General features: G+C 36.6%; 11 protein-coding genes and 1 long non-coding RNA gene across 16 annotated transcripts; 3 read left to right on the forward strand and 9 right to left on the reverse strand.

Moving 5' to 3' along the window:
* The first annotated feature begins 787 nt into the window (after positions 1–787).
* On the forward strand, positions 788–1568 carry LOC9299628 (monoacylglycerol lipase). The gene is made up of 3 exons (XM_002863506.2): positions 788–1017; positions 1105–1143; positions 1234–1568. The coding sequence occupies exons 1-3, from the start codon at positions 920–922 to the stop codon at positions 1355–1357; spliced, it is 261 nt and encodes an 86-aa protein (XP_002863552.1). The 5' UTR covers positions 788–919; the 3' UTR covers positions 1358–1568.
* A 315-nt stretch (positions 1569–1883) lies between these two features.
* Positions 1884–4367, forward strand: LOC9299629 (galactan beta-1,4-galactosyltransferase GALS2). Its single transcript, XM_021035895.1, has 2 exons — positions 1884–3335; positions 3813–4367. Exons 1-2 carry the CDS (start codon positions 2122–2124, stop codon positions 4156–4158), a joined length of 1560 nt encoding a protein of 519 aa, XP_020891554.1. The 5' UTR covers positions 1884–2121; the 3' UTR covers positions 4159–4367.
* A 3092-nt stretch (positions 4368–7459) lies between these two features.
* Positions 7460–9633, reverse strand: LOC9299630 (serine-rich adhesin for platelets). 4 transcript variants are annotated; one of them, XM_021035402.1, is made up of 3 exons: positions 9553–9633; positions 9300–9362; positions 7460–9192 (listed from the first exon to the last, which is right to left on the reverse strand). In XM_021035402.1, the coding sequence occupies exon 3, from the start codon at positions 9177–9179 to the stop codon at positions 7629–7631; it is 1551 nt and encodes a 516-aa protein (XP_020891061.1). In that variant the 5' UTR covers positions 9180–9192; positions 9300–9362; positions 9553–9633; the 3' UTR covers positions 7460–7628. The 4 variants fall into 4 exon arrangements, with proteins under 4 accessions (XP_020891061.1, XP_020891059.1, XP_020891054.1 ...); XM_021035400.1 differs by lacking the exon at positions 9553–9633 and having other exon boundaries at positions 9300–9496; XM_021035395.1 differs by lacking the exon at positions 9553–9633 and having other exon boundaries at positions 9264–9496.
* LOC9301406 (ycf3-interacting protein 1, chloroplastic) lies at positions 9596–11949 on the reverse strand. The gene is made up of 6 exons (XM_021035418.1): positions 11356–11949; positions 11225–11269; positions 11028–11141; positions 10377–10457; positions 9929–10096; positions 9596–9785 (listed from the first exon to the last, which is right to left on the reverse strand). Exons 1-6 carry the CDS (start codon positions 11692–11694, stop codon positions 9696–9698), a joined length of 837 nt encoding a protein of 278 aa, XP_020891077.1. The 5' UTR covers positions 11695–11949; the 3' UTR covers positions 9596–9695.
* An 18861-nt stretch (positions 11950–30810) lies between these two features.
* LOC9299631 lies at positions 30811–31434 on the reverse strand. Its single transcript, XM_002865287.2, has one exon. It carries the CDS (start codon positions 31242–31244, stop codon positions 30852–30854), a length of 393 nt encoding a protein of 130 aa, XP_002865333.1. The 5' UTR covers positions 31245–31434; the 3' UTR covers positions 30811–30851.
* A 61-nt stretch (positions 31435–31495) lies between these two features.
* LOC9301408 lies at positions 31496–32087 on the reverse strand. Its single transcript, XM_002865288.2, has one exon. It carries the CDS (start codon positions 31879–31881, stop codon positions 31618–31620), a length of 264 nt encoding a protein of 87 aa, XP_002865334.1. The 5' UTR covers positions 31882–32087; the 3' UTR covers positions 31496–31617.
* Positions 32088–32219: 132 nt separating this feature from the next.
* LOC9301410 (ATP-dependent RNA helicase DEAH13) lies at positions 32220–40211 on the reverse strand. Of its 2 annotated transcripts, none has more exons than XM_002865290.2 (9): positions 40099–40211; positions 37472–37606; positions 37216–37382; positions 37079–37139; positions 36633–36974; positions 36299–36511; positions 35965–36195; positions 34593–35870; positions 32220–34495 (listed from the first exon to the last, which is right to left on the reverse strand). In XM_002865290.2, exons 2-9 carry the CDS (start codon positions 37544–37546, stop codon positions 33107–33109), a joined length of 3756 nt encoding a protein of 1251 aa, XP_002865336.1. In that variant the 5' UTR covers positions 37547–37606; positions 40099–40211; the 3' UTR covers positions 32220–33106. The 2 variants fall into 2 exon arrangements, with proteins under 2 accessions (XP_002865336.1, XP_020885320.1); XM_021029661.1 differs by lacking the exon at positions 40099–40211 and adding an exon at positions 39992–40014.
* Positions 40212–40879: 668 nt separating this feature from the next.
* Positions 40880–41564, reverse strand: LOC9301412. Its single transcript, XR_002332851.1, has 2 exons — positions 41480–41564; positions 40880–41265 (listed from the first exon to the last, which is right to left on the reverse strand). It is a non-coding gene; the product is annotated as an uncharacterized LOC9301412 (long non-coding RNA).
* Positions 41565–42543: 979 nt separating this feature from the next.
* LOC9301413 (beta-glucosidase 13) lies at positions 42544–44273 on the reverse strand. Its single transcript, XM_021025226.1, has one exon. The coding sequence runs from the start codon at positions 44262–44264 to the stop codon at positions 42741–42743; it is 1524 nt and encodes a 507-aa protein (XP_020880885.1). The 5' UTR covers positions 44265–44273; the 3' UTR covers positions 42544–42740.
* Positions 44274–44676: 403 nt separating this feature from the next.
* On the forward strand, positions 44677–49096 carry LOC9301414 (DNA replication licensing factor MCM6). Its single transcript, XM_002863509.2, has 18 exons — positions 44677–44871; positions 44951–45103; positions 45198–45323; positions 45413–45575; positions 45671–45864; positions 45965–46160; positions 46244–46321; positions 46424–46653; positions 46749–46863; positions 46990–47064; positions 47155–47295; positions 47425–47628; positions 47724–47885; positions 47988–48043; positions 48135–48277; positions 48359–48469; positions 48552–48682; positions 48763–49096. The coding sequence occupies exons 1-18, from the start codon at positions 44795–44797 to the stop codon at positions 48898–48900; spliced, it is 2493 nt and encodes an 830-aa protein (XP_002863555.1). The 5' UTR covers positions 44677–44794; the 3' UTR covers positions 48901–49096.
* Positions 49097–49582: 486 nt separating this feature from the next.
* On the reverse strand, positions 49583–51953 carry LOC9299632 (alpha-barbatene synthase). Its single transcript, XM_021015251.1, has 5 exons — positions 51577–51953; positions 51261–51482; positions 51042–51180; positions 50686–50934; positions 49583–49968 (listed from the first exon to the last, which is right to left on the reverse strand). The coding sequence occupies exons 1-5, from the start codon at positions 51888–51890 to the stop codon at positions 49675–49677; spliced, it is 1218 nt and encodes a 405-aa protein (XP_020870910.1). The 5' UTR covers positions 51891–51953; the 3' UTR covers positions 49583–49674.
* A 5064-nt stretch (positions 51954–57017) lies between these two features.
* LOC9301415 (alpha-barbatene synthase) lies at positions 57018–59718 on the reverse strand. The gene is made up of 7 exons (XM_002865295.2): positions 59499–59718; positions 59096–59378; positions 58571–58952; positions 58265–58486; positions 58019–58157; positions 57696–57944; positions 57018–57465 (listed from the first exon to the last, which is right to left on the reverse strand). The coding sequence occupies exons 1-7, from the start codon at positions 59667–59669 to the stop codon at positions 57172–57174; spliced, it is 1740 nt and encodes a 579-aa protein (XP_002865341.2). The 5' UTR covers positions 59670–59718; the 3' UTR covers positions 57018–57171.
* Between the last annotated feature and the right edge of the window lie 1230 nt (positions 59719–60948).

A 60948-nucleotide genomic window follows, 5' to 3' on the forward strand; every position in this document is an offset into this window, starting at 1 on the left:
GCAAAATAAACGGTAAAGTTAGAATTCTTCTGATAACCAAAACCGAAATAAACCGGACGGTTAAATAAAAACTCCGCGTAACAAAAAAGATAATGATGAGTCCTCGATATTCTGAAAACAGAAGCCTGCTTTTTTCGACCGTTTGCTATGCTTCTACGCGAAAAGTAAAAAACAAGAAGAAGCAATAATTCATAACGTTGAAGAGAATGATAATTTACATGGCAGGCCACAAAACTGACACGTGTCGTACACACGTTAGTAGTTGATGACGTGTTATATTATTTTGGCAGAGAGCGAAGTCCCATGCGTCGGTAAAGGAAACCAAAAAGCATTAGTCGTTTTAAAAGTCTTCTAATCGTCAGACTTTTTTCTATTTTAATTTTTGCTGTGTATTTTTTCTTGTGACTTCGAAACAGTAATCTGCAAAAAAACATGATTCAGTGTTACACGAAAAAAAAAATAGTCAAGAGTTATAAATTCTTACTAATTAAATTTGTTTATAAGAAAATTGCACAAAGGTTCGATGATAAATCATAAGGCTGAGTTGTAAATTGGAGAAATTAGAGGACTGATTTTGTAAATAACTTAAAATAAAAGGAAAGCAGTGGGAAGAGGAAATAAAACGACAAAATCTGCTATGAAAAAAGCTAAAACCTTTTTTATTCTCTCTCAATCCAACTCATTTTGGCTGCTAAATAAATTATACTTTAAATTCTCTTTATAAATACATAACACGCTGTTTAGCACATGTATAGTTTTCTTCAAAACATTTAAAAATTGAGTAATTACACTGCATACCCTAAGACTGGAAAATAATTAAGTCAAAGGAGAAGGGGTGGTTTCGTAAATAAATGGTGTTTTGGTTTAATGACGAAATGACCAAATTACCCCTACAATCTTCATCCTTCCTGTTCTTGAGATGGCCGGAGATGGAGAGATCTCTTGTTCGTTGTTTTATGGCCGTCGTGGTAACGCTTTATTCTCTCGGTCGTGGTTGCCTATTTCCGACGAACTTAGGTAAGCCTTTCGATTTTTGCATGCAAGAATTAGAATTCTCCGATTAATTTGTTTATTTATCAAATTTGAATTTGTCTGTCTTTTCAGGGGGATTTTGATTATTATCCATGGATTGAATGAACACAGGTGAAAAAAATCAATCCTTTTTTTTATTTTTCTTGTCTCTGTTTTTCGATGAATCCCTAAATGAATTTGTGAATTGTTATTAAATTGCAGTGGAAGATATTCTCAATTCGTTAAGCAGTTAAACTCGAGTAATTTGGGTGTATACGCAATGGACTGGATTGGTATGAAGACGAAATATTGTTCTTTTCATTATTCATATTGGATCGATTGCTGAAGCTTCGGGATGATGGCGAGACGAAGATCGGAGAAAGAGGAGTGGATGGTGGTCATGTGCCATTTTCTCTATTTTGGAGGGTATTTTCGTCCGAAAGTTTATGGTGTGCCAGTTTCTCTCTCTTGTTTTACAAAGAAAAAAACTTGTGTATGCCACACCTAATTATTTCTCAAATAATTAGCATGCAGCTAATTGACTCTTAAAAATTTGATTAAAGAGAATTATTTTTGAAGCTTTTCAATATTAATTGAAAAATGACAAGAAAAATGAATAAATAAAATCGGTTTCTAATAATGGCATATACAAAAAATGGAGAATTCTAACAGCAACAAAGAGTCTCTATTTATATTTTTCATATAATGAAAATAGTTTTCACATGAATCAAGTATTTTTTTTATATACAGTATATGTTATTAACCAATGTAATATAATTTTAAAATAGGAATTCATATGTATTTATAAATATATAAATGTTAATTTATGTAAAAAATAGAAATTTTGAACAACTGTACAATGATATTACAACCAAAACTATTTACCAAAACTGCTTTATGATTTGTGATTATACTAATTATAGGAACAAAAAGATTATTTTCTATTTAACGTATTCATAAAATTAAAAGATGATAAATTGAGCTCTTATTTCTTCTTCTTCTCTCTATCTCTCTCTATATCTCTTTCCTCTGTCGCTTCACTTTCTCTCTGCTTCGTAACGATTTGATTCATCTTCTTCAATCAGTGAAGAAGAAGAAGAACCTCGAAAAATGGCTAAAGAGAGAGACCAAAACACTAAAGACAACAAAAACCTCCTTATCTGTTTCTTATGGAACTTCTCCGCTGAGCTTAAACTCGCTTTAATGGCGTTACTCGTTCTCTGCACTTTAGCTTCTCTCCTCCCATTTTTACCTTCTTCTTCCTCCATCTCCGCCTCCGACCTCCGTTTCTGCATCTCACGTATCGCCGTTAACTCCACCTCCGTCAACTCCACCGCCGTCGAAAAGCCAGTCTTAGATAACGTCGTTATGACGGAGAAGCTGGTGCTGGATAACGCCGTTATGACTGAGAAACCTCCGTTAAGTGAAGAGACGGTGTTAAGTAACGGCGTTATTAAACGGACGTTTACTGGTTACGGCTGGGCAGCTTATAACTTCGTGTTAATGAACGCATACAGAGGCGGCGTTAACACATTCGCCGTTATCGGTTTATCATCTAAACCACTTCATGTCTACGCTCATCCAACTTACCGTTGTGAATGGATTCCACTAAACCAATCCGATAACCGGATTTTAACCGACGGAACCAAAATCTTAACCGATTGGGGATACGGTAGAGTTTACACAACCGTCGTCGTAAACTGTACTTTTCCGTCAACCACCGTAATAAACCCTAAAAACACCGGAGGTACTCTTCTCCTCCACGCAACCACCGGAGATTTAGATCGGAACATCACCGATTCAGTCCCAGTCCTCACCGAAACTCCAAACACCGTCGATTTCACCCTCTACGAATCCCATCGTCGCCGCGAAAAGTACGATTACCTCTATTGCGGATCGTCTCTCTACGGAAACTTATCTCCACAGAGAATCAGAGAATGGATCGCTTACCATGTTAGATTCTTCGGAGAAAGATCTCATTTTGTTCTTCACGACTCCGGAGGGATTTCAGAGGAAGTGTTCGAGGTTTTAAAGCCATGGATTGAGCTTGGAAGAGTGACGATACATGATATTAAAGATCAAGAACGATTCGATGGTTATTATCATAATCAGTTCATGATTGTGAATGATTGTTTGCATAGGTATAGATTCATGACGAAGTGGATGTTCTTCTTTGATGTTGATGAGTTTTTACATGTTCCGGTGAAGGAGACGATTTCGTCGGTGATGGAATCTTTGGAGGAATATTCTCAGTTTACTATTGAACAGATGCCTATGAGTAGTCAGCTTTGTTACGACGGTGATGGTCCGGCCAGAACTTACAGGTAAAGTTTTGAGTTTTAAAGTTTTGGTTTTTATTTGGTTTAAGTATTTAGAATCATAGCTCTGGTTTGTGAATTATGTGTTTAAGCATTTTAGAATCTGATTCATTTACATGTAAAAACACTTTTTCCATAATTAGTGTTTCAATGGTGGTCCATGTGGGTGAGAGTTGTTTTCAAAGATTCCAACTTTTTTAGATTTCTATATTTAGGTAAACCAATTGGAGATTGGGTTGGATTTGATTTTGATGGGTTTGTGTTATTGTCAATGTTATATTGAATCAAGATCTGTAGGATTGTGTTTACAGGTTAGTGAGAATTGTGTCAAAGATTCTAGCTTTTAAATTCCAATAAAACTAGCTTGAGTTTGTTGGGTATGTGCTCGTCTCCAAAAAAGTTGCGATAATGTAGGTTTTTACTGCGGTTTTACTATTTAGTTGGATGATAGGTTCTTGATTTGTGATTGTGTGTTTTATTCAGGAAATGGGGATTTGAGAAATTGGCGTATAGAGACGTGAAGAAAGTACCACGACGGGATAGGAAATACGCGGTTCAACCGCGGAATGTATTTGCGACAGGAGTTCACATGTCTCAGAATCTACAAGGGAAGACATACCACAGAGCGGAAGGGAAGATTCGGTATTTTCATTACCACGGTTCAATCTCGCAGCGTCGTGAGCCTTGTCGTCATCTTTATAATGGTACCCGTATCGTTCATGATAACAATCCTTACGTTCTTGATACCACAATGCGCGATATTGGTCTTGCGGTGAAGACGTTTGAGATTAGGACGATTGGAGATCGCTTGCTTAGGACAAGGCAATGAAGATAGGAGAAGAATGGTTAAAGAGATGTTATCATTATGCATTGTAACGTAAATCTTTTAGAGTATTATTTAGGTGAATGTCACAATTTTTATGGTTTTTCTAAGTATATTCTTTTATTGTATTATAAAATGTGTTCATAGAATCGTAGATATCATCATACAGCTCAGATTCTTGGTATATAAGCATCTTTTATATGGGCTTTATAATATTTTATTTATTTATTATATTTGGAAAAAGTGTTTTATATGAATTAGTGAAAGTTGTTGTGGTCTTCGATGGATCTTTGTCGTGTTAATTAACCAAAAGTTTCCACATTTTCTTCCTTATAATCAAGTCATTAAATACACGAATATTTGCAATGACAAATGATCGTATTTGTTTAACTATGGCCATTGTGAAAATTTTGTACTCCTTCAATTTCATAAAGAGTGTCGTTCTAAAGTTTTATTTTTGTTTCACAAAAAGTGTCGTTTTAGGTTTTCAATGCAAAATTTAATGATTTTTTATGTTTTATGACTATTAGTATTCTGCATATTGTTTTACTATTGGGCAGATTATGTTTAGGTATATAGTTAATGATGTTTTTGTTTAGAAAAAAACAAAAAATTTAATGTTTTCTTAATCTGTGTGCAAAACTCTAAAATGACACTCTTTGTGAAACAGAGGGAGTAGTAAACATTGTGGGAAGCATAATTTATTCCTTGGGAGATTTTGATTCTTTGAAAACTACCATAGTGAGTTTTCGTTTGAAAAATACACATTTTTCTATTTTAAGTGAAAACTACAATTTTTAATATAAAGAGATAATTTTGTCTAAATTTAAATGAAAGTTGGATTTTTTGTAAATCAAAACAAAGTTCAATATTTACAAGAAAAACAAAGAATAAACTAATTTCGAAATAATCTTAATTATCCTTTTAACTATTTTTTGAGATATAGATATTTTGTTTATTTTCTATATTAAATTTAACAAGATAATATCTAAAAATATTATAAAGTCTATCACATTGGCTAAAAATATTATAGGTTACAAGACTTAGTTCCAACAATTGTAGAAAAAGTTATCATTTTACATATTAAAAATTGTAGTTTTCATTAAAGTTAGAGAAATGTATATTTTTCAAACAAAAACTCATAAATATGGTAGTTTTCAAAATCTCAATTATTTTTAAGTATGTAAGAAATAGTATTAATGTAGAAAAATAAAAATAAATAATTCTTTAATTTATGAACAAAATCTTAGGGGGTGTTATTCAATGATAGAGTTAAAGTCAATTCTTTAAAGTTTAGATTTACTTTCTGATATTGGTTTTAAGAATCTGTTTGTGTGGATTTCAAAATCTCTGCAGTATATCTTGGATTTTGATTCTAATAATTTACTCGTAAAACTCCAAAGAGGTTTCATTTCAAATGACTTAATATACAAAGATTTTACAAGTCTTTTAGTTTTGAATAACACTGGATCTTACAAACCTTAAAGAATTGACTTTAACTCCACCATTGAATAACACCAAACTTTTAAAATCTAATGAAGTATAAGATCTAATAACACCAGATTTTAACGTTAGATTTATAATCATTAGTTGAATAACACTGGATTAGTGTTGGATTTCAATTCTATTAAAATTCATCATTGAATAACACCACCTTAAACATTATTTAAAATGAAACGTAAAGAGTATTAAATAATATTATCTTTATCTACAAGAATGTTTTATCTAATTTTTTAATTGTACCGTAACTAAACCAGCAGATTAGGATTTCATCTCCAAATACATTTAAGATTTCTGTCATTTGGTAATAGTAATTTCATAAATTATCATCAATAAGTTTATATTTTCCATTTATCAAATTATCTATAAAGTATTTTTTTTTGTTACCTGTTCTTTTTTTTTTTTTTTGATTAAAGGTTTAAAACATAAGTGTAGTAGATAGACCCCACAAAAAGAGTCCTTCCAAGTTTCGTGGTTGTTAATTGTCGCAAACGCTGGAAAGTCCTCATGGGTGCCAAATCCTCAATAATCATACAAATTATTCCCAATCAACAAATCTCCTAATAACGACAACAATTATTCATTTAATCATTTAACAAAAAATAATCCCTAAAGTAATGATGAAAAATAAAAATAGAAACAAGAGATTGATAAAGAAAGAAAAACATAAATAGCGAATGTACACCGACGGTTCAGCATTTAATTCTAATGCAAACAAGTTACGTAAAAACAAATTCTAGCACATTCACGAACCCTACATTAAATATCGATATCGATTCACAAATTTTCTAATTTTGATTTTTGACAAGTGATTGAAATTTGCCCATAATGATTTTTGTAATGGACGGACTTAAATCATTTAATATGTTTATGAATTTTGTCGGAGACAACATTTAATAGAACTAGTCGAAACTACATGATCTCTGCAGCTGTGATATTCTCTGCAAATCTACAGTTTCCATTTAAAACCACGAATAATTTGTATTAAATGGTTTCCTATAATATTCGTCGTCCACCAAATAAAGAAAGCAACCACCCTAACTCAATGAGTTTCTATAAATTGGAATAATATTTTAGACAAAATCTATTTCTTGTAATATAATTAAGGCAAATATATACCTCTCCTAGGAAGATTTGTACATACTCCTTCCGTTTCATATTAAGTGTCGTTTTAGCCTTTGAATTTTGTTTTAAAAATAAGTGTCGTTTTGTGTTTTCAATGCATATGTTTGGTCTGATTTCCAGTTTTGTCCCTACTAATTTAATGTATTGATCAGTAAAAAAATAATAAAATATATAGATAGTGGGTAAAACAGAAAATTTAATTATTTTCTTAATATGTGTGCAAAAACTTTAAACGACACTTGAAACAAATGGAGTATTAAAATATACTTGTCTTTGATTCTGTGTGTATTTAAATCGTCCAACTCTAATTTATAGAGTTCTGAATTTTGGGACCAATTTAAAACGTTGCAAGGTAGGACCAAACTAGGTTGGCCAAACATGTGTCGTTGTAAATTTCGATTGATAATTCATAGGGCCAAATTCTAGCCAGACCCGATTCTAATGAAATTGAAACTTATTTTGAAACTGATCTTTATAAGTCCGGTCCTGGCTAAGATCTAGATTACTTTGCATTTGCGTTTAGGCTACCTAATTGAAAAAGAAAAAAATAGAAAAGAAATTTCATAATTTTGAAATATTGAATCAATATTTATGTTTAGGAACAGCTCCGATTTGTTTTTGACGTCTACTTTTACAAATAACAAAGAAATTTTACTAAAACCAATCGAGAACTAAATCAAACTAGGAAAGTATACCACATCCATTATTGAAAAGTATTAACAATATGGAGTAAAAATGTTAGTTTTCTTAGAGGTGAAAAACGATATTTAATTTCCCAAAGAAAAATATTTAACAAGACTTTGGGATATTATAGCTTATATTTTATATTGTAGTTAAGGCTCCATCATCATTTAAACGGCTTGAGCTTCCAAGAAAGCATTGAAATTCTTGGTGGCTTCTAACAACCGTGGAGAGATTGCCGGAGACGTTGGGTATGAAACCGGCGATGACGTGGAGAATCTAACCTGACGCAGTGAAGAAGACTCCATCGATTTTCTGTTGCTCGAACCAGAAACCTTTAAAACCCCTTTGATCTCTTTCTCAACAGGTTCCTTGTCGAACACGAAAGCCGCTGAAACCGGTTCATCATGGTCGTTATCACCTGAACCGGTTTTGATTAGCTCGGACGGTAAGTCAAAGAAGTGATTTCCTCCTTCTTCTCCGACGGCTTCCGAAGTGTATGAGCCGCAATCGAATTTCTCCATTGAAGCCCGAGCTGAGATCACTGTGGTAGTGGTGGTGGATTCTCTGACGGAGACTGTTCTTGAAACGGTAATGGTCGATGATGATGATCTCGTCATCGTGGTGGTTCGGGTGAAGGAAGAAGAATCATCTTTCCGTGATGATTTGATCGGTTTTTCTTTACTGAAACCGGGGAGGTATAAACACAGAGCGTTGCATCTGAATCCGTCTTCTAATGTATTATTATTGCTGATGCTCTTGTTAGATTCGGTTTTAATGAAGACAGAATTTCTGATTCCGCTGCTCTTAAGAGAGAGTCTCTTACTAGTAGACCCACAAGATTTGCTTCTCTTGTATGACGCCGAAGACGAGTCTTGTTCCTTGTTTCTGAGCGCCCGCATGAGACCTGAACGTTGTTTAGGAGAAGCAGAGGTTGAGTTTGGGAGGCTGTCTTGTTCCTTGTTTCTGAGCGCCCGCATGAGACCTGAACGTTGTTTAGGAGAAGCAGAGGTTGAGTTTGAGAGGCTGTCTTGTTCCTTGTTTCTGAGCGCCCGCATGAGACCTGAACGTTGTTTAGGAGAAGCAGAGGTTGAGTTTGAGAGGCTGTCTTGTTCCTTGTTTCTGAGCGCCCGCATGAGACCTGAACGTTGTTTAGGAGAAGCAGAGGTTGAGTTTGAGAGGCTGTCTTGTTCCTTGTTTCTGAGCGCCCGCATGAGACCTGAACGTTGTTTAGGAGAAGCAGAGGTTGAGTTTGAGAGGCTGTCTTGTTCCTTGTTTCTGAGCGCCCGCATGAGACCTGAACGTTTTCTAGGAGATGCAGAGGTTGAGTTTGGGAGGCTGTCTTGTTCCTTGTTTCTGAGCGCCCGCATGAGACCTGAACGTTTTCTAGGAGATGCAAAGGTTGAGTTTGGGTGGCTACGGCTCACAAACTTAGTCTGCACTGGCTGCAAAGGAATAGCCATAGGCGCATCTAAGTCTCTAGGAGGTGACATCGCCGGTAAACGAATCATATCGAAGCTATCATTCCTTCTCAACGAACCTGAAAAAGACAATGACCTGATTGATTTTGGATCCATCGATATCTCTCTTTCGGATTGCAACATACTCGTTTGCTTGACCAGAATCTTCTTCTTCGAATCGTTTCTGCTTATAACTTGCCAATTTTCACGAGAACTTTCGTCTCTGAAACTGACCATTGGCATAAGAACTGCAGCCACCATTGTATTTTTCGACCTGAAATGTCGATAAGTAAGAAGAAAAATTGACAAATGGCTAAGTCTTAATGCTAAAGAGATGATGAATACTTATACAGAGTCACAGAGAGTAAGCATGGACCGCACGTTTGGTAGCTTATGGTAGCTACACTGAGTCATGATTTGCACGTCCAGCTTTTTTTTCGTTTCCTGCGTATTAGTCTCAGCCAAAGGTTATTGACTTTGTTACTATAAACATAAACAATAATATAAGCTTTAGAATATTTAACATCGTTGACATGAGACTATGCCCAAGATTGAGACAAGATCTGATCATGATAGATATGCTCGCACGAACCACACTTATTATAATATTACCAAACGTTTTGGAATAATTTACCTGGAATTTGTGCAGACCACAAGCCGTTGTATAAGGAAGAAGATGATTCAATAATTGAAATTTTCATTTCATGTTCTTAAGTTACAAAACATCAATGATGGGTCATTGGTGGTGCTGTGTATAACAACTAAATGGATTTGACTCTACTGTAGGGAATTGTAAAACAAAATCAATACAACAGAGATACCGATGATAACTGGTAAAGCCGAGACAAAGTACAACGCTCCATAACCCTGCAAACAGATTAAGAAACAGAGGCGTGAGTAATATCAATCAGAAAAGTCAAATAGGAACGCTGAAAATGTTATGAAAGAGTAATGATTTCCAGGTAAAAGCAGGAGTTTGTGAAAGCGCTGAGAGAGGTTGGGGAACAAACCGCGACTTTGGTTACTACTCCTTGTTCATCATCGACATCGGCTTCTTCAATTGCAGCAGCTGAATCCCATTCTATGTTGAGTCTCTTGGCTGCTTCTTTTGGATCTATTCCAGTGTCTGTGGATTTAGCGTACATTGATTTTCCTCGTTGCTTATTTGAAACCTCAACCTTATGAGATAAATAAGATAAGGGGTTAAGATAAGGCTTTAAAACAGAGTTCTGCTTAGCTAACTAACTAAATGTATATAGCCGTCACCAGAGTTACACAAAAGAAAAGAGATCTCTTCCATTATATTTTCTAGCATCAATAGGAACCATTATGGATTTAAATTGCCTAAGGAGAGATTTCATTATGGATTTATATTGCCTAACGCAAAATGGTAGCATTTTCTCTCTATCAGTCCCACCAATAGACAGCAAAAAACAATTGTGATCAAAGAGAAGGTACCTCTAAATTTGGCCAACGGATCATTTCCTCATGCAGCATCCGAAGAGTTGCACGATCTTTAGGGATTTTCCCATCATTTACCTGCGTAAAGAAATCAATTCATTTTTAAGGATCTTCATTGTAATGCGACTTAATCACCCCAGCAAACTGCTCAACTTGGTTTTGTGAAGTGACATCTTGACATCACCATGGGTAATAGGATTTCTATCACAAGCACATATATGCCTTGAAAGTTGAAACAGTTTTGTATACTAAGATCAGGTGTTAGACAGGCCAGCACAATGTTATGTTAAAACCAGAAATGTAACACATCAAGCATGAATGAAATTCAAGAAAGGTAGATTTTAGCTGAGTGAAATTAGTTATTCATCAACATTTGTGTACAACAACAACAACAACAAAAACTACGCTCCACACAGTCACTGACCAAACCGACTGACTCACAATAGCATTCTATGAGGCTATGAACACTAGAACTGAGCCATAAATGTGTTCTTTTTTGCTCTCTACCGAAAACTGATGTCTTACAATTTACTTAAGTTTACTACTCAATGCATTATATTAAGGTACAAGTTTGAGGAAGGATTCTATTTCACTTGTGATAATATCAGTATTGCATCTTGAGAAAAATTCTAAGACAGAAAATGTCACCTGCTCCAAGGCTTCAGCCAAATCTTCTCTACTTGGAGTATCTGCATCTTCTATCCCAAGCAGCCTCCTTCTTTCCACTTCCCTTGGATCCTCAATCATTATTGTCAACTTAACCTATGATTATCAACACACACAAAACTCTGACTTAATCAAATCAATACTAAAAACCAACACAGAACCATGAAAATGCAGCTTACCTCACTGAAGATCATATCTCTATTCCTCCTAAGAAGCTCCAATACCTAATTACACACAAAATTCTTCAGGATAATCTGATTCAACTATCTTCAATTTCACTCAGCTAAAATCTGGAAACGGAATCACAAACCCGTTTGATTTCATTGACGTATTTGAGATCTTCAGGATCTACTTCTCCTTCTTCGTCTTCTTCATCATCTCGATTTTGTTTCTCCTTCTCTTGTTGCTCCAATGTTAACGGAACCGGAACTCGAATCTCCGTCACGTCTCCTTTCTCCTGCTTAACTATCACACTACCGAATCTCTGATTCTTCCTCCTCCGCTTAACCCAAAGATCATCGGAAATTCCATTACTCTTACAAATAACAAACGGAGTCGGCGACGAAGAAACACCGTAATTCCGTTGGCCGGCGGAAGAAAAACTCGAAACACAGTACTGTAACGGCAACTGAAATATCTGCGTCACCATTTCTTCAAAAAAAAAGTGAAATTCCTCTGTATAAATTCACAGATTCTGCATCTCTGAGGATATAGTTTCGATTGAAATTCCCGGAGGAAGAAGACGATTCAAATTATCCAATGTTAAAACTCAATTTGTCAAGTTTAATCTTAAAAAAGGGGAAATTGAAAATTTTGAATTTTTCTAGATTGGAGAATAATACGAGTGGCTGATACATGTAGATAGCCTCGAAACAACTGCTAATTGGATAATACTGGAAAATTACTATTTTATTTTGTTTTGGGAAAAATGTAGTTAAAATAAATATCAAATTTATATTGACTTTCTAAAAAAATACTTTCTCCGTTTCGTTTTAGTTGTCGTTTAAGGTTTTTTCACACAAATTAAAAAAAAACATTAAATTTTCTGTTTTACCTTTTATTAATATATCTTATAAATTTTTTCATTGGCCAAAACATTAAAACAATAGGGATAATATTGGAATTTTTACCAAACATTTGTATTGAAAACTTAAAACGACAACTATTACGAAACAAAATTTAAGTCCTAAAATGACAACTAAAACGAAACGGAGGGAGTATCAAACTTATGTTGACTATCCAAATAAATATCAAAATTTCGTTGACCTGGCTATATTAGGTACGACGTTAAGTGGATTAATAGATCTCGTTAACGGAGTTAATTTTCTGTCAACATACATATTAATTGATAACGACATTGTTTCATATAACAATAAAACGACGTCGTTTTGTCGTAACGATTGAATTAAATCCCTAAAGTCAATCTTAGATCTCTAAATCGAGCAAAATCTCTAACCCTAAATCTTCATATGATTTGAAACTCGGCATTTTATTGAATAGTTACGACAAAACAACGTCGTTTTATGTTTAGAAGGAATACTGTCATTTTCAATTAGCGGGTTCTGTTAACCCATTTAACATCATGCCTAATATGCTAAGTTAATGAAAGTTTGGTGTTTATTTGGAAAGTCAACATAAGTTTAATATTTATTTGGAAAGTCAACATAAATTTGATATTTATTTCGTTTCGTAGTGAGTTAAGGATTTAAATCAACGTTTTGAATAAATTGGAGATTTTAATGACATTTTTCCCATTTTGTTTTCAGAATTTAGTGTTTATTTATTATTATTGTTATTATATTCTAAAAGTTTATGATAGTATTATTGCTATGTCAATACATACATGCGTATAAAACTCATATTGTGATGCATGCTATTAACAAAAATGTGTTTGATGAAAAAGAAAAAGAAAACAAAAACAAAAATGTGTTTACTTTCTAATAAAAGAAATGAACTGATTAAAAGAAAATACTTTTTAGGAAAAATGGCGAGTGGTGGCGAACTAGGGTTTTCAGGATCTGGTGGGCAGGATGCGAATTGCGATGATGGGTGAAGAAGGTAATGGGCTGTAACAGGATAGTCCTATATCCTGGTTATGTTAAACCTCAATTCTCAAATATCTTATTTCTGGTTTAGTTACTCTATTCCAGTAAACCAAGTCTAAGTGTGTTTAGATCGAGTATATATGTAGGCCTTTGGCCATCTTTGAGAAACTTAATCAAAAACACAAATTATCTTCTTCAATCTCCTTTATTTCTTTCGATCATCATCATCTTCCATAACACCAAATCTTAGATCTTCGAGGTGATCCTTCACCTTCTGGGCTTTGATTTACCCTTATCTCGTGCTCTCGGTGAGTGCTGATTCAGGATTTATCATAACGTTACATGGGCAGTCTAGGGGGAGGGTTGATCATTACATTCGGCTTTCCCGGATGGTGAGGATGGGGAACCAGAGATCACAATCGAGAGAGAAGTATTGGAAGCCATGAACGGTTTATGGAAGCAGTGCATAATCGTGAAGGTGCTAGGGCAGAACGTTTCAATCACAGTCCTTAACCGTCAGCTCCGGGAGTTGTGGAACACCCGAATGGTAGGGTATGATGTCGGTTATGGACCTTCCTCGCCAGTTCTTCATGGTTAGGTTCGAGTTGGAAGAGGAGTACTTTGTAACATCCCAAAATCCAATATTAGACAAAGCCCAATAAAACCAATATCTATATCACTTAAACGACAAAGGTCATGGTCGTTTGTGTGTATAGAGTATATATAAACATGTATGTATCTTCTTAACTACGAGCCGTCACAAGAGAAACCTAAACCTAAACCCTAAGAGCAGCAGCTGTAACATAGTAAAAGCTTTGTGGCTCGTTGGTGTCGAGTTCGTGAGCCATCGTTGTTGAGTTTGTGAGATGACGTTTAGTTTGACGTTATGGTGATCGATCATCTTTAAAGGAGAAGATGTGTTAGGCAGAGCCACAAGAGAGGAGAAGCAACCTGATCGTCCTAGAGCCACCTTAGTTGTGTTGTGGCTGTGTGTGTGTCATTGGAAAAGGGAGAGAAAGGGAGGAGAAGAGAGAGAGCCGTGAGGTGAGGATAGAGAACGAGACGAAGCGGAGATGGTGGAAATCATTGGCAAGTCTGAATAGTCATGTCGTGGCTGTGGCAAGCCTCGACGGTGGTGGAGGAGCAAAGCCGGAGTGAACAGAAGTGGGGGAGAAAAGAGTAAGAAAGAGAAAGAAGGAAATAAAAGTAGTGTGGAGGAGAGAACTTTGGAGGCTCGTCGGCGCAGAATTTGACGTCGATTTGGCAAAGTACAAGAATGAATGCGATTTTTAGAAACCCAAGATCACATAGCAATTGACGGATCTTCAATAAGAGTTAAATCAAAGAAGTTATTCACGTTGCTTCCTACGCAAGAAACAGCTGAAACTGGTTAAACTAGAAACCCTAGAAAAAAAGATCCAAGGTGGCTTGTTTAGGACATCGTTTGGAGGCCTAAAACTAATCCGATCGAGCTGAAAATTGGTGGAGTTATTCGTGGCAATACAGGCTATGGATTCAACAGTGGGATGCCGTTTGCAACAGTTAGTTTCTTATTTATTCATGCGTTTCTGAGATGGTTTGGTATAGAACAAATTATGATAAGATTTATTGTTTGGTTGCTAAATGAGCTTGGATGAGCTGAAGCTCTGCATGAGTATTTATGAGGCATGTATTCATGACTTGGTTGATGGAGAACTAAGCTTGAAACCCACGTTCGAACCGTAGCGTCTCAAACAAGTTAAGGTTAAGGTGAGGGTGGTAATCGTGAAAACACAATGGTTATTTTGTAAGCATGTTCTTCATGAATTGCTTGTATAGGCTTAGGAACTATGTGTTTGTTTGATGTTCATTGATTGATATTTTGTGACACGGTAGGACGATTTGATGTATGATATGTAGACTTTATATTTAACATGATGATGTGTGATGATATGAAATGAGTTGATGAAAAAAGATCCGCTGTAGCATTTTGACGACACCGGACAGACCATCTGAATTCGATGGAAGAAGCTCTGTTATCGCAGTGGCAAAAGAGAACTGAGAAGGCGGACACAGTGGTATGGAGAGGCAAGAACGACATTTTCAAACCAAGTTTCTCGACAAAAGACACTTGGAATCACATTAGAACGACTTCAAACAATGTCTCGTGGAACAAGGGAGTGTGGTTTCCACATAACACTCCCAAGTACTCTTTTTGTATGTGGTTGGCTGCCCATGACCGTCTTTCTACAGGAGATCGTATGATCAGATGGAAAGGTGGAGCTGTTGGTGTTGGATCTCGCAAGTCGGATCCGGCCCATAGAAAAGTGGTAGAACAATGAAACGAAGTGGGCCGTGCCCGGTTCAAGAGACGAAAAGAACGGCCCAGTAAAAGTCGGCCTAGCTCGAGTGAAACGTCGGGATTTCGTGAATTAAATGAAAGGCGGGTCATACGGAATTTGCGAGATTCGGAAGATTTGAAATGGAAACATTAATGAGGGCGAGATCTGCGGCTTGATGAACGACTTCGGTTTCGAATCGCGTAACTATAAATAGAGAACGAAAACCATTGTTGTGGATGTCGGATTCACACACTCAAGTATTTTGTTAAGTGGGAAAGATTATTCTTGAGGGACAAAAATGAATGCGTAAGAGCTTGTAAATTGATACGAAAATTGCTATAGTATTTCTCTCTTGAGAGGAAGATCCCCTTTACATGGCCATTGGCCTCCATATTTATACATAGCTAAACGACATTTAAAATGAGTAATTAAGTACAATTATTTCTTCTTAAATGTGTCCGTTTTGATTCTTCGGCTTTAATGCTCAACGTTTGAATTTGAGTTGACTCTGATCTTCATGGGCCTCGCCTCTTTTGGCCCAAGTGTCCTTGAACCGACTTACCCGTGTCTTCTACACCGAACTCGTGTCACAGTGCAGTCACTTCGGATTCTCGAAATGGTGACAACCACTTCGACCATCCCTTCGGCTCACGGATCCAATGGGCTTCATCCTTTACGGGCCATTATCCTGATTACGTGGCAATCTTTGGTTGGTCTCGTACTTCTGGTGCGGGATCCGACACCAACAATTAGCCCCCCAAGTTCTACGAAGTGCTATTCCAATTCGGAGGACTTTAAATGCTCAAGTGGCCAAAGATTGCGCTCGAGAATCTTTCTGATTTCCCGCCGAAAATCTCATCACTCCTTTAATTTCGGCACTAGCCATTTTTAACCGAGTGACATCTGTCATCATTATGACCGTATATTGATTAATTACTATTAAAACAGGAAAAACCTTCCCACTTCCCACACGACTTCCGAGGCGGTTTCATCATTAGCTTGAGGTAACTTCTTTTCACCATTACTCTCTTCTTTTACTTTTGTACTTTAATCAAAACCTCTCTCTTTGTTCCTTCACCAAAACCCTTCTTCGCCGGATCTTGAATTTTTCTTTCTTACCAATGACTTCTGATTCCGATAGACCCGAGTCTCCGTCTTTTGACGAGAGGCGTTCTAGTAACGACGAGTGCACCCGCCCTGGTGACATTGCCGGTCCGCATTATAGGTCCACTTGTACTCTTCAATCCCTCGAGCGATTGAGAGAGCTTTGCCGGATTCCGCCGGAAATTATGGCGGAAGCTCAAATAGCTTCCCCCACAGAATCTCCAGAGAACCATCGCGATGGTTACTTCTGTGTGTATGAGATTTATTTCAAGGGTTGCGGGCTGACCTTTCCTCTTCCCGAAGCCCTAATTTTATACCTAGCGGCTCTTGAAATCGCTCTTCCTCAATTAACCCCCAATCTTCTCCGTACTATTCTTGGAATTATAACAATCGCGGCGGAGGCCGGTTATGTTATCGGAGTTGCTGAACTAAATGAGCTTCTGAGCGTGAGAAGTTCATCGAAGAAAACGGGATATTTCTCAGCATATCCTAATGCCAACAGGAACATCATTTCGCATCTTCCGAACAAGGATGAAAATTGGCATCATCCTTGGTTTCTAATTAAGAAAACCCCCGCTTCGATTGGAAATCTCGCTGATTTTCTCCCTTCGAAGTGGTCTGCGAAACCCGGTAGTGATTAGGTTGCCCGTATCTTTCCCGGTTGTTTCTTTATCTTTATTGACTAACACCGTTGTTTCATTTCGCAGCTTTCATCGCTTCCAACCTCCCATCTGAAGAGTTCATCGAATTCTTCAAAATAATTCTTGAAGGGGAAACCCTTTGGAATTCCTTCACTCTTGAACGATTCCTGGAAGCTAACCACAGACTCAGGATGAGTCCGCCTGGTCATCTTCACCAAATTCCTCCCCCTCCTTCAACTCAAGGAATGTCATCTCGGGCCCTTGCGGCCAAGCGTAAGTTGCTTTCCAAGCCGATGGCTGAGGCTTGCGAGGAGAAGAAAAAGTTCCTCGCGACTTCTATAGACAAGAAGGACTACAGTAGAACCTTGCTGGTTGATGATGGCAGCACCGAGGGAGCTCGATCTGTCGCTTCCTTCAGATTAACTCCTCGTCGCGATCGTCGCGACTCACGTTCTCCTCGGAGGGTTCAATCTCCTCGCCGTGATTCACCTCGTCCTCCCCGAGATGATTTTAGTAACGAGCCAATTAAGAACTTGGTTCGCCGGAAGAGAGACAAGTCCTCTCGCAGCGATTCTTCTCCGCAGAGGGAAAAGTCGAGGGCCCGGACTGACCGCTCACCTCGATCATCTCCTCCTCCTGAACCAATGGGTCCTCCACGTCCGGTTGATATGTCTTCCTCCTCCCAGCCTGATAGTGGAAAGACTGCCCGGAGTGCGTCTCCGAAAAAGGGAGACTCTGAATCTCGAGATGCTTCCTCGAGGTTAAAACCTGCTCTTGTCCCTCAAGTCAAATCACTTTCAGGTTTGGTGATTTACATACTTCAACTTTTTGTCTTTATTAAAATTCCAATTTTTACAATTCTTCCTTCCTCGCAGCTATGGAGACAGAAGGCAACGTCTTCCGATGCTTCAAGACCCGTTCGGGTTCGATCTTGCCAGATTTCAACAAATGGCGCCCTGCAATTCGTGAACGCTATTTGCTTCACGCTCACCACTCATCTCGGGTTAGTTCCGTTTTTTTTTTTTTTGCATTGCCATTCTGCGAACTGACTCACCATCCCTGGTTCATGTATAATGCCAGGCTCAGAGCGAATTTAACGACATGATCGAACATTACGAAGGGTTGGTCATCGGACGGGAGAAGGAGATTGACATGTGGAAGAAGAAATTCTCAGCTCTTGAGGCTGACCTCAACTCTTCTGATGGCTCTAAGCACGATCTGGAGGATAAGGTCGATAGGTTGACGTCGGAGTTGGCGCAGGTAAAGGGGGAACTGCAAGACTACTATGACCGGAATTACAAACTCCAGGACGAACTGTCTGGTGTTCAGGGTAGACTTCACGAATCCGAATCAACCGCCGACACCCTGAACAACCAACTTATCGAGCTTGACGCGAAGTACAAGGCGCTAGCCAAGTTGCGTGATTCTGAGTTGGCAAGGTCGGCATCGAAGGCCAGAAAGGAGGTTAAGGGACGCGGGATGGAATTGATCCAAGGGGCCATTCGCTTCATGCAAACCGAGAAAGCTAGGTCGGACTTGGAGTCAGACATCAAGTAGCACGAAAGCAATTTGATTCTGTTGGACCAAATCCATGAAGCAGATTTCTCCGAGGAGCAAGAAAGGACCGAGCTGTCGACTAACCTTTCTGAAAAACGGAGTCGCTTAGCAGCTCTTCCCACTTCGGTCTTCAACCCGCTTGACTTCGAGGCATTCTTTACTGAATCACCTCCTATCAGTGAATCAGGTTTAAACTGGGCAGGTAACGCTTGGCTCCTGTGGCTTACCTTTTTCTTACCTTGTACCTTTGATTGACTGGAATTATTATTCCTAGGCTCAAGTGAGGCGGAGGACGTTGTCCCGCCCGTAGCTCCTATGGTATCGGAGGTCACTCCGGAGGTTGGTTGTACCGCGGAGGGTGGTCAAGGAGCTTCATCTGATCAAGCAGCTGCCAAGGACGCGAATGAAGCTTCGACTGTTGAGCCGGATTCCGAGATGGCTGCTGCTCCGTAGTGGCTGTGTCCACTTTAAATTGGGGATTGTCCCTTTATTTTTAAGACTTGATTTATTTTGGCCTAAGGAGGCTTTATTGTTTCTTTTGAACAAGATATTTGCCTGAGGAGGCTTTTAAACCTTTCTAGGTTGTGGCCCAAGGGGGTTTGGTTAAATTATATGCGGGTTTGCAAAGTCCGCTTTTAACCTTTTGTGGCCTTGTGGCAATGCTTTCGAGATTTTTAGGCTGATCAGACCTTTCTCTTTAGAATGCGAGAGCTGAGCTCGGCTTAAGGCGAGTTCCCCACTTCGGGTTTAGTCAACTCGGTAAACTTGTCGGGCTTGGGCCTTAGAAACTTTTGCAGTTAATGCGACGGTTGCTTTTTCCCTTCTTAAAGAGAACGGCTCGTCTTTTAATGTAATAATTACCTTTTCTCGATTTTCCAAAAATGGTTTAACCCACTCGGAAACGCTACCATTAATGGATTTATGGTTCCAAGACAAACCCTAAATCATTATAAATAAAGGCTTACTTACCTCTAGGCTTTATTAAACATGACTATAGAATCTCACTTGAGAAATATTTTAAGAATGGAAAACGAAGAAGTAGCCCCCATCGCTCCTGGCAGCCCACTTTTCTTGTCCGGCGACGGATTTGAACCGGCTGGCGTTCTCTTTCCTCACGCCGTCTTTCACTTCCCTTCAAAGGAGAAGAAAGAGGCTTGCGAGTTCATCGACAAGGTAAATATTTAAAGTTTTTTGACTTAAAAACTTTTTGTTTTGCCTTATTCACTCATTTTTATGCTAGGTTGCCGACAAGCACCGTCGCTTATGTGAAGAGAGGCAGCGGCTGGGACTCAAAAGGCAGACGCTCGAGTAGGCATGGGCATTCGGTTGACCATTCGGTTTCGGTTCGGTTACGTTCGGTTTCGGTTAGTTTGGATATAGTAATATAATAACCATTCGGATATTTTAAGAATTTCGGTTCGGTTCGGTTCGGTTACCTTTCGGTTCGGTTCGGTTTGGATATTTAAATAGGTAACCGTAACTAATCAAACTTTTATCACGTTCGGTTTGGTTCGGGTTTTTACCCAAATTAACCGAAATTTACCGAATATAACCGAAACTAACCAAAATTAACCAAAAAAATACAAAAAGAAAGTGCAAAAAAATTAAAATATTAGAAAAAAAATTAAAATTTGATTCAATTTTGTAAAAGAGTATTTAACTTTGATAAATATAACAAACAATATTTGAATATTTTGATTATTTAAAGTATTTGATTGTTTTGATTATAAAAATAATTAATTTTTTGAGGTTATAATTATAGTTTTGGATATTATTTTTGGGTATCTTATAGGTTTTTGGATATTTCGGTTAACCGTTTGGTTATCGGTTCGGTTCGGTTCGGTTTCGGTTAGTTTGGATAGGAGATTTTACAAACCATTCGGTTATTTTAAAAACTTCGGTTCGGATATGGTTCGGTTTTTTCGGTTCGGTACGGTCGGTTATTTGGTTAGCGGTTTTTTTGCCCAGGCCTACGCTCGAGGCTCGCATCGCCCGGGTGGAAAGGAAGATACGGGCCCTGGAGAGCGATCCCTTTCAATGGGAGTGGCGGAACTTCGACTCCGTTGCTGAGATCCCGAAGATGCTTCGGATGTATCTCCGCGCTAGAGGAGTCCCGGGTCCCGTGAACGCCCCTGTCTGCTCTGTTCCGTCCGACAGTGAAGAGGAAGAGGACTTGGAGGAGGAGGCCAGCAACTGCCGGAAACGCGTTCGGGATCGTTCCGAAGTGGACGCCAGCTGAACTCGTTTTCGAGCTGCCTACGTACCCATTTCGGGATCAAGCCAAATCGTAGTTCATGTACATAAACAATGCATGTAGCTTTTAAACATAAAACTTCTTTAAGTTGATCACATTCCAAGGTCGCTTGACTGGATTGTCTTCTAGGTCTTTTAACCTATAAACGCCGTTTCGAACCACCTCGGTAATAATGTAAGGTCCCTCCCAATTAATACCGAGTTTACCGGCACCTTCTTCTTTTTTGTTGTCAAAGACGCGCCTTAATACATAATCTCCCACGAAGAACGGCCTACTTTTAACTTTAGAATTGTAATATCGGGCTGCTGCTTGTTGGTAATTCTGGATCCGAATTAGAGCTTGATCACGCCTTTCATTTATGGTATCTAGTGAATCATTAAGCATTGCTGAATTTTCTTCCTCATTTAACGGTGCTTCTGTTCGGCGAAGTCCGGGCACATTGAGTTCGGCTGGTATTACCGCTTCCATGCCGTAAACCAAAGAGAATGGAGTTTCTCCTGTAGGTCGCCTAGGGGTTGTACGATAGGCCCACAGGACGGGCTGGAGTTCTTCATACCATCCTACCTTTAGATGACTTAAGCGTTTCTTGAGATTGCTTAGTATTGTCTTGTTCGCGGCTTCAGCTTGTCCGTTTCCTTGCGGATATCGTGGAGTAGAATAACTAACTTTGATTCCCCAGTCCACACAAAAGGCATCAAACTCGTGTGAAATGAATTGTGGTCCATTATCAGTAACTATTTCGTACGGAACTCCATGTCGACATATAATGTTTTTCCAAATAAAGGTCTTCACCGCCGAATCCTTGATACCAACATACGCCTCAGCTTCAATCCATTTTGAAAAGTAGTCCGTAAGGACTAGAAGGTACTGTACACCTCGAGTTGATTTGTGCAATGGTCCAATGATGTCCATTGACCACCTCATAAACGGGTATGGGGCGGAAATGGAGGAGAATAACTCCGACGGTTGATGGATTAATGGCGCATGGAGTTGGCAGCGCTTGCATCTTTGGGCGAACTTAACACAATCTGTGATCATAGTGGGCCAAAAGTACCCCATTCTTTTAACTTTAAAAGCCATAGCTCTTCCTGATGAATGACTTCCACATAATCCCTCATGCACTTCGCTCATGACGATTTCGACTTCGGGCCCAAAAATGCATAATAGGTAAGGGTCACTAACACCTCGCCTATATAACGCATCTTTTGATAGGCAAAATTTCGCGCTAACGACTTTCATTTTCCTGGCCTGCCATTTATTCTTCGGGAGCTCGCCTGTCGTGATGTAGTGCTTTATTGGCTCCCTCCAGTCAGCCCCCCAGTCTTTAGCCGGAATTTGGTCAACTTTGTGAAATATCCGTGGCTCTGGTTCGGGATGTTCGTTTGGTTCAAGAATATTCTCCTCGAGTAATGGCTCGGTTTCTAACATCGTTTCCGGAATCATTTCTTCAGCTAGGACAACGGGTTCCTTGTTAGATGTATTTGATCCCTTTGACTTTCTTCGTTTGTTGGGTGGCGGTTCGATCTCTGGTTCGCCATGGTCGCGTGCCGCTGCTCGAGACCTTGTAACGACGAGGGTTTCCTTGCTGTCTTGAATGCTTCGCTCCGAGATGCATTCTACTGGAATAACTCTCTTTAACTCAGGATCTGATGTTGACGCCAATGCGGCAAGTGCATCTGCAGTTGTATTCTCTCCCCGAGGTATACGGATTAATTCAAATTTCGAGAAATTTTTAGATAGATCCTTCACCACTTCGAGGTATGCTTCCATTCTTGAGTCTTTGGCTTCATAGTCTCCATTAAATTGGTTAACTACTAATTGCGAATCGCAATAAGCCAATATTTCCTTAGCTCCAACTCCTTGTGCTAGTCGAAGTCCGGCAATAAGGGCTTCGTATTCTGCCTCGTTGTTGGAGGCTTTGAATAACAATCGGAATGACTGTTCTAGAATTTCCGATGTTGGAGAGTCCAACTTGATTCCCACTCCGGATCCTTGTTTTGTTGAAGACCCGTCTACGTGTAATTTCCAAGTTTGGTTCTCCGGTTGCTCTATCGTTCCAGGTATTGGTAGTTCGGTCAGGAAGTCTGCTAAGACCTGAGCCTTCATACTGATCCGGCTTTTGAACTCTATGTCGTACTCGCTTAATTCCACCGCCCATTTCGCCAAACGTCCGGACTGACTTGGACTATGAAGTATTGTTCGGAGTGGTTGGTTAGTTAATACTTCAACCGGATGGGATTGAAAATATGGACGCAGCTTCCGAGCCGAAGTTACCACCGCGAGTGCGAGTTTTTCCATCATTGTGTATCTGGTTTCCGGATCAGTCATTGACTTGCTCACGTAGTAAATTGGTTTCTGCTCCCCACGGTCTTCCCGAACCAAGACTCCACTAACCGCGTGGTTTGAAACTGATACGTACAAGTAAAGTTTTTCATCTACTTCCGGTTTGGACAGTACAGGTGGAGTGGTTAAGTATGCCTTAAGCTGCCCAAAAGCTTCTTCACATTTCTCATCCCAAAGGAATCCTTTGTTCCCTTTTAGAATTTGGTAGAAAGGCAACGACTTATCTGTTGACCTCGAGATAAAACGGTTTAAAGCCGCAATCCGCCCAGTCAACCGTTGTACTTCTTTGAAGTTTCTTGGAGATGGCATGTTCAGAAAGGCGTTAATTTGATTTGGATTGGCTTCAATCCCTCTTTCTGTCACGATATAGCCAAGAAATTCTCCGGATGGGACTCCAAATGTGCACTTCGCCGGGTTCAGCTTCATTTGATATTTATTGAGAATATCAAAACATTCCTCCAAATGTTTAACATGATCTTCTTTCTTCAATGATTTAACCAACATATCATCTATGTAGAATTCCATAGTCTTCCCGAGGTGATTGTGAAACATTTTGTTCACCAATCGTTGGTAAGTTGCTCCTGCATTTTTCAAACCAAAAGGCATTACCTTGTAACAGTAGATACCTCTATCTGTGATAAATGACGTCTTTTCTTGATCTTCGGGGTTCATCATTATCTGATTATAACCCGAGAAGGCGTCCATGAACGTTAACAGCTCATTTCCAGCGGTGGACTCTACAAGTTGATCTATATGCGGGAGCGGGAAACTATCTTTAGGACATGCTTTATTCAGGTCTGTAAAATCGATGCAAACCCTATCTTTCCCGTTCTTTTTCTTGACAACGACAGTGTTTGCTACCCACTCCGGATATTGCACTTCTCTTATGGACCCTATCTTCAAGAGTTTATCCACTTCGTCGTTTACTATTTTTGCCCGTTCCACTCCAAGCTTTCTTCTTTTTTGTTTCACCGGTTTGAAGCTTGGATCTACGTTTAGTTCATGACAAATTATACTCGGATTTATGCCCGGCATGTCCGCTGCTGACCATGCAAACGATGCTTTGTTTTTCCTTAAGAGTTCGATCAAAGCTTCTTTTATTTGGCCAGTCAAAGTTGCTCCAATTCTAATTTTCCGGTCCGGCTTGTCTTCTTCCAGTACCACTTCGACTACTACATCCTCTTTCTTCTGCCCACTAGGAAATTTTGTTTTTAGTCCTTCTTTTGCGGGCTTCGTTAGTTGCTATTGAATCTTCATACGGTGGCTAGCTAAGTAACAAGTCCGTGAAGCTTCTTGGTCTCCCCGAATTGTTTCCACCCCATTTGATGTTGGAAATTTGATACATTGATGGTATGTAGAGGGAACTGCTTTCATTCGATAAATCCAGGGAGCCCCAAGGATGATGTTGTAAGCTGCGGGCTTATCGAAGACGACGAAGTCCACAATTTTCGATACTTTTTTGGCAAGGACCGGTAGCTTGATTGTCCCGAGAGACATGGCTGATTCGCTTGTGAATGCAACTAATGGAGACGGAGGTCCTACTATGTCTCCTCGGCTGATTCCCATTTTTTCTAGAGTACTTAAAAAGATCAAGTCGACCGAACTGCCTGTATCTATAAGGATCCTTGATACTTCGAAGTTTGCGACATCAAGAGTAATGACTAGAGCATCGTCATGCGGTCTTTCGAGATGCTGCGTTTCTTCTTCGTTAAATGATATTGAAGCACCTTGAAAATCAATTTCTTCACTCAAGCTTGCTTTGAGTAAGACATTTCGTCTATGTTTTTTGATGGAACTTATTGAATCTCCGCAAAATCTGGAACCTCCTAGAATCACATTGATCTTCCCCTTCGAACTCCTTGGTTCTTCCTCGTTGGATAACCTTGGTCTTTTGGAATCTTGATCTTTGGAGTTTTCCTTTGCTTCGTGGTATTCCTTCACAAAATCTTTTATATCGAATTTAGAAAGATCGCCACTAGCCCAAAGCTCTGCGAGGTGCTTTTTAAGAACGCTGCAATCCTTGGTTAAATGTCCGGTTACTTTATGAATGTCGCAATATAGACTTTCATCACGGACCCAAGTGTTTGATCTTCCTTTCCCTTGGAATTGCTTCCCGACGGAATTGTTGAAGGGTTGCGACCCAAACTTCCTTGGTCCTTTGCTCTCTCTAGGCTCGAACTTCTTGGTAGGGACGGTGACTGCCGGCTTTTCTTGTTTATTCCGTTTGGCAAAACTTTCTTTTTCGTCTTCTACCTCCATCCAATTGTTTGCGCGGAAGAGTGCATCCTGAATTGTGTCTGGTTTATGAAGTATTAAGTCTTCTTTAAACCTTGAATCATGTCGCAATCCTTTTCGTAGGGCAGATAAAGCTGATTGCTGTGAGATTCTTGGGAGTTTTGATAGCACTCCTTTGAATTTGGTGATGAAAACTCGAAGTGACTCATTAGATCCTTGCGTTAAGTTCCAAAGATCGGCATCCGAAACGCTTTTATCCATAAGGATAGAGTATTGCTTTAAGAACACGGCTGATAGTTCGTCGAAATTGCTGATCGAACCCGGTTCTAATTGGGTGAACCACATTAGAGCTTGGCCACATAGATTCTCCGAAAACAGCTTGCAATAGCCTGCGTCCTCATCAGCTTCATCCAATTCGACTCTTCCTGCAGCGATCAGAAAGGCTGCAAGATAGCTTTTTGGATCCTCCAATCCGCTGTAAGGGTCCAACTTGAGCTTCCGGGAATCTTTGATCCTCAAACTTGCAATTCGCGGGATAAAAGGGGTTCGCCTAGCTTCTTCAATGACTCGATTGATGTCTGGCTCCGAACTTGTAGCCTGATGAAATTTTGATTTCATTTCTTTTAATTCCTGGCTAACCTTCCTCATGGTCTCGAACTGGTCGAGGTTCTCCTGCTCGTACTGAGCTGCAAGTTGTTCTTCATCCCCGAGCTGCGTCTCTTCTTCCGACGTCTGAGCTACATTATTAGTGGCACCGGGAGTTGTTTGTCCGCTGGTTTCATTTCGTGCAGCGGAACTTGGCGAGTTGAATATCCCTCTTCGGGTTCCCACCGGGTTTCCTGCACTTAAAGAGCGAACACGAGTTTGTATATTATTGACGTTTTGACTAAGAGATACCTGGGATGTTTGCAACGTATCGACGGCCTTCTCCACATCCGAGAACTTTTGTGATATGTCCGACATGGTTTGCTGCATAGCTTTGAGGGTTTCGGCCAATGATGTCTCAACGGCGTCTCCTCCGGACATTGTCGCTTATCTCGGAAATGTAGAAAAGAAGAAATCTGACCACTCAAGAATCCTGATGTCCCCACAGACGGCGCCAAAATGTGGATGTCGGATTCACACACTCAAGTATTTTGTTAAGTGGGAAAGATTATTCTTGAGGGACAAAAATGAATGCGTAAGAGCTTGTAAATTGATACGAAAATTGCTATAGTATTTCTCTCTTGAGAGGAAGATCCCCTTTACATGGCCATTGGCCTCCATATTTATACATAGCTAAACGACATTTAAAATGAGTAATTAAGTACAATTATTTCTTCTTAAATGTGTCCGTTTTGATTCTTCGGCTTTAATGCTCAACGTTTGAATTTGAGTTGACTCTGATCTTCATGGGCCTCGCCTCTTTTGGCCCAAGTGTCCTTGAACCGACTTACCCGTGTCTTCTACACCAAACTCGTGTCACAGTGCAGTCACTTCGGATTCTCGAAATGGTGACAACCACTTCGACCATCCCTTCGGCTCACGGATCCAATGGGCTTCATCCTTTACGGGCCATTATCCTGATTACGTGGCAATCGACTTCGGTTTCGAATCGCGTAACTATAAATAGAGAACGAAAACCATTGTAATAGGGGGGAATTTTTCTTGAGCAATAAACAGATACATAGACTTTACTCTCTTGTTTTCTTTTCACGATTGTTGTTCGAATTAGCAAGGCTAGACGATCCGATACACATCATAAAATTTGTATTGCGGATTCCGACATCCACAGGAGCGATGTGCAGTTGTGTCTTCTGTCAAAACTGTGTGGAAACTAGAGATCATCTCTTTTTCGCTTGTTCTTTTACCTCAGGAATTTGGGAGGCTATTGCTAAGGGGATTCTCAAAGCAAGGTTCACTACATGATGGTCACAACTCATCGACAATGTTTCAAATAATCAACGAGGCAGAGTGGAGAGCTTTCTAATTCGATACGCCTTTCAAGCTACTGTTTACATGATTTGGCGGGAATGAAATGGTCGTACGCACGGCGAGGATCAACACTCGGAAACACTCATCACAAGGTGGATAGATAAACAAGTCAGAAACCGGATCACAACTTTTAGACGCATGGCCGATAGAAGATACGACGAGGCGTACCAAATGTGGCTAGCTACTCGGAGCTAATTTTTTTCAAATTCTCATAGAATTTTTTTCAGCTAATTTTTTCAACTCTATTTCAAACTCAAGAAGCACCTCGTTGTAAAAACGTTTATTTTTCTTTTGAATATAATTTACCATTAAATTCAAAAAAAAATGAGTTGATGTGATAGGGGCACGAACCTGGGATTGGTTTTGTGTCTCATGATGGGCGAACCTGAGATTGGTTTCGTACCTGGTAATTGGACGAACCTGGGATTGATTTTGTGCCTAGCGATTGGACGAACCTGGGATTGGCTTCGTGCCATGTTAAGCCGATGGGATTTCAGTTTAGCTTTATTATTGTTGATTTTGTCTATGCATGCTTGGATTAATGTAAGAATATGTATGTTTGTTAGACGTATGTTTGAGAATGTGGAGTAGGATTCTATGCTATGCATTGATTGTTGAGTGTGATTAGAATTTTGCAATTGTGTTCACCCCTTTTATCTTTTCCCTCAGCTTAATAAGCTTTATGAGACGTGGAAGAAATTTTGAATGTTTAAAGAATTAAATATTTTGGCGGGACTAGATGAATAACACATTGTCTTGGCCTATAAAGCGGGATTAGTGTTACAATTTTGGTATCAGAGCCTAGGTTAAGACCACTCCGGTGCCGACCCTTTGAAAAACATTTTCAAAAGAGATTTTAGAACTAAAAATATTTTATTGATTGATTCTTTGAATTGTTTGAAATTGAGGATTTATTAATTTGTTTGTTTGAGTGTCTTGATTGCGTAAGTTATAGATTTAGATCTTCTTGTTTTAACCGTGTAAGTAGGATTAGTGTGGTGAGATAGAGTTCGGAGGGTGTGAAGTTCAAAGTTCAACTAATTAGTCAACGAAGCATGGAACGCTTTGTATAGAGAACTCCCATCAAAAATTCGAGGACAAATTCCATTTAAGTGGGAAAGAATTGTAACATCCCAAAATCTAATATTAGACAAATCCCAATAAGCCCAATAACTATATCACTTAAACGACAAAGGTCATGGTCGTTTGTGTGTATAGAGTATATATAAACATGTATGTATCTTCTTCTCTACGAGCCGTCACAAGAGAAACCTAAACCTAAACCCTAAATTACTATAACCTGAAAGAGGTTTGAGAATCTTCCATAAGCATAATCACAAATACAATACAACCAAAAGAGATAATTTACCAACTAATCCACTATAATCTCTTGAACTAATTTTGTGTTAAAAGATCATTCAGTCTAACTTACCAGAAAGAACGAAAATGGATATTATCTTCTATGCGATTAGAATGCTGCCACCCAAATGAGAAAATTTGGCAGTCAAAGTATCACTAACCAAGATATTCTCTGGGTTTATGGTTGTATGAACTACTCTGGATGTACGCAAGAATTCAAGAGCTGAAAGCCTGAAACCCTTGTTTGAAAAATCGCTAGGGGCTAGTCGGGCGGTTGGTATTGGGCTAGCGATTAATCGGAAAATCGGAGATTAATCGGAGACTAGTTTTAGGGCTATTTTAATATTTTTAAAACATATTAATCTAATATTGTTTTCAATATTGTAGTAAACACATAAAAATGTATTTTTGAGACAAATTTTTATGATTTTTATTAAAAAAAATTTATGATTTTTATTAAAACAATTTATGATTTTTATTAAAATTTAAACATAAGTTATTGTAAAAACAAATGATTGGAAAACAAAAATAAAAACTTGTTTTATATTTGCAATCGATATGTAAGATTAGGTGGGGAGTTATCATATTAGGCAGAAAGTAATCAGATTAGGCGGAGACTAATCAGGTAACTGATTTCTTTAAGGGTTTAGTCATTAATCGAAGTGGATAGGATAGGCGTAGCGGCTTAATCGGAGCTAGACAGATATTTTTAGAACAAGGGCTGAAACTATATTCCTGATTTTGTTTTCTTACATTAATCTAATCTCTTTTATTTTTTTATTGAATCTCTCGACAGTTATTTCAAAGATCGAGAGCGATTGGATCTCTAGGTAATATTTCTTCATCATCCACCAATGGTGCCTCTCTCCGCACCTTCTCTAACTCGTCTCTTCGCAGCTTCTCTACCTCCTCACGTAATTTCAAGATGTCGCCGTTTCTTGAATCCGTCATGCATGTACATCCAATGAATCATTACTCTTCTTGCTCGTGCGATTGGGTCTCGCAGCAAAATCTGTAATCTCTTTTCGTTTTAATGTTTCCCTCGACAGTTACGTCAAAGATCGATTGGATCTCTCCCCTGTATTTCTTCATCATCGTCCAGTTGTGTCTTTCTCCGCACTATCTCTCCTCTTCGCAACTTCTCAACATTCTCTACATATAGACATACCTACATATAGACCAGATGAGGAAAAGAAGAAGCTTGATTGCTATAAAAAAAGATAGTCAGCTTTTATTTTTAAACACACTAAAATAAATGTTGTGATATTCATTGCTAGTCTGAATAGACCCAGTTTGTTTGTTCGGTTATTCTCGAAGGATTTTTACAAGCACAAGTGGGTATGCATGAAGAAGTTTGTCAAGCACATGTCTATTCGTCCAGTCCTCTATTTACCCCTGCCTGAATAGGCATATTCCAGTATGTGACTTGATTAGTATTTGTAGGGTATTGTATGGATGGGACGAAGAATTCAAACCATTATCCCCTATGTACCTATGCCCAAATGCTAACCTAGAGGCATATGAAAGAGAAATATATCCCAAAGATAAGCATCGTTGATGTGGTTGTGGTCATACAAGAAAAACGGCATACCTACATATAGACCAGATGAGGAAAAGAAGAAGCTTGATTGCTATAAAAAAAGATAGTCAGCTTTTATTTTTAAACACACTAAAATAAATGTTGTGATATTCATTGCTAGTCTGAATAGAAGCACTACATGTTGTTAGCCATTGCTATTAATCAACATTTTATTATGGCACAAAACATTTCGATATATTTTTCAAAAAACATTACTAAATAACAAAAGGAAAATCTTGTGTTATTATTCAAGAGAATATCACAACATTTATTTTAGTAATGTTCACCTTGTTCCTCACTGGAAAACGCAAAATTAGAACCAAACTGAGAATTTCAAAGTTCAAAGAACGAAATTGAGAGAGACCTTTGATTGCCAGGAGCGTACGAAGACGGTTCAGAGCAGAAGCACGGTTCTTGTGCTGTGAACGGCGGAGTCACGCTTGTTCCGGTGTTTTCCTCCAGGTCCTGAAACTCTAAATGTCTCTAATCTACATTGCTTCATCAATTCATCATCGGTGAATTTCAAGTAATTAGGACTCTGAACATCTGCAACAACGCTAACGGAATCGTTAACGCTACCGGAATCGCCACTACTACTTCCTCCGCCGCCGCCGCCGTCGGACGATGAATAACGGAGAATCGAGCATAATCGGGTACTGAGTCCATTGGATGGAACAGTCCTGCGATAGTATATGACAGAAGACAGAGAAAACGTGAACGGGACACTGTGACGGAGGAGAAGAGGGAAGCGGGCGTGAAAGAGAGCGGCAACGGCCATGATCGCCATGGCAGAAGAATCACCGCGACGGGATTGGTTTCGATGATGACGTCTCTCGTAGTCTCAACCGGCCCATTAGAAACTATCTATCCACTGGGCTTGGCCCATTTAAGTAACTTCATTTTTTTCAGTTGTGAGTTTATTTTATTTTCTGGTCACCGATGCTACTTGTTGAATGTTGATTATGGGATTTGTTAATACTTAATACAAGATCAATATTAGTTACTTGGATTACTAACGAAAACGCAATTTTTTTGCGACAACAAAATTTTTTATTGCATCCCAAAATTCATTATCTATATACATCATGTACGAAGTATCATCATTATACTACAAATGCATCCCAAAAACAATTAGTTAAGGTCGATCATGCATGTATCCATTAGTTAGGAACCCAACAGCTCAAGTACATGACAGTCCTAAGTGACTCCTCAGCCTGCTTTGCCTTGTTATCGTCCTTAACGGACGCGACGACGGTTGAAGAAGAGAATCTGTTGGCCTGAGAAGCGGATCTCACGTTGTTACGGATACGTTGATTCACTGATCGGATCAAGTAGTTCCAGCGACACATGCCTAATTGGTCCTTGGACGCTTCAACGGCTCCGATGCTTGCAGCCACTAACCATGCTTTGCTCGTTGAACTCATCTTTTGATTGGAAACAAATTCAGAGAAACTCTTTGTTTTGTTGATTGTGAATTTGTGTTTGTGAAAATTGTTGATGAAGAAGATGAGAATCTGATGGGTCTTGTTATATAATACTAAGAGAAAGTAGCCGCTAGTTAAAGTCAAAACCAGATGCTCTCTTGGTTGGCGAAATTACCATTGTGTCTACATGAGAACAAACTGGATTAGGGGTATTATTGACTTTTTGATTATCCTGAATTCCGGCAACTATGTGTTCATGCGCACCTTGTTTCGGGGACTATTTTTTGAATTTGACGAGTTTTATGGAATTTGGATATTTCACATGAAATAATGACAAAAAAAAGAGAGCTCAGGAGTGAGGCGATTGCATCTGCGAAATCAGAAGAATGCGAAGGACCCAACCAACGCTGAAGCCAATTTCATCACAGCTCAATTGCACCAATCGGGCATCGTACCCGGGTCTGGGGAGTGCCAGAGTACTATTCTACCACTAGACCATTGGTGCTTTTTTGTTAGTTTCTTTAAATATATGTTAATATTGTCTAAAAGCCAAATAAAATCAACTGTGGGTCATCAGTTTTGTCTCTTCATGTAATTTGTTATCATAAGTTTGGAAGTAGCAATGGTTTTGTAAAGCTGTAGCAAATTCAGCCATTCTCAAGTAAACTGGATTTTCTTTCGGAAATCACTACAAAAAAAATCATCTTAAAGTAATTAGAGGTGAACAAATCATATAAACAAAGCTTAAAGCCTTATAGACTTGTTGGTAGTTGTTCAATATTGATCCGCTGTCTCATCTGTTTGATCTTTTTCTGGAAACATCCTCAAGTGCTTGACGAAACCAGCAACTGACCACGCAATCATCAACTGCCAGAACTGGAGGTGTTGGTCTTTAAATTTTGCTGCCGTTGAAGCTTCCACCGCCATGTTGGTAATGCTTGGAGCAATGAAGATGCAAAACCTGAAAGCTAAACCCACAAAACTCCGACCAGAGAATCTCAGAGACGACAACTAAACACGAAGATTTGGAAACAACACATGTTGCTCGTGCTCAGGAAGTGTAAAATGCTCAAGTTTAACAATGTCCAATATGACGAAAAACTCAAATGCCTTGATAGTTACGTAGCTTTTGTTCTCAATCGATCCATTAATATTTCTTTGTTACACTTTTAAGTTTCTAACAAAATTTCCATTCAAAACAGAATAAAAATTAATTTAAAGACACTTATCTTCTCCTCTGACTTCTTTGAACGTGAGCCTCCTTTAGCATTGTCTGCCAAAGGTCTTTGACACGATGACGAAACTTTTTCTGAAACCAAACTTCAATCTCTGAATAAAGCACATTCGGATTCTGTTCCCAACTCTTTCTCAAACTCTCTAAACTATCAATCTTCTTCTCTGTCAAAACCATCACCAAACTCCCAACTCTTTCTAAACCCCAAGCTTCTCTTTCCAACAACGTTTCAGGTTTCCCAGCCAACAACGCCCTAATGCTTTTCAAACAAGGTAATACCTCTCCTTGAAGCAAAGCACATCCGAAAGCCGCTGCTCGGTCTCTATCCTCTGTTATTGCCACACTGTGAGCCGGAAGCTCCCAATTATGAGGACCGAAACTCGGAACGACCCAGCACAAAACTCTATCCTCCTCACTCGAGTAATATGGTTTCGGGTCCTTGAGTGGTGCAGAGAACACGCAGAGAGACTTTGCGTGCTTCACCAGCCATTCCGGCTTCACTCGAGTCGCTCCGTGCATGTATGGTCTGTTGGTGAGTAGGAGCTCGCTGTAGACCAATAACTCCGGAGCTGTGTTTATGAGAGACGACCAACGGTGCAAGAAAACAGGTTCTTGAACCGCACAAGCTTGGTATTCTGTCGCTCTGGTCTTTCTGGCTACACGGTCTGCCCATCCCGCACATATGGCTTCTCCTAACAGTTCTTCTTCGTTCTGTAGAAGAGGATATTTTGAGGAAGACAATGTGGTGATTCTCCATGACTTCTCTATGTCTTGTATAGTCCCATGAGTCCATGAGAAACCGTCGTCGGTTTCGGAGGGCTTACAACAGCTGAAAACAAGTCTCAAAAGCTGATCTTTGAGCTTAGACATCTCGTCCATGGTCTTTAAATGCAAACCGTTCGCCTCGCAGAAGCCCATGCCATTCTCTGAGACCTCAAAGGAATGCAATGCATAAGCTACGGTCAAAGCATCGCTGCTCGGGTTGGAAAATCTGTCCCGAGCAGCTTTGATTTTCTCTTTCCGATCCTTTCTCCGTTGTTTATCTTCTTGCTTGACGGTTTTGTCAGCATCTTTGGATTCATTTTTCTTCTCTCCTTCAAACTCCATTATCAAAGGGTTTGGTAAGCTCAATGCGGCTACTGCTGCAACCGCATATCCAAGGACGAGATTCACGCGTGAGTAATTCCGGGTCTCTTTTAGCATTTGGATGACTGTGAGAAGCATTCTTGAGTGACGTGGACTCATGGGATAGCGAGACATAGCCTTTCCTAATGGTGTTAACCTTCCGTTGCTGTCGAGAGCCTCTAAAGCTTTTAAGCATTGTTCTGCTTCTTTAATAGCTGATGGCTCAGGCGGAGTTGGAAACGGGAAATTCTCAACCTGTTAGCAATAGAAAAACGCAAAGATTCATCAAGAGTCAAGACAGACAGAAGAAAGAGATCTAGTCCATTGACAATGGTGGCTACAAACGTCTTACCTTTGGAATGTTCATAGATTTCATGATAAGAACAACTCCATCAACAGGAACTTTTGTGATTTCAGGAGGCGAAGATTCCTCAAATATATTGCTAAAAACCGCAGATGAATAGAGACGATAACAGTGACCAGGTCCGGTTCGTCCAGCTCTTCCAGCTCGTTGACTAGCCGAAGCTTGGCTAATCCAATCTACCTCATAACTTTCCATACCAGTCTTAGAATCATAATTCTTCACTTTAACCCGACCTGTATCAACCACATACTTTATACCGGGAATAGTCAGAGAAGTTTCCGCTACATTAGTCGCCACAACCACAAGTCTTTCTTCTTTCTCAAATTCCTCAAACACTCGGAGCTGTGCAGCTGGAGATAGCATCGCATAAAGTGGAAGAACACGTAATTTTCCTGGAGAAAATGTGTTTTTTACCTGCTCAGCCTCTTGATTCTCTGCTGCAATGGTCTTTGTTGGCTCAGCAGATACGGATCCATTTTTGTCTGCCAAACCATTAAACGCTGCTCGGAGAGCATCAAGCTTCCCTTCCTCTACAAATGAACTTGTGAAGCCGTCATCAACGGTTTCCCAGTCCCTGTCTTCATCAGACTCGTACATGTCTTCTTCTTCAAAATCATCATCATAGTTACCATCACCAATTTCAGAAGGATCTTCTCCATGCGAGCTAAACCTGTAATTTTGATTGTCGGAGCCATCATCAAATGCTTCAGCAATCTCCTTCATGTCAACACCACCAAATGAACCATCATCGCATTTCTTCTTCACATAAGCATCTCTTTTAGCAGCTTGAACAACAAGTTCCTTTGAAGACTTACGTAACTTCTCACATAAATAGTCAACTTCTCTCTGCCCAGTCACAAAAACAAGTATTCCTCCTTGTGGTAACTTTTTGTGAATTGACATCACTTTCTTATAAGCTTGACCGATATAATCAACAATCTCAGTCTTTCTGGAGAAATGAATAGTTACTGGATACTGTCGAGTGGGAACCTCTATAAGCGGAGGTATCTTAGGGAATAACCTTTTCCCTGATACAAAATCTTTCACTCGCAAAGTCGCACTCATCAATATAAGCTTAAGTGGCGTGATTTGGTATTCTGAGGTTACTGTGCCTCCAGATTGAAGACTCTTTTGTTGTTCCTCGTAGTATTCCTGTCGGATTTTGATGACTCGAGTGAGCATCCCAATTAGAATGTCTGTGTTCAAACTTCTTTCATGGGCTTCATCGAGAATTATTACAGAGTAACGCCTCAATAAGAAGTCATTCTGCAGCAGAAGAACTTATACAATCAAGTACGGAAGTACCATAATTAAAATGGAACAGAATGTACAAAACAAACCAGGCAAAACCGTGAATTACCTGTATCTCACGAAGTAAAATCCCATCGGTCAAAAACTTGATAGAGGAGTTTTCGCCAATCTTTTTGTCATACCTAACTTGAAACCCGACTTCTTTACCAAGACGAACACCAAGCTCAAATGCCACTCTCTTGGCAGTGGCAAGGACGGCGACACGGCGTGGTTGGGTAATCCCGATAATCCCACTTCGAGAACTGAATTGCTTTGAACCAAAACCAGCTTCATAAAGGAACTGAAAGATTCAGAAAGAAAAACAGGGTTAGATAAAGAAAGGAATTTCTAACTGAGACCAAAACTCAGCAATCAGAAAACCTTTACAAATGAAGCAAACTGACCTGAGGAACTTGAGTGGTTTTACCACACCCGGTTTGTCCTGAAATAATAACCGCGGGGTGACGATTAATAGCTTCCATTATCTCCTGCTCCATCATTACTATCGGAAGATCCTTCCTCGTCTCTTCAACTTCGGCTGGTCTTGAAACATGAACTACAAACGCAGGCACACGAGGTCCTTGTACAGTTACATCTTCATTCTCAATGGTCCCATCCTGTTTCATATCAAACCCATTCGAACCAATCAAATCAAATATATAAGGTAGCAATAATAGCTGAATTGGAAATTATCAATCATGAAAAAAACAAAACATCAAACTTTCGGAGTTGACAAACCATTCTTTGTGAGCCTTCTTCATCATAACGACAAGTTGTCTGTAGGATCATATCCACAGTGTCGTCTACCACAAGCTTGCTACTAGTTTCTTCAGCAGAAATCACTAGATCAGAACCGAGTTCATGGGCATGAATCTGTTGCTCAGAATCAGTTACAAAAGTTGGGATTTCGATTTCAACATGTTCCGGTGTTGTAGGTTCGTCCATATCTGGTGCTGTAGGTTCGTCCATACAAGAATCATCATCGTCATTTTGCTCGACTGATTCATCAGAATGCTCAGTCTCAACACCAGCTTTAGAAAGTTGCATTGCTCTCCTTCGTTTTTCCAGCTTAGTTGCTGACTGAATAGAAGATTAACCACCAAAGGAGAATCAGAACATCATAGTATGCATTTCAAGAAATCGTAATGTAAGAAAAAGAAAAAAAGAGATGGAATAGTTCTTACTCTTCCTATAACTTTTGAAGATTGTAATAGGGATGATACATCCTCAGATATTTTGTACTTGCTGCAAAATTCAATACCAAATTCAAATAAAGAAAACAAAAAAAAATCAAATATTCGAATCAAAGCGTTGAACATACTCTAACAACTCGGCAGTTTTTGCAAAGATGATTTCTTTCTCCTTATCTTCCTCCAATTTCTTCAGCTTCCGTTTCTGAGATTTGCTCACTACGGTGTCCTTATTTGAATTCAGTTTCCGTTTCCGAGATCTTCTTGAAACCGTCTTCTTATTTGAATTCAGCTTATCCTGCATCCACCATGAAAACAATTTAAAAACCTCATCAGCATTAAAATCTCCAAAATCTCATTGAAGAATGGTTTGATTAGAGCTTTTACCTTATTGGATCCCTTATTCTTCTTCCTTGGAGGCATTATATCTAAATTGCAATCATCTCCCATCAGACTCGCCATAATTGTACAAATCGGATCAACTCGAATTCTGTTTGTCTACTCAGAGTTCTTCAGACAAACCTGAGAGAGATAACCTTACTTAGAGGAGGTTCTGATTTAGAAAAAATGTATAATGGGTTATATGGGTACATTGTTACTGGGCAAACCGCGAGCTGATCCTTAGGGCTGTCAAAATGGGTAACCCGACCCGACCCGACCCAAACCCATATGGGTTCGAATATTTAATGGACGGGTTTGACCCGACCCATATATTTATATGGGTTGAATTTACATACCCAAACCCATTATTGTAGATATCCATTGGCTTAATGGGTTATATGTGTACCCATATATATATAATAAAATATATAAATAATAAAAATCCAAAAAAATAACATAAAATTGTAAACCAACAAAAGTTTTTAAATAATAAATTAAAAAAATCTAGTTATTTTACTTTTTACTTTTATTTTACATATATTTTACATATATTTTACTTTTTACTTTTAATAATAAATAAATTAAAATAATATTATACATATATTTTACTTTTTACTTTTATTTTTAGGTAAAATGTAAACTTTAATAGTTATTTTAGATATTTTACATATATAGTTGTAAAGAAAATAAGATATTTTACATACATTTATATAAATTTTACATAATATATCAATATAGATATATATAAATTTTACTTTTTAGTTTTGGTTATAAAACCCATGGGTAACCCATGACCCTAATGGGTTTTACCCATTAAACCCATAACCCTAATAAGGTAACCCACTAAAACCCATTTATATATATGGGTAAAAAAATTCTACCCAAACCCACTAAAATCATGGGCGGGTTCGGGTAACCCATGGGTATTAACCCATTTTGACACCCCTACTGATCCTCTTCGAAGCGTCGTTAAGCTCAGAGGAAAAAAAAGAAATTCGTGTGTTCGTCGTTTTGGACCTTTTTTGGGTCAAAGATCGAAATAATTGCCAATCGTCGTCGTTTTGCAAAAAGTAAAACCTTAACTCCAGAAAACCTGTTAAAACCCTAAGTCGAAGAAAACGACATCGTTTCTGCCAAGGAAAAATAAAAACTAAACCGGCCTAATATTTTTGTACTAACAAACACAATTTTTTGGGTTAAGAAGATGACAAATTCATAGCTTTGGCGGCTTCTTGCTTAAGACATGGGAGATAAGAGAAGAGAGTCTCAGCATGTGACCCGTAATACTTTGAGAATATCTGAGACAGACTCTTTGTTGTGTCCCAAGCTCCACTGCGATCACCTGATGCAAGCTGAATCGACGCAAGCTTCACCATTTCATTTCCAATCACTACATGTTCATCCTCATATAGCCTCTTCAGAATCTGCCACCAAACCCAAAATATATCTCACATCTCTCAGTTGGGATAACGTAAAACAAACAAAATTTAAAAGGTTGTTTGAGAAATTTGGTCTCCCAGATGTCGGTTTGCTCAAGCAGTTTTCGTATATTACACAACCGCTGTTCTCATATTTGTCAATCAATGAATCACTTTGTGGTCTTAATCAAAGCAGTATCAGTATATTTAGGGCTTTTACCTTAATGGACGCTTCACAATGCTTTCTTGCAACCACCAGTTCTCCAGCTAAATAGCACGCCTGAGCAACCTTATCCTAACTTCGGGCTAGTTTTTTTTTTTTTTTTTTTTTTTTTTTTTTTTTTTGTGACTCAATTGAATTAAAGAACTACCACATATATCTTTTTTTTCTTTAGTCAAAAGCTAGCATAAACATATCTAAGCTACCAAAAATGAAAACGATCAAAAGCCATTTTATTATGGTACATAATATATTAGCATTAAAATTTGAAGATATATTTTGGCCTATATAAATCTCACATAAGTCTTACAAACAAAAGAAACAACCTCAATTGAATTGGGCATTTATTGTTTTTAAAATCTTATTGAAAGAATCTTTTCGCTGCATTTGCTTTTCCGATTGCGAAATTCTAGAAGATCTTTTGGTTTGTGACCTTTGTGATCAAAGTTTGCAAATTTATCAGTTCAAATTTATATAAAATAATAATATGCAAAATATGAGCAAAACATGTACAAAAGATCCTAAATATTTTTAAACAAAAAATAATTATAAGTTTTGATTTAAAACACTAGAATAATTATTACAAGTAACCGACTACACTAAGTTTAAGCGGAGTCAATCTTTAAAAGTCCCAAATTTTTGTTATTAACAATGTACTATACTAAGACATATAGCTAGTAGATTCTGTTATATAACAATGTACGTGTAGCTCCCAAATTCATACTAATCAAAGGAATGCACGTATCTATAGCAACGAGTCACAGTCAAAAGCTATATATAATTCTCGCCGGAATTCACAAGAAGGGACATCAAATTAACATCTCCGGTTTCCGCAGATTAGACTAAACTCGAACCCTAAATATTACGACGAAACAAGCATGCCCTTACTCAAATTTAAAGCAATCGCTAAACCCAAGTTATGTCCTAAGAAACACTCATGTGGTTACGAAGAATGGAAACAATCCAAAGAAGAACGAGAAAGAGACTGGGCAAACCTTGAGAATTCGATTCTAGTTGTCTGCAAAGGGAAACTGGGCAAACCGCGAGCTGATCCTTAGGGGTGTCAAAATGGGTAACCCGACCCAAACCCATATGGGTTCGAATGTTTAATGGACGGGTTTGACCCGACCCATATATTTATATGGATTGAATTTATATACCCAAACCCATTATTGTAGATATCCATTGGCTTAATGGGTTATATGTGTACCCATATATATGTATAATAAAATATATAAATAAAAAAAATCCAAAAAAAATAACATAAAATTGTAAACCAACAAAAGTTTTTAAATAATAAATTAAAAAAATCTAGTTATTTTACTTTTTACTTTTATTTTACATATATTTTACATATATTTTACTTTTTACTTTTAATAATAAATAAATTAAAATAATATTATACATATATTTTACTTTTTACTTTTATTTTTAGGTAAAATGTAAACTTTAATAGTTATTTTAGATATTTTACATATATAGTTGTAAAGAAAATAAGATATTTTACATATATTTATATAAATTTTACATAATATATCAGTATAGATATATATAAATTTTACTTTTTAGTTTTGGTTATAAAACCCATGGGTAACCCATGACCCTAATGGGTTTTACCCATTAAACCCATAACCCTAATAAGGTAACCCACTAAAACTCATTTATATATATGGGTAAAAAAATTCTACCCAAACCCACTAAAATCATGGACGGGTTCGGGTAACCCATGGGTATTAACCCATTTTGACACCCCTACTGATCCTCTTCGAAGCGTCGTTAAGCTCAGAGGAAAAAAAATAAATTCGTGTGTTCGTCGTTTTGGACCTTTTTTGGGTTAAAACCCTAAGTCGAAGAAAACGACATCGTTTCTGCCAAGGAAAAATAAAAACTAAACCGGCCTAATATTTTTGTACTAACAAACACAATTTTTTGGGTTAAGAAGATGACAAATTCACAGCTTTGGCGGCTTCTTGCTTAAGACATGGGAGATAAGAGAAGAGAGTCTCAGCATGTGACCCGTAATACTTTGAGAATATCTGAGACAGACTCTTTGTTGTGTCCCAAGCTCCACTGCGATCACCTGATGCAAGCTGAATCGACGCAAGCTTCACCATTTCATTTCCAATCACTACATGTTCATCCTCATATAGCCTCTTCAGAATCTGCCACCAAACCCAAAATATATCTCACATCTCCCAGTTGGGATAACGTAAAACAAACAAAATTTAAAAGGTTGTTTGAGAAATTTGGTCTCCCAGATGTCGGTTTGCTCAAGCAGTTTTCGTATATTACACAACCGCTGTTCTCATATTTGTCAATCAATGAATCACTTTGTGGTCTTAATCAAAGCAGTATCAGTATATTTAGGGCTTTTACCTTAATGGACGCTTCACAATGCTTTCTTGCAACCACCAGTTCTCCAGCTAAATAGCACGCCTGAGCAACCTTATCCTAACATCGGGCTAGTTTTTTTTTTTTTTTTTTTTTTTTTTTTTTTTTTTTGTGACTCAATTGAATTAAAGAACTACCACATATATCTTTTTTTTCTTTAGTCAAAAGCTAGCATAAACATATCTAAGCTACCAAAAATGAAAACGATCAAAAGCCATTTTATTATGGTACATAATATATTAGCATTAAAATTTGAAGATATATTTTGGCCTATATAAATCTCACATAAGTCTTACAAACAAAAGAAACAACCTCAATTGAATTGGGCATTTATTGTTTTTAAAATCTTATTGAAAGAATCTTTAAAACATGCAAGTAAAAATAGTTTTCAACCAGCTACATAGAGAATACAAAATCATGTTCGCTGCATTTGCTTTTCCGATTGCGAAATTCTAGAAGATCTTTTGGTTTGTGACCTTTGTGATCAAAGTTTGCAAATTTATCAGTTCAAATTTGTATAAAATAATAATATGCAAAATATGAGCAAAACATGTACAAAAGATCCTAAATATTTTTAAACAAAAAATAATTATAAGTTTTGATTTAAAACACTAGAATAATTATTACAAGTAACCGACTACACTAAGTTTAAGCGGAGTCAATCTTTAAAAGTCCCAAATTTTTGTTATTTTATTTTTTTACATCAATGAAATTATTACATTTCAATTAATGACGGATCTTTAATTATGAGAAATCATACCAAAAATATTTGAGGATCAAAAATGTTTTGGTACGATTGTTAAGATGTTATGTTAAGATTTTTTTGGCAATTAATATATTTGATTTGAATTTTCGAAACTAAATAATTAATGTCAGTGGCATTCTTTCGTAAATACTTCTCAACCTCAGAATTTATTTGCTAAAGATACTCCAAAAATGTATATATATATATATATTTCATCAACTTTTTGTTTAAATATCTCATTCTTAAAGTACAAACAATTTATTAATTTTATAGGGCGAAAAAATAATATATAGCTCGAGAAGGTTTTAACATTCGAAATTTTTCATTTAATATAGTGTCCACAAATTTTTACATTGGAATCACTCTTTAAATATTCAAGTTTGATATAATATAATATAATCAAACCATATTATGAATCAACGATAATTGTTATTTAAACAAACTACCCATTGTGCATATATTAACCTAGTTAGTTAATATAATGGAATGATGCATGTCTCATCAATTCCTTTTCTTTTCGCTCAACAATTTTGTGAACCATTTTGCTGATTTCTTAGGATATCTCTTACGTCCATCATTGAAATCCACGTAAACTAGTCCGAACCGGACCGCGTAACCTGTTGCCCATTCAAAGTTATCTAGCAAAGACCATGCAAAGAATCCCTTCACATTGGCTCCAATTGAGATAGCGTCTTGAACCATCTTCAAATGTCGAGCATAGTAATCGATCCTCTCACTATCTTTAAGGTCGATTTTACCGGTACTAGCTTCATCTCTCCCGTTCTCGGTTATGTACAGGACAGGATCCTTGAACTTGTATTTTGCATAGAGGAGGAGATCACGAATTCCCTTTGGATATATCAAAAGCCAATCCGATGCTGCCTTTGGACCGATGGGAACTCCTTCTCTTTCACCTGTGACGCTAGCACAAGGATCAGAGAATTGTGTAACGTTTTCGCTTGAGCAAGGAACATCCTTAGCGTAAGACGATGAGTAATAATTGATGCCAATGAAATCATATGATCCCTTTAGCATTTTAGATTGTTTAGCAGTAAATGTAGGTAAGCGACCGCCTTTTACGTTATTGACCATGTCAACCGGGTATTTACCGGTCACAAGCGGCTCCATGAAATAGTCGAATGTGAAGGCCATGGCTCGTGCCGCAGCTAACCTATCTTCGGCTGATTCTGTATAAGGTAAGTTCCAACCCGCGTTCAAAGCGATACCAACTTGACCATTTTGAGATGCTTTATATTTTTCTCTGTATACCCTGACCGCTTCTCCGTGTGCAAGGATTAGGTTGTGACCAACAATATAAGGCTCTGTAGCTCCATCTCCCGCAGTGCAATTAGGATTTGTGAATTTTGAGCACCTTCCTGGAGCCATTACACCAGCAACATATCCTTGTTGCACCACAGTTAATGGCTCGTTTAATGTCATCCAATGCTTAACTCGATCTCCAAAATTCTTGAAACAAATATCCGCATAATCACGGAAATCATTCACAATCTCCGCACCAAGAAATCCTCCGTAAGCATCTTCAATATCTTGTGGTGTGTCCCAATGGAAAATGGTGGCGAAAGGCTTAATTCCTTTAGACAAAAGCTCATTGATCAAGTTGTTGTAATAGTCAATACCAGCTTGGTTGATTCCTCCTTTTAGATTCCCACGTGGCAAAATCCTCGACCACGAGATGGAGAATCTATAGGCACCAAAACCAATTTGATGTAGTAAACCCACATCTTCTTTGTAAAGATGGTAAGAATCACTTGCAATAGATCCATTGCTACCATCTTTTATCTTTTCCGGATATTTTTCAGAGAATGTATCCCAAATACTTGGTCCTCTACCATCTTCATGAGCAGCTCCTTCGACTTGGTAAGCAGATGTTGCAGCTCCAAAAAGAAAATCTTTTGGGAAATCACTTCTTCTTAGTTTAGGTGTTGAAGAGTGTTTCTTGGCAATAACTTCATTGGAAGCCAAAACAACAAGGACTACTAGTAAAGAAAGATATTTAGTTCTCATTCTTATGATTTGATTGTTGAAACTTGTTTTGTTGTAAGAAGATGAATAAAACTCAGATTTATATAGGCAAGAGAATTGTTATCGTAGTTGACTAATTGGTTATGTTAAATCTATAAATAGAGAAATATAAGATAGAGATAGTAAAACAACAAATCTTTTTAAGTTTTACTTGTTCATAATTAGTAAACAGAACATTCAAATGATCTTATCGTGTTGTTTTTCTAACAACCAGAATCGATTATCTTTTGGGTAATAATCATTGATTATCTTAATCAATATATTTGAAAAAGTCAATTTATTTAAGGCCCATTAACAAGGGTCAAAGCCCAATATCTAGGCCCAATTCACGTATCGGCTTTTAGCGGGAAAATGTTAGTGGACCCCATCTAAAATTCCCGCCACAACAGGCTCGCCATTTCTATTGCCCATAGTGAGAAAACGTTTCCTTTCTGTTCAAACGAATTTAGGGTTTTTCGCGAACACTTATTTGAAGAGAAGAGTAAAATTTGAGTGAGGTAGAATTTGAAAAAATGGAAGCTTTTGGTGGATTTGTAATGGATGAACAAGCGATTCAAGTAGAGAATGTCTTCCTCGAGTTCCTCAAAAGGTTCGTCTTTCTGAATTTTTGTTTCTTTTTCACTTTTGTGTGAAATTAGCGTTTGATTTGGTTTCCGAATTGATTTCAGTTTCCGATTAGACGCGAACAAGCCGGAGTTGTATTACGAAGCGGAGATTGAAGCAATTCGAGGCGGTGAATCAACAATGATGTACATTGATTTCTCTCATGTAATGGGTTTTAATGACGCTCTTCAGAAAGCAATAGCTGATGAGTATTTGAGGTTTGGGTTCTTATCTAAAACCCTAACTTTTCCTAATTGGGTGTGAAAAATTGTTTCTGGGTTATTGATTTTGTGTGTGTAAAATTGGTTTTAGGTTTGAGCCATATTTGAGGAATGCGTGTAAGAGATTTGTGATTGAAATGAATCCTTCTTTCATTTCTGATGATACTCCGAATAAAGATATCAATGTTTCTTTCTACAATCTTCCTTTCACTAAAAGGTATTGCCTTTATCCTCAGATTTTGATTTTTAATTGATGATTTTGAATTTTAGTGTTTGGTGATTGTGATGATGATGATAATTTTGTAGGTTGAGGGAGTTAACGACTGCAGAAATTGGGAAGTTAGTGTCGGTGACTGGTGTGGTTACTCGAACAAGTGAAGTGAGACCTGAGCTTCTTTACGGGACTTTCAAGTGTTTAGATTGTGGTAGTGTTATAAAGAATGTTGAGCAACAGTTTAAGTACACTCAGGTGATTGATTTTTGAGTTTGTGCCTTTTAATAGTTTGTACCAAGTGTTAGCTTGTTTTCGTTTTGTTTGTTGAATAATTTATGGCCTTGTTGCAGCCTACGATTTGTGTGAGCCCGACTTGTTTGAACAGAGCAAGATGGGCATTGCTTAGGCAAGAGAGCAAGTTTACGGATTGGCAAAGAGTTAGAATGCAGGAGACGTCAAAAGAGATACCTGCAGGTTCCTTGCCACGGTCTTTGGATGTCATTTTGCGTCATGAGATTGTGGAACAGGCCAGAGCGGGTGATACGTAAGATCTCTCGTGTGACAGTTCTCTAAGTTATTTCTTCCATCTTTATAATAGTCAAGAGTTGTACTCATTGTGACTCCTTTTGGGATTGTTCTCGCAGGGTTATTTTTACGGGAACGGTAGTTGTTATACCTGACATATCGGCACTGGTAGCACCTGGAGAGAGAGCAGAATGTCGTCGAGACTCATCACAACAGAAAAGCTCTACAGCTGGACATGAAGGTGTTCAAGGTCTCAAGGCTCTGGGAGTTAGAGATCTTTCGTATCGGCTTGCCTTTATCGCTAACTCAGTGCAGGTTTGTCAACTTTTTAGTATATCTGTCAAACCAAATCTGAAGTGAGACCAGTTGTTCAATCTCAAATGTTTTTTTCTTTCTAGATTGCTGATGGTAGTAGGAACACTGACATGAGGAACCGCCAAAATGATTCCAATGAAGATGATCAGCAGCAGTTCACGGTGAGGCTTAGAAATAAATTACCTATAGGACTTGAAGCAGAAACTAGTCCGCAGCATCCTTGTTTTGCTCTTTCACATGACCTGCTTATTTTAATTGGACAGGCAGAAGAGTTGGATGAAATTCAGCAGATGAGAAATACTCCTGATTACTTCAATAAGTTAGTTGGAAGCATGGCCCCAACCGTTTTTGGTCATCAAGACATCAAACGTGCAGTTCTACTTATGCTTCTAGGCGGTGTGCACAAGACAACTCATGAAGGCATCAACCTTAGAGGAGACATCAATGTTTGTATAGTTGGGGATCCCAGCTGTGCTAAATCCCAGTTCCTCAAGTACTGATTCTCATTGAAAATCAAAGCTGTCTTTTCTTCTTTCTTTCTGAAATCTTCTGAAATCTGATCCCTCAGTTTTGGTTTGTTATCTGCAGGTATACCGCGGGCATTGTACCAAGATCTGTGTATACATCTGGGAAGTCCTCTTCCGCAGCTGGGTTGACTGCAACTGTTGCTAAAGAACCGGAAACTGGTGAATTCTGCATTGAGGTAATGAACAAATCCCTGCAACGAATTTTTTAAGTAAACCTAACTTTATAATTGCTTTGAAGAATGCTAGCCCTTTGTCATACATGTGATTTCTATGCTCTTGTTCTAATTAATGATATTTGACAGGCTGGTGCTCTAATGCTTGCTGACAATGGAATATGTTGTATTGATGAGTTTGACAAGATGGATATCAAAGATCAGGTAAGTTAGCATCATTTCTTATTACAGTGTAGATGATTGAGTTTCCTACGCTGTGGCTAATGGAATTTGCTGTTACATTTGGGCACAAAGGTTGCTATTCATGAAGCGATGGAGCAGCAGACGATAAGCATTACAAAAGCTGGTATACAAGCAACCTTGAATGCTAGGACATCAATTCTTGCAGCAGCTAATCCTGTTGGTGGGCGATATGATAAATCTAAACCACTTAAGGTAAGGTCATCCCCAAAAATGAATCCAAACAGATATATATATATATATATTTGTATTCCTTTCTTTGCTTGAGAACTTTCATGGAAGTTTTTTTTATAGCTAATTGTGGTTTGATCATGCTCTTTTCAGTATAACGTTAATCTTCCACCTGCCATTCTTTCGAGGTTTGATCTTGTGTACGTTATGATTGATGACCCTGATGAGGTAACAGATTACCACATTGCCCATCATATCGTTCGAGTTCACCAGAAGCATGAAGCAGCGCTGTCTCCTGAATTCACCACTGTACAACTTAAACGCTACATTGCATATGCCAAAACGCTAAAGCCAAAGGTTGTAGACTAACCCAAAAAATGTTTTTGATTACAAAAGACTCTTCTGCTGGAGATGCTAACATCTTTTTGCTATCCTCATCTGTTGTGTTGCAGCTAAGCCCAGAAGCAAGAAAGCTACTTGTCGAGTCTTATGTTGCTCTTCGTAGAGGCGATACAACTCCAGGTACAAGAGTCGCATATCGAATGACAGTTAGGCAGCTAGAGGCACTGATCCGACTTTCAGAAGCCATTGCTAGGAGTCATTTGGAAATTCTGGTAAGATTATCTTAAAACATTTTCTCGTGCCTTTCTTTTAATCTACCAGTTGTATCCAGTAGTTAATTTGATTTATCTGGGAACTTGTTACTTTACTTTCAGGTTAAACCAAGTCATGTTCTTTTAGCTGTCAGACTTTTGAAGACTTCAGTCATCAGGTAACCTCGTATACATCTTTAAAAAAAATTTCTCTCTTAAGATTCTCCCAAATGTTAACCAAAAACAACCATACTTGTTTCTCTTATCCAGTGTTGAGTCAGGCGATATCGATCTTTCTGAGTACCAAGATGCTAATGGTGACAACATGGACGACACAGATGACATTGAAAACCCCGATAACGGAGATGAAGATCAACAGAATGGTGCAGCTGAGCCAGCTTCTGCAACTATAGGTACTTACGCACAGTTTGTGTTATTCTTTTTTCTCAGACTCACTTAAGAACCGTAAGTAACATCATATGACGTAGCAACAGATAATGGAGCAGCAGCTCAAAAGCTGGTGATTAGCGAGGAAGAATATGATAGAATCACACAGGCCTTAGTCATTCGCCTTAGACAACACGAAGAAACTGTAAACAAAGACAGTAAGTAGCAACACTTATCAATTTTTGATACTGTTCATTTCTCTCTTCAACTATTGAAACTCACAACACTATTTTCTTTTAGGTTCTGAATTGCCTGGAATTAGACAAAAGGAACTTATTCGATGGTACATAGATCAACAGAACGAGAAAAAGAAGTACAGTTCCCAAGAGCAAGTAAAACTCGATATCAAGAAACTCAGAGCCATCATTGAGGTGATAATCCAAAACAATCATATAAGTTAAGATTATTTCAAATGATGTTTCTATTTTAACACAAGCTATGCATTGCGCAGAGTTTGGTATGTAAAGAAGGTCATCTTATAGTGTTGGCTAATGAGCAAGAAGCCACAGAAGCAGAAGAAACAAGGAAAAAATCTTCACAAAGAGACGAGAGGATCTTAGCTGTTGCTCCAAACTATGTTATCGAGTGATGTGATTAAGTGTGTAAAACATTTGTAGAACTCTTAAGTGGAAGCCTAAATCCTTCATCATTTTGTACTAATTTTATTGGATTTTCAATTTTTGTTAACTTCATTGAAACCTAGAAAGGAAGATAATGATATTCCCAAATCACTAAACTCTTATGTATTGGATCTACGGGCAAAGTGAAGATACAATCTTTGAATTTTCCCTCGTGGTGGTTGAAGGCATCGTCTTTTGAAGCTGCCAATAGATCTTCACCTGAAATGGCACACAATGATTCATAGACTCGATAAAAGTATTGTTAGGAAAACCGGAGATCTACCAAAATCGATGGTCGAGATGATTGCCCAAAAATATATCGAGGAGGATCGAGAAGATCATGATATTTACCAATATCTTGGTTTATGAATATTTACATCTATCAGCAAAATATTTTTTATATTTATATTTATCTAAGAATAAGAAACTTGGATTGATTATATATTCGATATAAGGCTCTACATAAGAAAATGCATATTGTAACATTACGATTATGAGAGTCATATACTTCTTCCTAAACACATTTGTGGTCTTACTCTCGTCAATTATCAAACAAAAAATAAAGTGAGAAACAAAGACTCCACCCCAATAAAAAAAAAAAACACAACACATCTTAGCCAAAATCATTTCTCATTTTGAACTAAATTTTATTGGACCTCTGTTAAGTTCACAAAAACAACCCAATAACACATTACAGAGAAACCCAAAAGAAAGAAAATGATATTATACCAAGTCACCAAAATCTAAAGATGTATGGGATCTATGAGCAAAGTAAAGAGATAGTCCTTGAATTTTCCATCGCGATGGTTGAAGACATCATCTGCTGTATAGAGAACGTCTAACAAGCGTCCAAAACCGATGAACTGGTTAAGAATTGGACGAGAAATGTTGGTCATTTTGAAGTACTCTTCGTTTACTATCTTGTTGATATTTCCAATCATCTTCTTAAATTCTGTATTGGCTTCTTCTTTGGTAATTCCATGTTGCTTCATGTAATAGTTGATTGCGTTTGCAGTATATCCTTTCTTCATGTCGTCCTAATTAGACCGAAGTAACTTAGGTAAATATACAAATTCACTGATTAAGTTATAAATGTTATTGGGTGGCTAGTTTGATAACCAAACGGAATGACTTAAAAACAAAAACTTAGTTTAATTTTTAGGTACACTTCGACAATTTGAAAATATATTATGAAAAAAAAAAAATTATTAACGGAAAGCAATAATTTTAATTCATCATGTAAATTTTTTAAAATAACAAATCGCAACATTAATAATTTTACTAGTAAAACTTTGGTAAATTGATACTCGATAAACTAATGAATTTCTCCTATTAATAAATTAATAAAATACCATAGTTCTGACATTATTAATTTATAGAAGTTTTACTGTAAACTGGTTTTGATATTTGATCCGGGTAACAAGTTCTAGCGGTTTTTCCGTTATTAACAATTTTACTAGACTATGGGTGTGATTGGTGGAAGAAAGAATAAGTGGGAGTAAATGAGTATAAAATATATGGAGTAAAATAAATATAGATTTTGGCCTAATTATTTTCAGCCCATCATTTACTCTAGTGTTTTGTAAAGGGAAAATCTAGGCACTTTTACACTGTTTTCAGCTCAAATATAACCACCCATTGTGTTTTGATGTATCCCCAACACAGCAAAAAGAACGATTAGTTCCTGGTCAGATCCGTTCGGACAAGACCGGTTTGAAACATTGTATAAGATTTTCTAAAACAAATTTGTTTACCTCATAATCGGTCATGTCATCCATGAGACGTGTCTTTGCAGCTAAAGAGCGGACAAGCTTTGGTCTAGATCTTAGCAACTCAAAGTCTTTCTTCTTAGCAATATCTCCAAGTCCTATAAATGAGCATGCCATGGCTGCATACGCACCAACCTCAGCCTCACCAGCCTCCATGTATTCATCAAAGTTAGGCATGTGACCTGCTCGTGCCCATTTGTTAAGCTCTAGGTTTGATCTTACGAGTATCTTGAACTGCTTAGTTACACCAACATTTTAAACATGGTAAAAACTGATTACTAGCCATGAATATATATGAATTTTTGATGGTTAGTAATAATTAAGTTTGTGTAAATAACCACCTCTTCTATCATCTTCTCCAACATAAATGTTCTTTCTTGTGACCTCAATATTTCTTCATACTCCTTGAAAACGTACATCACAAATTTGAAGGAACTCTTCATGTGACCTTGGAGATTTTCCATGTGATTGGGATCCCATCTAATATATCAACCAACAAATGATTATGGAATTTTTTTTTTTTTTTTTTTTCGCATCATGAATCTTTGTTAGCTATATACCTTTCAAGACAATCAACCAGGCTTGCAACTTCAGATACTGAACCATGTATATCGCAAGCATCGTCTAAAAAAGTGATCAATAAGTATAACTTAGCTGACATAATTCTCCCAAGTGAAACTTGTGGTTCAAAGTTGATCACCAATGCGGAGAACCAACTCTCGATGGTTCTTTCTTTGATGTTTCGTGGGAGGTTTAATGTATGGTCTAGTTCCCTCCACCACCTACGAAAAATATGCAAAGGATTAAATATATGAACTCACAAATAACCCTAGCCAGCAATGTGTTAGAAGAAAACTAGATCATTAATTCACACACATGGTAATAATTTTTAATTCTTGGTAGTAATGAAGCTGCAAAAACTTGAAATTGAGCTTGGCTAGCTTGAGCAGTGTTTCATCGTGGTCCTCTTCTTGTTCATAGAAAGAAATATACGCTCTTGCAACTAGAGCTTGGCTGTTCCGGTGCTGAGGTATGTGAAGAGCTTTGCGTATAAGCTTTAAAAGATGTGGTGGGATTGCTGTGTGACCTGTAGTTAGTGGCTCCAAGTGGTCTAATGTGAAGCGTGATGCTTCATCCAATATATGATCCGTCGTTGTCCCAAAGTGCACAGCTTCGTAGAGGCTTAGCATACCCTTAACGTTTTCTATTAAACATTCCTTGAACTCGCCGTTGTTTCCTTTGAATCTGTTGAAAACATCTACATAAAAAAAAAAAAAATTGTTTTTAAAAATGTATATCAAAAATCTAATGACATGCTTAAAATATCCGTACCGGACAACATGTTGTGACCATATGTTCTGAAAACTCGAAACATGATTGAGATTGTGTACAAATCATTTTCATCAGCGATCAATTTTCTATCTTTTCAAAAGCCTCTTTTAAGGTCTCTTCGATCTCGTTCTCAAAATGATAAGAGAGACCAAGGCTGATCAGCAAATGGATCGAAAGTATCTTCCTCTTTATTGCATCGGAAGACAAACTAAATATATTCTCTCTCACTTTAGGTTTGAATTCCTCAATTTCTCTTGCAAGGACATCTAAATCCTGAAAGTTGATAGATAAAGGTCAAAATCCTTATATAGACATTTAAGACCATCATTAACGGTGGGTTCTTAACTTTAGCTCTTAACATTGTTTAAGATTAAAATTTTGGTTTTTATAAGTTAAGAGTCAAATCTTAGCTCTTAACACTTCCAAAAGTTCTTAGCTAAGAGTCCAATCTTAGCATTTTAATCTGTTTTGATTTATTTTCCAATGTTTAATTTCAAGATAATAAGGTAAGAACCATCTAAGATACCACCAATAATGGTGTTCTAATGGACATGGACAAATACAAATTTATAATTTGCTAGGGAACAAACAATATATAAATTTATAATAATATTATAAAATTCTTACCGTTAATTAATATCCCAAATTCATCTACGGAAAAGATAAACCAATACTTCAATAATCAATATACATAACTATAAGTCTACAATAATATTACGAAAATGAGTTGAAAAGTGAATTAAATTTCATTTAAAAGGAAGAAAAATAAAAAATATTGATATTATAGCCAGAGTTCTAAAAAGCTGTCTACGCGGTTATAATTTTTAATACGCTAATAACATATAGCGTAATAATTTTTCAAAAACATAAAAATGTGATAACTTGAAAAATAATTCGAACAATAAAAAAAAGAAGAAGTGAAATTTCAAAACGTAAAAAATATATACTAGCTAGTGCCTAGTGGTATATTATTCATCACCATATAGATCCATCCATCCACCCATGCAAATAGACGCCTATCATATGAAAATATATATACATTGCTTATTTTCTTGTCAACAATATATAAGATTGACTCACCGAGTCAGTGATAGAAACAGTAAAGAAGTGATCACTCCATTGAGAATGTGGCAATATTAAGAAGTTGCTTTTCTGATCAAGGTTTCTTCCTCTTTCCATATTCGTGACTCGTGAGATAAGAAAGAAAGAGAGAAGGAAAAAGAGAGATCTAGAGAAAACAAATAGAGAGATCTGGCGATGGTGGACAATTTGCAAGCACCAGACACATATATATATAGCACGTGATGAGAGTTAATGGTTACAGAATATAAAATCCCAATTACATACTATATTTATCATTATGCATGTTGTTGATAACAATATATGTATATGCGCATATGCGTTCAACTGTGAAATAGTTATATATTATATACTTATACTTAAGCATGTTGTTGATAAAATAATATATATATATATGGTTTATATCTTATATAATATGAGAAGGTTTCTTCTAAAGTTGTCTTAATATTTTGACATTTGGCACTTCAAATGCTTGACATGTGTCATATTTTTCATCTCTTAATCATCCACATTAATGCAATTTATATTTATTTAACTCAAAAAATATTTTTCCATTAATTTATTTTCCAATATTTTAAGTTTTAATTCTTTTCCTTATACTTTTTAAGATCAATAAAATGTAGAGAATAAAATTCAAATATGACAACTATATTTCTTTTCAACCTTAATTATTATTAAAGTGTTTAAGTATAATTTACCATAATGAAACCAATAATCTTATTTGACACCAATATTGTGGAAAATAGATTTCATATAATAATTTACAATAAATTATTTTATGTATTTTCAGATTTGTAACCTCCATACTAATAATTATATATGTTGTTAATTCAATAATTTTAGTAATCTTATTTGACACCAATATTGTGGAAAATAAATTTATAATAGTAATTTAAAATAAATTATTTTATGTATTTTCAGATTTGTAACCCACATACTAATAATTATCTATGTTTTTAATTCAATGATTTTCTTAATAGTCCAATCTTTTTGTTTTGTCATGTTTTTAAATTAATGTTTATATTTCTCGGTAATTTCAATATTATTTACTTTTTTTTGTGTAATAGTAATGCTTTCAATTATACTCTTCTTGTAATTGGTTACTTTCAATGAAATTATTGGAAACAATTATAAATATATTACTTGCATATAAGAAAATATGAATTTCAATAAAATATCACCATTTAAAAACAAAATTTTGTAACATGTGGTTATTAGAATCCCATACTAAAATGAATGCCTTTTGAATACAAATAAATATCACAATTAATTCTTCAATTAACTTTATTCATAAATGCTATGTGTTTCATATTTGTAACCCCCATACTAATAATTATTTATGTTTTTAATTCAGTAAATTTTTATTAAAGTCCAATATTTTTGTTTTGTCAATTTATTTTTTCATTTTTGCATTTCTCTGTAATTTCTATAATAATTAATTTTATAGTAATAGTAATTCTTTTAATGTATTTAATTAGAAAAATTATATAAAAGACGGTTTTCACTCTGTTCATATTGGTTGCGGTCAATGTATTGATAGGAAAAAGTTATATAAATATATATATTATAAGTTAATTGTAAACAATATGAATTTTAAAAAATATCATCATTTAAAAACACAGTTGTGTAACATGTGGTTATCAGAATTTCATACTAAAATGCATGATTTTAGGATAAGACTAATTAAAAACAAATATCACAATTAATTCCTCAAAATGTAGTACTAACTCTTATGTTATAAATTGTTAGTGTAATAAAAATATAGTTTCTCTTTGTACATATATATAGAGAAAATATAAAATATTGCATCATATAACTCTCATAGCCATAAAAATTAATGGATGATTTGTGTTCTTTCATCTACATCAACCATAATTTTTTTTACTTAATATACGATGATTTTTAGGGACTTCCTAACATTTTATAGTTTAATTTGTGTCCAAGTTTCAATTGATCCTCTATCTTTGCACAAGGATATCGCACACACCATTGTGATCCTCTATAATTCATGTGTTTGTCTCATACATTACTTAAAATGTAACACTGTTTAGAGGTCATATAAACTAACTGTTTTTTTAGTTAGAAACTTGAATGTAACACTAAGAATAAAGAGAGATTGACAAAAATAACACTAAAATAAGTTTTTCTTCCAAAAATAGCACTACATTTGAAAGTTCCACAAATAACACTATAAACTTTAATTAAATATTAAATATGAATATTATTTTAATTAAAATAAATAAATAAATAAAATTAGAAATTTCCTGGCAAAATTTTAATTTTTCCGCCAAAAAACTTCTGCAACGTAAAAATATTTTCGTCAAAAAAATTTTATCAAAAAAGTTTCCCACAAAAAATGTTTTAACATTTTGCCGCAAAAAAGAAATTGATAAACAATTTATTAAAAATATAGTTATAAAATATAGTTTCTCTTTGTACATATATATAGAGAAAATATAAAATATTGCATCATATAACTCTCATAGCTATAAAAATTAATGGATGATTTTGTGTTTCCCGATTCGTGAAATCCTTCCTAAATTACCTGAAATCCTTCATAAATTACGTGAAGTCCTTCCTAAATTTCATGAAATCCTTTCTGAATTTCTTGGATTTTTTTTGGCGAGAAAAGTCGGACGAAAATTTTTTTGGCAAGAAAATTTTGACGATATTTTTTTTCCCGAGATCAGAAAATATTTTGGCGGGAAATTTTGACAAAAAACTTTTTGGTGGAAAAATTTTGACGGTATTTTGTTTTGGCGGGAAAATATTAACTATGATTTGTTATAATTATTTATTAATTTTGAGGCTATTAGAGGCAATTTCTCAAGAATAAATGAATCATAACGTAACAAGAACAAACTAAAAGTAATCTTTCAATTCATTAAATTTTTTAAACGACATTATTTATAAAAACAAAACCGAATAAATAAAATGACCCGAAAGAAATCATATTACTTTGTAAAGTTAAATTTTAATTTAATTAATTTTCTGTTTCTATTTATCGTTAATAACTAAATTCGAATTATTTATTTTTATGTTTGTGATTAATATTATATCACGTATCAAAATACGGGATAATCCCTTCAAATATATATAAGCTTTGTTAACCATCCATTCATCTCCTATATGTTTGTGTATGTTGTTCGCTTGCTTATAAGGTATATTTCATTAATTTGTTTAAGAAAGAAAATTATGCAATAACCCACGCATCGCGTGGATGGTTATCTAGTAGTTTATATGTGTATGTATATTTACAAGATGCTCACATATGCAATGTCCCAAATTGGAAAAGGCTTCATCAACTGTTCTGTTTTTTTATAAACGCTGTCATATAATAGTTCTTTTCTTTTGTCAAATACTTTTTTAATATGTATTAATGTTTTAAACATTTTGATTTGTTTCACAACTTTTGATGTTTTACAAAAAAAATCAAGTTTCTCTGTTAAAAAGTTAATATATATATATATACTATAATTTTGTGACTATTTGTATTAAGCAGTAAATTTTATCATGATTGTATGTTTAGCTATATATTAAGTTATGCTTTAATGTTAAAAAAAAAATTAATTAGTTATTTAAACTCTTGCTTTTTAGCCAAAACATTTTATATTATTGAATAGAGGGAATATTACCCAAATAACATATATTTTGTTCTAAAACTTGGATGCTTAATTGAGTCATAATACATATATGGTTTCTATTGTAAAAATTGTGGTGGTTGGAGACTCTGTTTTCTCGTTATAATATGATTTATTATAAGAAACGACTCCATTTTATGTTTGAATAATTGAATAAACAGTCGATACGATTTATTATAAGAAAAGACAATTATGTGAATAATGAAATTGACTTGACCATACTAATTCAACATTGATTATTAAGAGAGAAAAAAGATTCATATATGAAAATCAAACACGTCAACATTTTATTGTAGGGATAATATACGATCAATCACACAACCCTTATGATCAAATAGAACCGCAAATCACATAACACGATTTTCTTACTGGAGATTGAAAACCAAAAGTAACAAACATAATGCATCCCAAGCTCTCTCTAAAGAAGTATGGGATCTACGAGCAAAAGGCTTATATATTCCTGGAGTTTTCCTTCGCGGTGGTTGTAGACATCATCCGCGGTATAGAGAACATCCAATGAACGTCCATAATTGACGGATTGCATAAGAATTCGGCGTGGCATGGTACTTATCTTCAAGCACTCTTCGTTTACAATCTTGTTCATATCTCCATTCATCTTTTCAAGTTCTCTATTGGCTTCTTCTTTTGTAACTCCGTGTTCGTTCATGTAATAGTTGACAGCATTTGCAGTATAACCTTTTTCCATATCCTCCTGATGATATATACCAAAACTTTCAACACAAATAAACTATGCGAAGAGAACTATGAAATGGACTAAAACAAAGTTTATATATTTTATTAATTTATGGGTCATATTTTTTGAAATTTCGTGGTCTAATTGGTATAGTCTTCTTATATGTAATATGCGATGTAATATAAGTAATGCCAAATTTCAACCAAGGAAAAAACCAAACAAACACAAAACATACGTAAAACTAGTACCTTAAAGTCGGCTATGTCATCCATGAGACGGGTCTTTGCCCCTAAAGTCCGAACGAGCTTTGGTCTAGATATTAGCCACTCAAAAGCTTCCTTCTTACCAATCTCTCCAAGTCCCATGATGGAACATGCTATGGTGGCATATGTACCAATCTCGGCTCCACCAGACTCTATATACTCATCAAAGCTAGGCACATGACCTCCCCGTGCCCATTTGACAAGTTCGAGGTTTTTCCTAGCAATTATCTTGAACTACTTACCAAAAAAATTAAACATGTTACAAGTTATTACCATCCAATGAATAATAAATTTTTGTAAGTAATCACCTCCTCTATCATCTTCTCCAACACAAAGGATCTTCCTTGTGACCTTAATATTTCTTCATACTCTTCGAAAAGATACATCACAAATTTGAAGGCAGTCTTCATGTGACCATGAAGATTTTCCATGTAATCCGGATCCCATCTGTTCATATATCACAAAACATTGGTTATTGAATACTCCATTCATAATTAATTGTTTGTTGTGATTCAATCCGGGAACCATTGCAATATATATTGTTAATAAGGTACCTTTCCAGACAATCGACCAGGCTCTCAACATCAGGAATTGAACCATGTATATCACAAGCGTCGTCTAGAAATGTAATTACTAAGTATAACTTAGCCGACATAATTCTCCCAAGTGAAAACTGTGGCTCAAAGTACATCATCAATGCTGCAAACCAAGTCTCTACAGTTCTTTCTCTGAAGTTAGGTGGAAAGTTTGATGTATGGTCTAATTCCCTCCACCACCTACCAAAATATGTAAAAGATTTAAAATATGCGGCAAAAAAGAACACTACCTATCTTTAAGAAAACTAGATCATTCCCATATACATTGTGATGGTTTTTAATTCTTGGAAGTAATGAAGCTGCAAGAACTTGAAATTGAGCTTGGCTAGCTTAAAAAGTATTTCGTCGCGGTCTTCTTCGTGTTCATAGAACGAGATATACTCCCTTGCAACCAGAGCTTGGCTGTTCCGGTGCTGAGGTATGTGAATGGCATTTTGTATAAGCTTTGAAATATGTGGTGGGCACACTCTGCGACCTGTAGCTAGTGGCTCCAAGTGGTTCAACGTGAAGCACGAGGTTTCATCCAATATATGATCTTTCGTTGTCCCAAAGTGCACTGCTTCGTAGAAGCTTAGCATACCCCTAACATCTTCTATTAAAATTTCCTTGAATTTACCGTCGTCTCCTTTGAATTTGTTGAAAACATCTTCATGGAAAATAATTTTTTTTAAAATAAACTCAATATATTAAGTACGAACACATCTGAATTGATAGATTAAAAAAATATTGGAATCATATCAAAAGAGTACTTACCTGACCACTATATATATATGTTCTAAAAATTCTTACCCGAAGACATGTCGTAACCGTATGTTCTGAAAACTCGAAAGATGGTGGAGATTGTGTACAAATCATTTTCATCCGCGATCAAATCTTCTACCTCGTCGAAAGCATGTTTCAGGCTTTCTTCGATCTCCTTCTCAAAATGGTATGAAAGACCAAGACTGTTCAGAAAATGAATAGAAAGAATTGTTCTTTTCATTGCGTCTTTGTCTCTGGAAGACAAAATGAATATGTTCTCTCTTACTTTAGGCTTTAGTACTTTAATCTCTCTTTCAAGAGCATCAAAATCCTGAAGATGATACAACTCAAAGGTCTTTATATAAACATAACTTATTAGGAATATATGCATATATATATGCACTCGTGCACATATGAATTGATTGTAACGGATAGATATAAATGGACTCACAGAATCAGCCATGGAAAATTTGAGGAACTGATCACCCCATTGAGAGGGTGGCAATTTTGTAAAATCCAAGAAGCTTTTCCGATCAAGATTTTTTACTTCATCCATAGAGAGCGTTGATGTGGTGGTGGACAATTTGCAAGAAGGTAGACATATATATAGGACGGAAGTCATGGAATGAGAGTTTAAAGATATGCTTTTAGTCAAGTGGTTAAGTCCATTTGACTCCGTCTTCTCTACCAGAGTTTGACTCCACTAAATCTCGCTATCCCGCGTAGTAGGGATTACCTATGGATCGGGGTTTGTCGATCCAATGATGTCAAAAAAAAAAAATCGCAACTTTTCGTTAGTTTTCTTTTTAAACTAAAAAATATATTTTACGGTTATGTTTTTTTATAAATTATATTTCAAATATTTTCTACGGTTGCGTCTTTTTATTGCACTCTTCATAAATAGTTGCAACCGCTTATTCGAATCATTGCAATATTTAGTTTATTTTACGAACAATTGCAACCTTTGGTTTATATATTTAGTTTATTTTACGAAAAATTGCAACATTACGTTTATTTTATAAATCGCTATACCATTTAATTATCTACATTCGCGTCTCTCGGTATAATTTTTCATAAATTATTATTTTTAATTTCTAATTTTTAATCATCAATATATTTAAATGAGATTGTAACCGTTTCACTGAACCATTGCAATATTTGGTTTATTTGACTAATCATTGCAACTTTTGGTTTTGTTTTACGAACCGTTGCAACTTTTGGTATATCGCAACATTTCGTTTATTTTTTTTAAAACTAAAAAAATATATTTACATTATGTTTTTTGAGAAAGTTGCAATCCGAGTAAATGTTTTCTACGGTTGCATCTTTTTATTGTAACTCTTCATAAAACGGTTGCAACCGTTTAGTTGAACCATTGTAACATTTAGTTTATTTTAATTTTATTTTATAAATTGTTATAACATTTAATCATCTACCGTTCGTGTAAATTATAAATTATTATTTTTAGTTCTTAATTTTTAATTACTAAAATGTATTTAAATAAGAGTAATTATTTAATTGAATTGTTGCTACATTTGGTTTATTTGATGAATCATTGTAACTTTTGGTTTTGTTTTACGAACCATTGTAATTTTTAGTATATTTGATGAACCATTGCAACATTTGATATATTTGACGAACCGTCGCGTCTCTCGGTTAAAGTTCGTTATATTTTTAAATAATATTTAATTATTAAAATATATTTAAATGAATTGTTGCTATCGTTTAATTTAACATAATAGCATTTGGTTTATTTGACGAACCAATGGATATTTTGGCTTATTTATCAAACCGTTGTAACTTTTGGTTTATTATTTGATTCTTTTTGCATTTGGAAATAGTTTTTTAGTTACAAATTAATGTTATTCTAATATTAATATACTTAATAAACGCTTGTGAGA

This window comes from Arabidopsis lyrata, assembly GCF_000004255.2.
Source record: "Arabidopsis lyrata subsp. lyrata unplaced genomic scaffold ARALYscaffold_8, whole genome shotgun sequence".
NCBI classification, from domain to species: domain Eukaryota; kingdom Viridiplantae; phylum Streptophyta; class Magnoliopsida; order Brassicales; family Brassicaceae; genus Arabidopsis; species Arabidopsis lyrata.

What these genes read in the sequence shown, in the direction of transcription:
- LOC9301408 (XM_002865288.2), bottom strand. Translation starts at nt 31,881, where the DNA reads ATGAGTTCAACGAGCAAAGCATGGTTAGTGGCTGCAAGCATCGGAGCC.
- LOC9299631 (XM_002865287.2), bottom strand. Translation starts at nt 31,244, where the DNA reads ATGGCGATCATGGCCGTTGCCGCTCTCTTTCACGCCCGCTTCCCTCTT.
- LOC9299630 (XM_021035402.1), bottom strand. Translation starts at nt 9,179, where the DNA reads ATGGTGGCTGCAGTTCTTATGCCAATGGTCAGTTTCAGAGACGAAAGT.
- LOC9301406 (XM_021035418.1), bottom strand. Translation starts at nt 11,694, where the DNA reads ATGGTGACGCAGATATTTCAGTTGCCGTTACAGTACTGTGTTTCGAGT. An exon ending in TCCGTTGGCCAAATTTAGAG is followed by an intron (nt 10,097 to 10,376) that starts GTACCTTCTCTT and finishes TTATCTCATAAG; the next exon opens with GTTGAGGTTTCAAATAAGCA. An exon ending in GAGTAGTAACCAAAGTCGCG is followed by an intron (nt 9,786 to 9,928) that starts GTTTGTTCCCCA and finishes ATCTGTTTGCAG; the next exon opens with GGTTATGGAGCGTTGTACTT.
- LOC9301413 (XM_021025226.1), bottom strand. Translation starts at nt 44,264, where the DNA reads ATGAGAACTAAATATCTTTCTTTACTAGTAGTCCTTGTTGTTTTGGCT.
- LOC9301410 (XM_002865290.2), bottom strand. Translation starts at nt 37,546, where the DNA reads ATGGCGAGTCTGATGGGAGATGATTGCAATTTAGATATAATGCCTCCA. An exon ending in CTTCAAAAGTTATAGGAAGA is followed by an intron (nt 36,975 to 37,078) that starts GTAAGAACTATT and finishes TCTTCTATTCAG; the next exon opens with TCAGCAACTAAGCTGGAAAA. An exon ending in AAGAAGGCTCACAAAGAATG is followed by an intron (nt 36,512 to 36,632) that starts GTTTGTCAACTC and finishes GATATGAAACAG; the next exon opens with GATGGGACCATTGAGAATGA.
- LOC9299629 (XM_021035895.1), top strand. Translation starts at nt 2,122, where the DNA reads ATGGCTAAAGAGAGAGACCAAAACACTAAAGACAACAAAAACCTCCTT. An exon ending in GGTCCGGCCAGAACTTACAG is followed by an intron (nt 3,336 to 3,812) that starts GTAAAGTTTTGA and finishes TGTTTTATTCAG; the next exon opens with GAAATGGGGATTTGAGAAAT.
- LOC9301415 (XM_002865295.2), bottom strand. Translation starts at nt 59,669, where the DNA reads ATGACTTCCGTCCTATATATATGTCTACCTTCTTGCAAATTGTCCACC. An exon ending in CGGTTACGACATGTCTTCGG is followed by an intron (nt 58,953 to 59,095) that starts GTAAGAATTTTT and finishes TTTTCCATGAAG; the next exon opens with ATGTTTTCAACAAATTCAAA. An exon ending in TGGAGAAGATGATAGAGGAG is followed by an intron (nt 57,945 to 58,018) that starts GTGATTACTTAC and finishes TTTGGTAAGTAG; the next exon opens with TTCAAGATAATTGCTAGGAA.
- LOC9301414 (XM_002863509.2), top strand. Translation starts at nt 44,795, where the DNA reads ATGGAAGCTTTTGGTGGATTTGTAATGGATGAACAAGCGATTCAAGTA. An exon ending in CTGGTGAATTCTGCATTGAG is followed by an intron (nt 46,864 to 46,989) that starts GTAATGAACAAA and finishes GATATTTGACAG; the next exon opens with GCTGGTGCTCTAATGCTTGC. An exon ending in CCAAAACGCTAAAGCCAAAG is followed by an intron (nt 47,629 to 47,723) that starts GTTGTAGACTAA and finishes GTTGTGTTGCAG; the next exon opens with CTAAGCCCAGAAGCAAGAAA.
- LOC9299632 (XM_021015251.1), bottom strand. Translation starts at nt 51,890, where the DNA reads ATGCTAAGCCTCTACGAAGCTGTGCACTTTGGGACAACGACGGATCAT. An exon ending in GAATTAAAAATTATTACCAT is followed by an intron (nt 51,483 to 51,576) that starts GTGTGTGAATTA and finishes TATTTTTCGTAG; the next exon opens with GTGGTGGAGGGAACTAGACC. An exon ending in TGGAGAAGATGATAGAAGAG is followed by an intron (nt 50,935 to 51,041) that starts GTGGTTATTTAC and finishes GTAACTAAGCAG; the next exon opens with TTCAAGATACTCGTAAGATC.
- LOC9299628 (XM_002863506.2), top strand. Translation starts at nt 920, where the DNA reads ATGGCCGGAGATGGAGAGATCTCTTGTTCGTTGTTTTATGGCCGTCGT. An exon ending in CCTATTTCCGACGAACTTAG is followed by an intron (nt 1,018 to 1,104) that starts GTAAGCCTTTCG and finishes CTGTCTTTTCAG; the next exon opens with GGGGATTTTGATTATTATCC. An exon ending in CATGGATTGAATGAACACAG is followed by an intron (nt 1,144 to 1,233) that starts GTGAAAAAAATC and finishes ATTAAATTGCAG; the next exon opens with TGGAAGATATTCTCAATTCG.